Source organism: Chanos chanos, chromosome 4, assembly GCF_902362185.1.
Source record: "Chanos chanos chromosome 4, fChaCha1.1, whole genome shotgun sequence".
In the NCBI taxonomy this organism is placed as follows: domain Eukaryota; kingdom Metazoa; phylum Chordata; class Actinopteri; order Gonorynchiformes; family Chanidae; genus Chanos; species Chanos chanos.
This window is the reverse complement of record NC_044498.1, coordinates 6,876,560-6,948,648: the sequence shown is the minus strand read 5'-3', so window position 1 is coordinate 6,948,648 and position 72,089 is coordinate 6,876,560. Positions and strand designations below refer to the sequence as shown.

Below are 72,089 nucleotides of genomic sequence, written 5' to 3'. Positions count from 1 at the left end.
GGATATAGAAGGTGAGAGCAAAGACTGCCAGCATTTACGACACAGGAGGCTCTACACCTATCCAGAAAATATTGTCTGCTTAGGTGATAAGTTCTATGTTTATACTACTGCATTTTTAATTTTTTTTTACTTTTGGTAATGGCATGGGTTCTGTAAGTATCTACAACTCAAGGAACTGTGTCACAGATACAGTTCCTTGACAGGAGATCATTTGGTGTTTTCTTTATGGTGGTGGACAGGACTATCCTTTGCACCAATCCAGAGTCTCCTACCAGTGAGTAATTGGGTTGAGATGTGGTGTCTGATATAGCTGTGGGATAAGGTTACATTGTTTTCATACTCATCAAACCATTCGGATGGTTAGGGTGTAGTCATCCTGTAATAGATCGTTCCCATCAGTAATAAAATGTTATAACCATAGCATGGTGGCAATTGCATGATGGTGAATGGTTTTGTGTTTTTTGACATTTACTTTGCCCTCTAAAGCACTAAGTAGACTTAAATTATGCCAGGAAAATGCACCCAACACCATACAATTCACTGTAGTAAACAAGCCTGTGCGACACACGCAGTCATTTGCTTGTTGACAGTGAGCTGAAGTATGATTCATATGGTCATATGACTTTTTACCACTGTTAAGCAGAACTCTGTCTGTGTTCTTTGCACCAATTACTGGCAAACGTTGATATTCTGGCATAAAAGGCACTGTCGTGCACTGCCGTCCAACCGCAGTATCCTTCTCTGTGAAGTTCCTCATGGACTGTTCCTGATTAAACTTTCAGCTAAAGCCCCAGATTGATATTTGCAGTCAACAGATTCTGCTCATCTGTTTGGCTTTGCATTTTTTAACCAGTGTACAATCATTATGGTTGTGGCGTGTGCCTTTTTTTTTTATCATCCACAGTCGAGCTGATGATGTTTTTCCCTGACACTTCCATGCCCACCCTAGTCACTGCTCCTTGGGAATCATCAATAAGTTTAATGGTCTCCATCAGCGTTGCCTCTGCCAAATGCCCCCCCAACAACCGAGCCTCTTTCAGAGCTACCGAGATCGCCTCCTCTAATTGTTTTAGCTGAAATAAGGAGCATATGTGCCTGCCTAGAGTTTTTACTCGAGATGTTATGGGATTTTATTTCCTTAATTAACTCAGGAATCACACTTATGTGGAAATACCTATTTGCCATACATGTTGCACTCCCACTTTATTTAAATGTCTACATTTATCCATCAGTTTCATGTACATTTTTTTTTTCCATGAGCTGTGTATATATTTCTGTATAACAGGAGCATAGTCACAATATAGCTGTTGTGCAGTGTTCAGTTCAATAAGCAATTTGCTAAATTCAACATACAGAAACCTCCTTAGTATGCCATTGTGTAAACATTATTTTCTGTAAAAAGTGAAGCATGAACCTGCAGGTATCTTGTATCATGAATCTTATATTACCTAATTCCATCTTCACTTTGACAATAGTGTACTTGCACAAGTCACATTCTTTGAGTATTCTCTACCAAGTGTTAAATTGTCCAACACTGATCTAAGCTCGTCAAATGCAAATAATTTTGCGCTTTTTCAAAAATCGACTTAAATAAATAAGCAAAAAGAAATAAAAGTCATATATGTGTGTTTAGACATATCTCAATGTATATCCTCATGTTTTAGTATAGAGGTATTACACATTATGGTAACACATCTCATCCACAGCCCTGTTGAGAGTGAGTGTGTTGACCTAACTTTTTGGACAGTAGTTACACGTCTAGTTGCATATTTCCATCAGACCTCCTTATAAACATGATCTATAACATTGTGGTTGCCCCTGTGTACTGTGTAATTACACAGTGCTCCTGTAAGTAAAGCAGGAATAAGTAATGTAACAACTTGTGCATGAACATTCCTAAAAAGGACATGGTACTGCCAACTTAACTGAGTATATAAGTACAGTTTTAAGGGACACATGTTATAGAATCAGACCCAACTGATACAGGTGTGAAGCAGCTTTTAGAGGTTAGTTCTTTAGCAAAGATCTTGCGAACGGTTCAGAACATAGACTTGCCAGGGGTTAGCTTGTCCTATATTAAAGCTGCATGCAGTCACATGATTCCACAATCCACACAATTCCAGAGGCACGTAATAAACAAATATATTTAAGCTGTATTCAAGACTTATCCTGACAGATTATTCTAAATTATATTTGTCTGTTATTTACGTAGAGGAAAGCACAGGCTACACGAGGGCAAACAAATAAACAAACAAACAAACGAAAAAAATCTGCAGTAACATTTGAAGACAAGGCCAGTTGGGACGTAATTCTGTCTTCTCAAGAGATAGCGATGTAGAACATTGTGCAAAATCACTCAAGTTGAAAACTAGATTTCATGTAACATTGAATTCATCTTGCCAAAAGGTAAGGAAAACTCTGAAGTCTTAAGTCTATTAGTTTGATCACTATTTTTGATTGTTTGCAGGTCTTTGGCAGGATGTTGGGAAAACACAACTGATGTTTTGCCCTTTGAGACTGAGTTATGATGTTGCTGAAAAAGCTTAATGTGGGCAAAAACAATTCTTTTATCTTTTTTTTCAATATGAGAGCCAGTTTGGCCAAACACATCAGCCCACTTGGTACCGACATCTGCATTCTGGTACAAGCTTGTTCTGTTTAATCATGCTCAAAACTAATCCCTTAGTGACAGCAAGGGAACATATTTGATGAATAATTATTTTAATTTTAACATAAATATCTTTCATATGGTTAGGGTACACCAATATTCTCATTTAACTCTTTGAGTGTTAGCGCTAACACCGATGGCTGTGTGTTTCCTCCTCAGCACCACAGAAATCATGTCTATTCCTCGTGGACGAGAAATCACATTTGTAAAACATTAGTCCTTTTCATTTCAGTCATCAACGCAGTAGGGATGTTTACGTTAATGTCAATGCCAAATCTCCTTCTGGCCTTTGCTATCCTGTCCAACTATGGATATAATCCTGAAATAGCTTCTTAGATCTTTGTTCAATAACTGTTGTGTGGTCAGCATATTGGCCCAAAAGGCTTTGGGGCTCTGACAGAATGAGTGATATAAAATAAGACTCTTTATTATCATTAGTTACTTCATGCAATGAAATGCATTTCCCAGTGGCATTTGTAATTACTCTATGATTTCATGATTACAGAACATTCTTTTTTAAAAGTTTTTTTCTAAATACATTACCATTCAACTATGGTGCTGAACATTAACACCATGCACTATTTTCTTTAGCCGCATTTTAAAACTTGATACCTCTGCAAAATATGAAGACTTTTAAATATGTACATAACATTGCTCAGATAGCGTTGCTGAGTGTCGTGCAGGCCATTGTTTTGAATGCAACAAGCACTCGCACAATAAAAGAGATCCCACTGATGCAGTATTTATATGGAAATTTTACACAATCTGACCTCATAGCTGTGTCCAAGATCATTTGGAAGCAACTGGCTGTAACTCTTTTGGAAAAATCATGCTCAGACACCGCAGGAAATATAAGACATTTGACATCTCCAAAGTGTCAATGTTAGCACGTCAAATTAGCCAATGTCAGCACAGCACCAAGGCTACAAACATTAGGGAAAAAAAAAAAAAAAAAAAAGTTGGCCACGATTTTCATCTTGAATTCCCATGGCAGATAATTCTCAGATACAGAATGTCTGTTATTTCAATTGATTGCAGCTTCCTGATTGCACTCACTGGAGACAGAAAAAAGTACACAACGGTTCTTTAATATGCACATACTGAACCAAGTTGAGGGTGGAGTTGCCCACATTTTCACCACCGCTCTTATTCCTTCAGGAAACGCAGTAAGCTGGAGTGCAAACACTTAAAGAGTTTTATATGATTGCTTATGAAGTCCACAAAGAAATGGATTCCCACAATAAAATGTTTCACAGCTGGCTGTGTTGTGCTTAACCGTTAGGAAATGTCCTCACAGTTAAAGAAATACTTGTTCATGTCGTCATAGGATAATAGTGCCTTGGAGAGAATTGCGTAACTTCTGGTCGAGAGTTCTGAAATGAGCAGAAAACTGCTTTGCATCCTCTATATTAAAGCTCATTAGGAACATTAACCACGCTTCACTTGTAAAAACTGAGCAGGTGTCCCTTATTGTGGTGGTCAAACATATTATTGTCATTATAACTGAATCATTCCTGTGAAGCCCTGTGCTGAGTTAAGTCATGGATTTTACCCCACTTATTTATAATGAATGTCCATCAGCTGCTATGGCATTGTGTCAAACAGAAAGCAAAATTGCAAGGATGATGACAGAAATACCTTTCAGATCATTTAAGCTAAGTTATATAGTTGTTAAATCCTCTCTAATATCACCCTTGGGTGAATATAGTAATTTTTGGCAGCCAAGGCCTGTGATGGGTGGGTATACAAATATGTCAGTTTGATTTTAGTCCATCCTCATTCCCAGTAAAAATGAGTATCTCAGGCATAGTCACAGGGATCGTGGGCGAAAACCTCTTGATTTTTGCATCCTGTGAGAATGTTTTCTTGTGAGAACCTCTCTCCATTGATTACAGTGCAAGGTTACACAAAATGTTTGATAGAAAGAAAGGGGAGTGAAGCTGCATACTTGTTGCAGACTGAGAAAGAGAGAAAAAAACCCCATTAAAATCTTGATGATGAGTTAGCAGAATTAAGGCAGGTGTACGGCTGCGTTCGCTTACATGGCATACATGTGGCTGATTTTAATTATGGTGACTGTCACCCAAGTCACCGAGGACAAAGGAAAAAGCATTGTCTTCAGTGACACAGGATTGAGCAATGCATAAAGTCACTCCAGGATTGTAATTAAGCATTTTTGTTGAAGAGGGAATTGAGACATGTTGTCTTGTGACTGTGGATTTCAGTCTCATACCAAACACCCTCACTGTTGGACACATGGTCTATATTAGCAGTTTCAGCTGGTCATTTCATTGTTTCATCCTCTGTTTCATTGCTTCATTCATGGCTAACTACATATTTTCACATATTTGTTTAGTCAAGGAGGCCATATTATCTGCAAATCTGTTTTCACTGTTTTGTCTGTTATTAGTTAACTGAGGATGTATAGCAGCATGCATTGTGATGCTGATAGCATTCAACATCTCATGTTTTGTGTTGCCTGTCTCCTTCTCTGACTTTAAAGAGCATTTTTTTTTATACAATTTTTCATACAGTTTTTGTTTATCATTTTTTAATACATTTGACAGTGTTGTGGTTCTTTTCAGACTTTAGTTCAGACTTTAGTTTAGTTTCATATTACAACAACATTTAACAAAAAAATTATTCTTCTGCATTGGTTTTGGATCTTCACAACTGCTTCCATGTTACAAATGGGCTTGTTGAGCAAATACATGTTTTTCTCCTTATTTGGTACTGCCATGCTCAGAAATGCACCTTTCAGCACATGGAAAATCCTGCTTCCCCCAGTTTGCATCAGTACATGGCACACTGCATCAGCCACCATTACTCTCACCAATAATATGCATGTATGTACAATGCTTTGCATTACCAAGGATTCCTGAGCACAGATAGTGTGTTGTTCAGGTAAATATAACCTACAACTAAGATATCAGTATTGCAATTCCGTGCAAACATTTCCATTTATAGTTTTATCAAGTTGTTCTTTGAGCATCCTCACACTGTTCACATTAACATTTGGCACTAGCTTTAAAAAAGACTGCTCATTGTCTTGGGTGTCCTCCAGATTAGCTTGGAAGGAGGTTTAACTAACAAATTTGACTCTCTCATTCTTAAACATCTACAATTTATAATGTTAGAGAGATCCAGGAAATACAGACTGTTTCTTTCATATTCTTGTCAGTGTCTTAAGGAATCATGACAGTTTGGTGATGGGACTCAACTAGTTCAGTGTTTCCCAAACCCTGCTCCTGGAAGCCCGGCGGACTGAATATTTTACTTCTTTCCCTCAGTTAAGACCATAATTCAACTCATTGTATGACAATCCACTATTAGCTGAATCAGAGCAGGAAGAGGCCAAGCACATACAGAGCTATGAACCTTTAGGAGTAAGAGTGGCAAACTAGATTAAAGTAATTCAGAATACAAAAAACGGATATGAAAATTTCCTATTATGTATTATTACTTAATTACCTTTTGAATATTTTTTCATTGTTTTTTTTTTAAAAACTGAGTGCAGTAATAAAATATGTTTACCACGAGTACACGGTGATCTCAGATTGTATACCCTCATTGAGTGTTTTTTTTTTTTTAATCAAATACATTTTATTGGAGTTGTCAACTACATTAACTACATTTGTTTTACATTTATGGACCGATGTGGTAATTCAGTTGCAGTGTTCAGCGTCTTAAGGGCATCTCTGGTTATCATTATCACAGCCCACCTCCTGTTTATCACATTAATACCGTTAATGAATAGACCTTTGACTGTTGTTAAAGCATAGATTTGACAAAACAGATGTGTTTTAGACCTGTCGTCATAAACCATAGCAACTATGATTAAACAGACCAAAACTGTCCTTTGAGAGGATGACGTGAATATACAATAGTCAGTACTTTATGTTGATAATTAGAAACGATATACATTGTGAGATTGGAATTAAGAGACAGAAACAATCATTTTAATTCCTCCTCGTCGATCTGCACCTTCCTGCAAAACTCAGGTGGTGGGTGGTCACTACTTTTTATTGTGTTGTTTCTAATTATGAATCCACTTGTGCAAATAAAGCTAAATCAAACAAGCATAACTCCAGGGCCCTGCAAGAGCAATATGCCAAATTTTTCTTTATCATGCTTAAATATACTTTCTTATCATCTGATGGCTGAAAAGAGAATGTACTGTATGTAAACCATGACTATTTTCAGTAAACAGATAACAGAGGTAAGAGTGGCATGAAAGTGGCATCCTGTGCTGATGTTCAAAGTGTATCTGACACCTCGTGTTGTAAATATCAAAACTAACTGCAATTATTATGCATTTTCTTATTTCTGGGATTTCACTTCATTTTAGTTTTGCAGGATGAAATACAGAGTCCATGTGAGAAAAATGAGTTAAATTCACATCAGATCGCATGCAGAGGGCGCTTTAATCAGGCACAGCATAACCCCCTCACCCAGTCCATTTAAATGTGCAGCAGAATGTGAGGAAACACTGGAAAATTTGATAGATGAACACATGCTCATCTTGAACTACAAAGTTTAAACAGTATACCAACATGCAAGAACTGTGCATGTGAAATGTGTGGAGTAAAAATCCATTTCTACCAGAAATCTTCACTAGCGTTTGCGGTGAAATCAAAAATCTATTTTCAATCTAAACCATTTTGATATTGAGAGGATTCCAATTTACGTACGCACTGAGCGGCTTGAAATTGTTACTGTCAGTACAAAATGTGCATCTCCCTTAAGTCGACTTCAGTTCTGCGAGCTGATTTAGCCTAAGATTGCACTAATCCTTTTAGAAATACCGGCCCAGTCCACCACACAGCTTCACTTGTCATCACCACATTCAGCTCCAACTTATATCTCATTTCTCTTCCAAGAGACAAAAACACTCAAACTAAGTCTTAGTACAAAACTGATAACAGAGACACAGTATGTCTTTGTTCTTCTTGTAAATAAAGTAAGTGTCATGTGGAGTACCGTGAAAAAGAACAAATCTCAACATTTCTTCAGTCACACTTCCCACAAGTGAATTGTTGGCTCTCTCCTTCCAGACAATAGATGCATTGTTATATCTTTGTACTTGTAAGACCTGTACATTTCAAAGTATCCAAAAATCTAGCTAAAATATTACGGAACTTGTGTTTGACTTTCTTGACACGCATGATAATAAAGGATGAATAAAATGAACATTATAGCTAAAAGTTATGATCTTAATGCTTAAATATGAAATTGTAATAAAATATATCCTGAAATTACAAATGTATATTAATATACATGTTCTCAACCATTTATGCATTTAGATAACACTATTGTATCTACATCTAAAGACAGATTCATGGAAACTACAGATATATTGTGACGGAGGATGATCTTTGGCTGTTCATCTACGCGGAATATTTCAAGATCACAAAGTCTGTGCTATGAAATCTTCTGTTCAATTAATTTACAGATTTCACCCAGGTCTGGGAACTGAGCTGGTCTATCGGTAAAGCTAATTTTATGGTCAGTTGACTATTTCATGGTTTCTTTTGACCTGAGCTTTGGATCACTGTTTCTATAAAAGATCTATTAGTGGCAGTAGTTCAGCATTTTTTACAGAGGAAATCAGAGTTTTGGCCTGATTCTCTCAATATTTGTCAAAGTTCATGATTCCACTGACATTAATGAGATTCACCACTACCAGTGATGGAAAGTACCCTCAATACATCAAAGCATACCACTGACATATTCCACATGCCAACTTAACTCCCTCCTATGCCTAATTCAAAAGATCAATTTGGACTTATCTAACAGTAATGCTCACTTCCAGTTGCAGCTGCAAGGCCATTTAGAAATCTTATTTTTATTCAATGACTTAAGAAGAGGCTTTCCTTCTGGCTAATCTTAAAAGGGTCTTTTGGCATGTAGGAGGTGTATGATGGTATATTTGGCAACTAATATGTTCCCAGATGCAGCAGAGTTTTCTAGATCCCAAACTCATTTATTGTTTCCTTTCAAATGATATGCTTTGCTGTGTTTGTCAGTACAATGCATTTTCTTCCTTAGCAAGCAGGTTTTTCATTGTTTCAGTGCATTCTTGATTATTGACCTAGTAGAGAGAACAGTGTCTGTTTTCACTGGTGTCTGTTATATGTTAAGTCATTTGTTATTATTTGTGAACATTTCTGACTTGGGAAAATAACAGTCATTGGTCCTTCTGATTCTGGGAGGTCTCTCTATTTCCCAATGATGATGAAAAGCAAATGAATTTTGCCTGGGTTATCTCTTTCTAAGATGTCAGTGAAACAGGAAAATATGGCCAGGCCACTGTGCAGTAGATTAACCTAAAATGAACCCAAAATATTGACACATGCTTAAGCGAATATGTTTTTGTTTTATCACAGGAATTCTTGATGGAATAATTTTGAGCAGTCATAGTAGTCTCAGATCTCAATTATACTAATTAAAAAGCTCCTATTTTTTAAACTGTTTTTTAGTAATTATACTGTTGATTTCATATATTTTCTTTTCTTCACAGGCTATATACTCACCTTTACCAAGGACAATGGTTTAATTCATTCATTCATTCATTCATTCATTCATTATGTTCTTAACAGAGTTCTGTGTACTACTTTTTATGGACAGCATTTTAATGGAGAATCAATTTCAGCTCAACCAAGAGCTCAGTAGATTGTTAAATTTTGGTTTCCAACTTGTTACAATGTGGTAATTAAACCTGTTTAGATTCACCAGTATGTTACCAAGGAGTAAACACTCCGAAATGAGGAAAATACATATACAGTTACTCGCTCTCAAAGTTATGGTGCTTCCAATGACAGCCATGTTTTATATTCTACAGTAGGGCTTCACTGTTTTTCACACACACACACACACACACACACACACACACACACACACACACACACACATGTTAGATAGCGGAGTTTTCTGGCTTTTAGAATCTTCAGACATGATGTAATACGTACACGCTTTTACATCAAAGTGCTATGACATAGTGGAAATCTATAAATCAACAGTTCTGCAATGTTCATTAAAGCACTTTTTAGTCTCGGGTTTATTCACGATACACCTCAGCTGACTGCATGTGGGAACCTTTGCTGATCTGAAATGGACAGCAGGAGGAGTCTTGTGTCTGTGGCAGCGAAGCAGATCGGATCAACCATCAGGAAATGTAGTGGCTCCTTGAGGAACACCTCCTGTGTTGAAAAGGGTCATCACTGCCAAACCTTGCTTGCCTCCCCTATTCTTTCCATGAGGTCATGTTTGGCAGTGACAACACTGTGAGTTTATAGCTCAGCTAAGTGCCTGAAAGGAAGAGTTCTGTTTTTTTTTTTTACTGAGCTTCAGACTTTAGAATTGGTGGTCAACCAGAGTTGAAAGCTTTCCTTGTGTAAATTCAGTGGACTGATGGTGCAGCATTAGCCTCTCACTTCATGCAATAAAATTTGAAGGCAAACCTTAAATACGGTGTTGACAGCATCAGACCATTACTACTGAGTGTGTGACAGTAAAACACGATGTATTTCACTGCAGAACCTTATTTGCACTTGAAGAGGCACTTTTCATTAATTTATTTCTTTTGTTCTGGTAATTATTCCAACACCAACACCACCAACAACAACAAAAATAATAATACCAATAATGATGAAATTTACTTGGATGGCAAATCTAATTGTTGTTTATCCAGCAAAAGTAAGACATGTAGAAAACTATTTCAGAAATATCTCTGCAGTATTTCAATGAATTTCTTGCCAAGACCTATGCTGATTTGATAAGCACGAACAGCGTTGTCATTACTATTATTATTAATATAGATTTTATAGAGTTTTTTTTATGTTCTGTACATCACATTTCTTAATTGAACCTTTTCAAGAGCATTTTTCTTATCTCACATTCAATTGGTATATTTTTCATATTGTACAAGAAGATCCTTCTCTTAATTAATGTCGCATGTTGGATGCGTTCCAAAGGGCTCGTGTTGGGTCTTATTTAACATTGCAGCCCTGCATCCTCTCCTTTTTAAGACATGTTTTGAATTTGCCACCATCAAAGACCTGAAGCTTCCCCGTGCATTCTTTTCTTGGGCAGGTCCACACCGTGGAAGGACATCAAAGACTGAGTAGTGATAAACATATTGCACCTTTTTTTTACTCATGCCTTTTGCATTAAATAACAGGCCCCTATTGATGAAAAATGCCAGTACTGCTCTGAGATATACAGAGCCTCTTCAAACCATTTGAAGTATCCCTTGAAGAATGTTCCCATATTCCCATAGGACTTACTTGCGTTTGATCTTAATTTAAGCCAGATATTATGCAATACATTTTTCCATAAATCATTAAGTCTCTGTTCTCTGGGGGCTTCTTGCCAGTGCCATCTAAAAGTCCTACTTCATAAGGCATCTCACTGGGGGATACCCATTGTTCTTGATAATAAATAATTAAGATTCACTTTTTTGTCTTTTTTTCTTTCTTTTTTCTTTTTTTTAAACAGAGGGTGAACATTACCTTAGCTTAATTTAACCTGATTATTTACATGCCTATACCATCATGCCTATGCAAATACACAATTGGGTTTATTGACAATAGAGTGATTTTAAACATTACTAAATAGCAGTTAAACATGTAATTACTGTTTAATAAATATGATATAACTATTTTACTATGCAATTAACAGGAAGACTCAGAGTGTGGCTGAGTGTGGATACTGTGTAAGGGCTCTAAAATGAGTATGAATCAGGAGAATCCAAGCCAATGAATAGCCTTGCCCTGGTTATCCTGAGCAACTTGAATACAGATGTAGTGAAAGAAAGAAAGAAAGAAAGAAAGAAAGAAAGAAAGAAAGAAAGAAAGAAAGAGAGAAAGAAAGAAAGAAAGAATCCCTCCCCATTAAACAAACATAAAACAGTGCTGTATTTTCAGTAGTTTTATTGAAAAATGCCTCTTCTGTTTCAGAAATAAATAAGAAAATAAGGCTGTGTGGAATTCACAATTTGCAGTTTAAAACATGAAGCAGCAATACTATATCCATAGTCTTGCAAACAAATGCCAACTGCATTCGATACTGATAAAACAACAATGACGACAACTATATTCTGATTAAAAAAAACGAACAAATAAAAAAAACAAAAAAAAACAAAAACTAAATATACACCACAGTCATGCAATTCCACCTTAGGTAAAATCAGCTGTGAGTTGATATAACAAAACTGATAAATATTCAGTCTAGAGTGAAACAGTGGAGGCCATGTTTTAACTTTTGTATCTAAAAGAAAACCACAGGTGCTGTCGTGTAGACAAAAATGATCATCTCTAAGGCAATGAAAATGACAGAATGATTAACTAATATAACCATGTAGACTTTTACAATGAGGCATTAGTTATGAATTGTGATGAAGATGGAAGAGAAATAATGTGTAAATTGCAGGATGCCCCCTCTGTAATAAGCATTAAATTTGCTTTCCACTAAACCTTGAAATGGTCCTTTTCAACACAACTTGACAGAAATATGATGTAATGTGATGAATATGTTATGCAAATATTTTACAAGCGATGGCACATGAGAAAAGACAAAGCTCACAGGTCGACATGAAATGTGTCTGAACGTTTTTTTTTTTGTTGTTTTTTTTTCCCACTCCTTAAATTGATATATGCTTGAAGGTATGTCCAAATTAAGGGATGTGAAACTTCCCTAAATGTCAAGTGTTCAAAGCCCTTCACAGTAGCATATGTAAAGCAAATACAACAACAAAAAAAAAATTAACTTCATCCAAAGAACATTATTTTTCTGGTGCTATCCTTTTTGAATCCATTCTTGATAGTGACCTCTTTCGGCGTTCATTTAGTGAGACATCATAGTCTTCTTCCTCAGGTATTTGGACAACATCAGGCTCTGGTGGATACCGGCCTGCTCGGAAATATCATCACGGCCAATTGAATATATCTGTGATTTCATTTTTTTTTCTTTGTAACAGGCAGCACAGCATCCTCATGTACAACTTCACGAGCTTTTCAGTAAAGGCCCAAACCATTCAAATGGCATAATTGCTTAGATGTAATTTTTTTTTATTTTAAAGGCACTGATAGAAAGATTCTGTAAACAGTTCAGTGCTCTCGTTCTTTAGTACCATTCTAAAATGAGATAAAAATGCTTTTTTTGTTGTTGTTATTTTTTTTTCTTTTTTCATTTTTCTTTTTTTTTTTTTTTTTTTGTTTTTGGTTTTCGCTTATGTTTTCTTTTTTTTTTTCTTTTGGTTTGGTTTGATTGAAAGGGAACATCAGATCATTATTGCAACTTGTGAGTCATCCCTTTACAAATATCCAAAAAAAAAAAAATTAAATCAAGTAATTATTCTACCACCAGCCTCTTAATAAGTTTGGGATTGTGATTCCAATTCCTAATAACATACAGCTGAGGTACAGCTGGCACTGAAAGAATAATGCCATTGAAGTGTATCAATAGCTAAAAATAGAGCATAGGACAACTTTTTAGAAATGCTGCTGTGTACATAGAGAGAAATGGCTTTAGAGAACGAAGGTAAAAAAACAAACAAACAAACAAATCAAAGAAACTCCAGGGTCAGACAATGGCACGTGCTTCAATATGGCCCTGAGCAAGTTTTATGGGTGAATCACTTTAGGCAAACAAACAAACCAAAAAAAACAAAAAAAAAAAAACAGGCATTCATGTTTTGCATTCGGCAAGCAGCAGAATACAAGGCACAAGCTTACTACAGATGTTAAACTATATTTAGTGGATTTGATTCATTTACAAGGCACAATTAGTTTATTTACAGATATAAACTCAGACTAAAAATGTTAAATTGATGGTTGTCTTCCCTACTGATCCACTGTGTTAGTAACTGTTGTTGACGCTGATATATGTATATTTTATTTTGTATTTGGTGCTTTTTGGGTCATGCTCCTCCACCCCATAGATGCTCTGTCCACTTGCTGTTTGGATTCAAGATATTAGCAGTCCGCTACGTTGTTGTCATCACCCACTGTTTTTCTGTTCTAGTTGTTAGTGCCAGGCTGCACTTTCAATTCTTGGCTTTTTTTTTTCTTTATTTTGTGATTTTAGTTGCTTATTTTGGTTCAGAGCAGTTTGTTAATTAGTTGCTTGGTGGTTATCTTCAAACAGCTTTAGAGCATGTCAACACATTTCTCAGAAACTCAGGACTTTCTCAGGGTATCAAAGTGTAAGCAGCACAGGTGGTTTTGAAAGTTTATAATGATGAACCTGAAACAGGTCAAACAGGATGTTAGGGTTTTGTTATGACTTTTGTTTGCTTTTTTTTTTAACATAAACAGATAGTATATGGTTGTGGTATTTAATAACATTCTCAACAATTCAGCTAAAACATTCTCAGATGTTGCCTTCAGGAGACCAACATACCATAATGATCATGTAAGAGGTAACTATCATACCCATGCAGTATGCTATTACATGCCACCAGTATTATGCAACATCACTAAAATTTTCATGCAGCAAGCAATTCAAGCAGAGATCATACCTCGATATCCCTGTCCGTTGTATGGAATACCCACGCACTGGGAGGAGTCACAATAGCCAGGTGGGCCAGGTGGACCCCGGACTCCGGCGACACCGTTACGGCCAGGTGGGCCACGAGGCCCAGGAGAGCCTTGAGGGCCGGGTGGGCCGGTTCTGGACTCACCTTGTGGGCCTGGGCATTTGGAAGGAAAGTAGAGCTTGGTGACACTGTTCGTACTGACATCTGACAAATATTAGCAGAGCGCCATCAAAAAAGTGCTAATTGTGAAAACTGTGATATTATTAGTAATGTAAAGCTAAATAACATCATATGACAGTTCTTTACGCGCTGAGCGACCTCACAAACACAGTGACAAGTCACCCATCCCGTCAAAATAATTAAATTGTTAAAAGAATGTGACACTTTTCCAGCATAAGAGAAACATACCAGGTGGACCTGAGGGTCCCCTTTGTCCTCTCTGTCCAATCCCAGGGCTTCCTCGTTCACCCTTCTCTCCAGGGAGGCCTGAAAAAATATGTAAGGGCAACAATTAGTGTGACTTGGGAGCAGATTGCAAAATGAACTTTATAACCAAATTGATTCCCTAAGAAGACGGAGATTATTAGAAATCTACCATAGAATTATGCAGGCTGATGTTAAAATAGTAATCATCATCATGTCATCATTTTAAACCAGATTTAGATGACTTGACACAATTCTTCTTCATATCCAATGGGTTAAAAAAAAAAAGGTACTACGTGCTTGTGGTGGAACATACTGTATGTAACTTGTCTGTTACTGTGCACTACTCTTGCCAGTCCCGACGGGTCAAGAAGCTGTTTCAAATGTCCAGACTGCCACTGACTGGATGTTTTATGGGTCTGGAACCATTCTCCATGCACCTATGGCACTGTTATACCTGAAAGCTCCTGCTGGGATGCTGTTTTGTGGCAGGCTCATAGTGAAGCATAGCTATCAACTATCAGGCCCTTTTCAAAGTAACTTAAATCTTTGTTCTTGCCCATTCTCATTCTGAATTTTACACAAAGGATCCATAGCTACCTGCCTTCCCGCTTGGCATGGCTGAAACAATGTTGTCACTGCGCAAAAAGTCTATTTTGTGGATATGTTAAGCGGACCCTAGTAAACTGGTCACTTGGATAATTGTATCACATATTATAGACACATAATTTGGAATCATCTGTGCAATCAAAACCTGAAACGAAAGGATCCAGTTATAAATAACCCCTTACCGAATGGTAAACAGGAACATACTGTATTAGTGTGGACGACCAGTGTATAGAGATGTTGTGATATGCAGCTTTGGGAATTATGTGGCACACGTCATAAGTATGTGTCAGGGACAAAAACACAGACCTCTCTCTCCCTGTGGCCCTGGTAGTCCTGGATTTCCTGGGAACCCATTCCTGCCTATCCGCCCTGGCTCTCCAGGTGGACCCTGTCTACCGGGTTGTCCAGGAGGACCAGCAGGTCCAGGGCTGTTGGATCGGTACCCTTCAGGGATCTTGTTCAACATTTCATTAACTCGCCGCATTTGTTCTGAAAAAGGATCATGAAAGCAAGCGTTGATATAAAGTCAGTAGATAGTAGATAATAAAGATTGTTGAGCAAGTCATCGAAGACCAAGGCACTCCATGTAACTGATGAACATTCATTAAATTACCATTAATTAGCTGCTCGCAGACTTGTCTGGCCATGGATCGCATCATGCCCTGAGAGGCAATGTCTCCCTGAGACAGAGAAAGAGTACTAGGTCAATATTGCTCCACTGAATAACCATTCCTGGTATAAACTTTAAAACAAAATTAAAACAAATACTCACTCTGTCTCCCTTATCTCCCTTCATTCCAGGATTTCCCTGTGAGAGTGTAAAACATCATCATCAGTTCATTTTTTTTTTCTATGACCACTGTTTGAACTTCTGAGACTGTCAATGGCTGAAAATAAATCTAATTGCTCATTCCCTTTTGTGATTGACTACATATGGCAAAACTTGTACACAGCCAATGAATGGAGTGCTATTATATTTCTTTCTGTGTACACTAAGTCAATAACAAGGATGTAATAAGACGGATGATGGAACATGTTGGTATAGCGTATGGACATATGAAATGAAAATGAGGTAATAGCTAAAAGGGTAATCAGCAGCCAGCCAGGCATTTAGTGAATTTATGGTGCACACATGCATAATTAACTGGTAGGACTGTTGATGTTAACGCCCTAATCAACGACATGTTCTTTTTCTTTTTAACAAAACCATAATTCCTTTTCTGCCTATATTCATGACTGGATTCAAACTTTCAGTGATTGCACGATGTCAGTTGTATAAGCAAACTGAGTTGTGTGTGTGTGTGTGTGTGTGTGGGGGGGGGGGGGGGGGGGGGGTTGCTCAGGGAAAATGGGCAAATGAGCATAAAGCTGCTCAGATGGCTTCATGTGAGAAAGGTAATTGATGTTTTCAGTCCAATGCAATTTTGATTGTGCTAGTTACTCATTTTTTATGATACTTTTTAAAACTCATTAGTAAACCTTTTTGCTAAACACAGTTACCAATTTATCAGTTCAGCTGTACAGACACCAATGTAAAGGCAGTAGCTACAGTTTGCACACTATGAAGAACGGTGATTATTATGCTACACGGCATGACACCATCAAAAAGTACTAAGCTGACAAATGAGGATCCAATGAATGCACTTTATCGAGAGCAACAGATAATAAGCAAAGTAAATATTAATCAGTATAGTGGCCAGCTATTGAATATATGGGTATTCTCGATTATCGGCTGAGTTTAGCCATGTGTATAAATATGATTCACTCTAGCTTAGAATATTCTACTGGATGTCTACTTACTGGGACTCCTACGTCACCAGGTTTTCCTGGCTTCCCTCCTGCTCCTGGCGCTCCAGGAGATCCAGGCGGTCCCTTAATAACAGGGAAAAAGGTACTGTTAGAGCTGAGAAGAGACTCTTATAGTACAAGGGAATGGCAACACGGAAGAGACGAATAATAGCATCACAGCAAGGAATGAACATAGTTGTGAAAAGGAGAGTGTAATAGAAAACACTGAAAACTCTTCTCTGTGTGTGAACATACCATTGGACCTGGTGGGCCTCTGGGTCCAGCGGGTCCGTCCTTTCCTTGGGGTCCCTGTGTTAACCACATACATACAATAAGTTCCAGATTGCTCTTTACATCGGCAAATTTTGCTTATAAATCTACAAAGTTCCAAAAGTTTTAGGTCTTACCCTTACACCAGCTGGTCCAATTGGCCCAATGGAACCAGGAGGTCCAGGTGGACCCTGAGAGAGAGAGAGGGAGAGAGGGAGTAAGAGAGAGAAAGAGACAGAGAAAGACAGAGAGACAGAGAAGAAAACATTAAGCTTTGGAGCCTTTTCTCACAACTCACTGTAACACAGGTCACCTACCATTGACCAACCCACTTCAAACCAGTAAATCTCCTTTTATTTCTCATTTTCTCCAAAAACTCTGCTTGCTACTTTTTTTTTTCCATTTTTCGTCAATCCTCGTTTGCCTTTGATGCCTTGGCATAAGATTTACAGGGAACATAATACATTCCAGATCCGTTTTATGGGCCTTTATAAACCTGGTCTGCATACTCTCTGCAAGTCATTAAATGCATGTTGCTATAGCATCTGCTCCAACATGGTCACCTGCAAGCAATGCCCCGTATTCATTTGGACAGAGACTTTAAAACAGACGAAATGTCCATCTTTGATCTTTTTTTTGGATTCACTCCAAAGCAAATGCATAGCACAATCACAATGATAAGATTCTTTTCTTTTTTTTTTCTATGAATCGATCATGTTCCATGGGTTTCCTCTGTACATAAAAAAAATAATAATAATAATAAAAAAAAATGTTTAGCTCAGAAATTTGTTCTTCCGTTCTTCCTACCATCTTATTGGTAACATATGTTATTCTGGAGCTCTGCCTAACCTGGAAACAATTGAATGTTTAACAATCTCAACCAAACAAGACCCAACTTCATAGAATTGTGCATAGCACCTTTTCCCTTTACCTATGATGTCACTGTCCTAGTAGCAGTCTAGTACCACCATATTATTACATAACCCGTCCTGTTGGACACTACATCTGTCAATGGCTTAGCTAACAGGCTCGAAGTTCAAACACTGAGCCTGTCTGTCCTATACATTACTTTTACACACCTCTATGCATTTTTCACACATTCCCGGCTTTAAATATTCACTTGACTGCCTTTTTGAAAATTCCATTTATCTATTCATTCTTTTCTGAAAAAAACAAATAAACATTGAAACTGCTCAAGGAAAAACAAACCAGTGCAGATTATGTCCCCCTGCCATATTAAAGACACATTTAAAAGATTTGTTTCTATCTCACTTAATCTACAGTCCAAGGGAAATGAAAATTCGATCTCACAATATAAGCCCATTGTTCATCACTGTCACATTGAACACAGTCTCATTCCTCCCACCCATCTCCAACCCCCCAACCCCCCCGCACCTCCATTCCCCATATACTGTCTGAAGCTTGCCATGTGGAGCTTGTCCAGAGTAGTAGCTTAGGCTGTACTTTATGAATTACTCCCCCTTAAACCACAAGCAGTGATCCAATCCAAAGGAGCACTCACTTTCTGTCCAGGTAATCCAGCATCGCCAGGGTCTCCTTTTGGTCCAGGACGGCCCTGTGAAAATAAGAAATAGAGAACTGATCATTAAAAAAAAAAAAGAACACACACACACATACACACACACACACACACACACACACGTACACAATGCCATGACTCACTGTAATTCAAACAGCTTTTTGTCCTCTGTTCAAGATAACAGGGATTACGCATATGTAGCTGCTGCAATATAGTATTACAACAGGAAAATGTGTTATTAGCTTTTCATCTCGCTTAATGAATAAGGAGGAGGACAGACACAATACACAGGACAGCCTAGGGAAAGGAGCAAAACGGGAAGAAATTCCAGTTGAATGGCAGAGATTTACAAGGATTAGGTGGTTTAAAACACTGCCGATACTGAGTGTAGTTTCCACAGACATGAAGGAATGCAGGATGCCGAGCTCACTGTTGTACTTGCTTTGCAGCCACGGCTCCTCAGATAATAAATGGCCAGAATAATCCCTGTTTGGTGTGCTGAGGCACTGGGAGATTTATGACGAGCTACTGAGAGCTGGCTGTGCACAGAGACAATGGAGGGAAATGTGAAGTAGGAAGAGTTTGAAAGGGACTTACCGCTTCTCCTGGAATAGATAGTCCGCTAGGGCCTTGCGGTCCAGGAAGACCCATCGGCCCAGGCAAGCCCATCTCTCCACGTGGACCCATTGGACCCTGTAGCAACACAAGAAATAGGAAATGAATGGGGTAATAAACAGGTCGTTAAAGGATTAATGCACCAGACATTCTACAATGTTATCGGGCCAAAGTAAGGATCTCTCTTGCGCGCAATGTATGGAGATGCAAACATTGCCCGTTTTTTTCTGATGAAGGGGATACTACTGATCAGTGAGGAGCCTTGTACTAAGGGTGACCATTTAGCACTTTGAGAAACATGGTTGAAAAGTAGAATATACTGGGACTTACCACGGGGCCTGGCTCTCCTCTCTCACCCCGAGGTCCTTTACTACCAGGTGCGCCCTAGAAAAGGAAAGTTACAGTGAAATGATGACGATGAGGATAGTTCAGCCCTCTCTCTGGAAAACTAACAATTACCTACTACGCCCAGTAGAACAGTACATGCACAGCACTGGTCTGGACTATCTATGCACTTTTAACATGTGTATTTTTGTTAAACTGTCCTTTGGCAGCTGTTTGGTCCAAGCAGGCATTTGTGAGCTTGATATTTTGCACATGAGAGAGCAAGACCAATAAATTTCTCAGGATGTTTTAACTGATAGTTTTACTTAAGCCAAACATTATAGTGAGATATCGACATTGCAACTACAGAGGTCATTTGTCAAAACAAAAATACAGGAGTTGTTAAAATGTGCTCCATAGAAATATCAGTGTCATGCTGTATGGAGGTTGAACATACCACTGGACCTTGATGCCCTGGAGGACCTGTGCTGTCTGAGGTGCATGTGCAAGCATTAGGAAGAGGAGGGCACTTGGCTTCATCTCTCTGGAATCGCAAGAGAGGAGATTAAATGAGAGAGGCAGTGATTAGAAGACAGGAGAATAACAAGTCTGCTTGATAATCAGAGATTTGACACTAGTTGTAGTTATAGATAATAGTTATAATAGTACATACTGATCTGGCCCTAGGGTAGGTTTGATCTCTAACTACAGGTCATATCACCACTCAAATTCATGGAGATGTTGGGTAGGGGGCAGAAGCATCCTCTTGTCAACATGGATAAATTTCAGAAATCCCACCTTGCCCGCTTAAAACATCTCTAAATGCCCAGAAACATTTCTTTAGTAGATATGTTGCGCTGTGTTTCTTTGTACAGAAGTCATGCATCACTGAAATAGTCTAACAGCAGGCAGAGTGTACACACACACTGAGGGTGGTGACAGAAAGACGCTGACATGTGGGATTACATTGGAACCCTATTATTATTATTGCTGACCCCCCCCCCCCCCCCCATAATAAAAACACAATGTGGTTCAATATGGAATAAAGAGGCAAAAGCATATTGGTGACAGCAGTATTGCTTGCATTGCCGCCCTCTGAGAGCATTTCTTGCGGCATGAACAGAGGTATTGTTGACAGCAGTCTGGGCGGCATTATTGCTGTGTGATTTATGTGCTAAGCCCTCCTCTGAGTTCAGAGGCCTTTGCACACTGCTTTTCCGGATGCTGAAGGGACTCTTAGGGGATGGATGAAAGCAAGAGAGTGACACACTTTTGTTTGACAAGGCCGTTTGAAGCTGCAGCTGGGCTGCTTAAACACAGTGATTGTCCCCTAACTGTCAAAGGCCCTTAATTACATCCAAAAAGGTCCATAACTAAATATGCCTCCAAAACATCCATTAGCAGTTTCACTAACCTCTGAAAAATTCCAAAGAACAGCTGGTCCCAGAGCTTGTAGTATGTGTGTCTGTATGTGTGTGTGTGTTTGTGTGTGTGTGTATGAGGTGTGTGTGTTTGAGTTTGTATGTAAGTTTTAAACCGAGGCATGATAAGCTATAGAATATTACATCAAACATAGAATACCAAAGTACACCCTTATCACAGAGTTCTTAATCTTCCTTACAGAATTATTTTTAACTGGACGGGGTAATGATGGAATAAGCAGAGGAAATGAACTAAAAACTTTTTAGCTGGTAAAGAGAGGATAGGGAAAAAAAGAGAATAGCTGTATATAAGAATAAGACATTTTACAATAGATGCTTTTCCTTTGTTGTACATAGGTTCAGATAATGTGAGCATACCCCACAGCAATGTTATGCATATGTTGACAAGGCTGGTACAACCAACATTCAGAAAGAGAGAGAGAGAGAAAAAAAAAATACATCTGGGTTACACACAGACAACCACAGACAAAAAACTTGCAATGATGCCCTGAACACGAGTTTCCCACTAAGTCACACACAATGAGAGTTATGTACCACGGCCAGACATTTATAGCCCTGGGATGATTGAAATAGTTGCAGATAGAGAGATGCTTGTTTTGAAAGCTATCGTTTGCAGGCTTCTCTTACCAGGGATGGAAGGTCACAGCATCTGTCTCGACTTGTCCAGCCAAGGCTACAGACAATATCAAACATCTGGAGCTGGAACTGCACCACAAAATGAATATTGCCGTTAAGCATGTGTCTTTAATGATTTTGTGTACAAAATCAAAAATAAGAAGACAAAGATAAATGAAAAGCATGAGTTAAGGCTCACTGACACAGACACCTCAGTAAAGAAATCCAGATGAGGTCAAAATGCAGCTCTCTAAATTTATGACAAGTGTGGAACATATTTCGATAAACAAGATGACGTATAGTTGTGTAATTTTTGATATGGTTGACTATTATAAACTTGTCCCCGCTACTACATGGCAAAATGGGCAGAGGTAGAATGGACTCACCGTTGCAGACTCTCCTTTCGAGCCAATGGACTTGGACATTCTTCCGAGCACTTGATAGCCGTCCGCAGACGTATTACCGGCCTCCTTAATTGGCTTCTCAGCAACTTCTTGGCAGTCGATATTCAGTTTAACACTGGTCGATGACACAATAATGTGGAGCTGGAAAGAGAAGATTGCGAAATGTTAAAATATATGATAAAATGCAAGAACAGCCTCTCTGCAAATCATTAGACAAATCTGGTTCAACAGCTTCCCCTTGATGTCTTCTCAGAATGGCAAGTCCATTTTAGTACTGCCTTTCCAAAGAGTATATTTCTCACGTTGAGTCACACATGTACTTGAAGCATGTATACAGACAATAATCAGTCGCGCTAAACACAACAACCACTGACTCTTCCAAGTACAATAGGAACAAAGTTACACGCAGACAGCTAATTAAATTTTCAGTCAACCGCAATCATCTCTATCACTGTCATGAAAATAACACTTTTTGAGAGACTGGATGCTGTATCAGTGACAATACAATGTGGCCAGTGAAATGTAATGGGTGACATCATGACAAAATCTAAAAAAAAACTAAAAAAAAACAAACAAAAAAACCCTACCAAATAAAGTCTTCTTTGGTGCTCTACACATGTCTGTTTCATCCCTGAATTTGTTCATGACATTGGGGTTAAAGTATGTAGCTTGTGGTGTATGGCCACCACACACACACACACACACACACACACACACACACACACAAACAACTCGACTCTGTTACACAGACTGTGTAATGGTATGACAGTTTTTCCTGCTCAACATTGCCTCACCGCAGCCAGCAATGCTGTTTTGTGGTTTTCTCTCTCTCTCTCTCTCTCTCTCTCTCTCTCTCTCTCTCTGTAAGTTCTCAAAGTTTTCCTGAGGACTCTATAGACAGCAGCAGTGTAACCGCATTCTTCCTCTGCATGCTAAAACAATGGAGCCTTTTCCTCTCTAAGCGTTTGATAAGAAAGACAAGATCGGTGCTTGGCAGCCAAAGAAACAGATCTGTGAAAATGGTGAAGGAAGAAAATTTTATCCCATGGTCGTAGAGTCTTTATTGCTTTCTCATGGACTGAGAGAAATAACTTGAGACTCTTTTATGATGAGGGCAAGTGAGGTGAGACACTGAATTCTTAGAAATTATGAACTGTGTTTCTGCAACAATAAGACTCAAAAATGATTTAAAAGTCTACAAGTGCTCCAAATCTTCAAATGGGAACTTCTTGACTCTCAAAATTCGAATGAAGGCACCTATTTCACAAACTATAAATATCATATAATTAAGCAAAGAAACTACACTGATTCAAGAAAAAAAATGCTCCAACCCTGCTTGTAAGATTACATTACAGCTGGGCTTTACAGATTTACACTGTATGGAACCACTAATAACTTTTCCAGTTCGGGATGACATCATCTTATTCTTGTTTTGACTCATTAATATGATTCGTCACTGAGATATACCAGCAGAGATGAATGAGTCTTTCCGTCCCTGTTCCGTCTCATTTTCTAGACGATTCAGCAGACCTTGAGGCTTTTGCATGACATTCAGTCACTGGGATATACGGCTGAAACTCTCCCCAAAGCCAGACTCTCCCCTAATCTATGCTATCATCTCCAAAATCTAGGTTTTATCTGGCTAAAGACTAGTAACATGCCTGTTACCTTCTAAAGTCTCTGCTCCAGGGTGTTCAGAGAACCCATCTGTTTTGCGGCCTGGTCTGTATGGACAGGGTTCCATTTTGGGTTCTTTTGTCTCAAGCATGTTAATTATATACTGCTCACTAAATATGGTATGATGAGCTACAAGTGCTTTGTCGCATCAGAATGATATAAAAGCTATTAAATTAATGACCTGATATGCTAAGTATAATTAAAAGCATAAGAAGTGGTTTGTCTCATCATCTGGTTCTCATGTCAAGATTTTTTTTTTTTGCACATATCATTTTTTATTGATCTGTTTGTGAGCATAATCAAAATGCCTCAAAAGTTTATCGGACTGGTCAGACGCCAACAATTATTCTCATTATTGGATATCAGCATTGTGATAATTCGTGGGAATGTTTATGGGAAGGGCAATTATGAAACAGTGATATTCACTGAGCCAAAAGTACTCTCTGACTAGCGATAGAAAAAAAACCTATCCAGCCTTTGCTTTAGTAATAGAAATTGAAAACCCCTACACCTCTCCAGACATCTCCTTTTCCCCAGATACGAAGAAGGATTTATTTGTCACTGTCATTACCATCTTCGTGAATTTTGGATTGAGACTTTGAAGCTAGTCGGAATACAAGTGAGTCGAAGAAGGATCTGGACTTTAAAAAGTAGTGTATTCGGTCTCAGTCCACTGAGATTCAGAAGCCCAGGGAGGCCCCTGTGCGTTTGATGTAATCAAATGGATGTGTGTGGACAGGATGTCTGTTCCACTCATCTCTAAGAATTTTATCTCTTCAGCATTAAGACCTCTTAAAAAGAAAAAAAGAAAAAGAAAAAAAGAAAAGAAAAGAAAAGAAAAAAAAAAAAGATGAGTACTCCTCTTCTGGCTGCTCATGGGGACAAACACACAGTAAATCAGCCTGCGGTTTAGAGAACTGCATCTCTGCTGTTCCAAAGCTCCTAGCCTACACCACACAACGCTCTAATACGCAGAGCCAGAAAAAAAAAAAGACTTAAAAAACCAAAGCAGATCATCCATCAAAAAAGGGAGTAAAAGTCCATTGAAATAGGGAGTCACAGCTAGACAGTCTAAATCATGTTTGTTTACCCAGCACATTCTGGCCTTACAGAAAAAGACACCATAAGTTTCAATGATTAATGAAATTCCACCATCTTCTCATAGTAACAAGCATTAACCTCAAAAAAAAAAAAAAAACGGGATGCAATTCGCTGATCCAACTTTTAGGGTTTTTTTTTTTTTTTGGTTTTTTTTTTGTGGGAAAGCAGCAGCGTCTCAGCCGTGTCAACAGTTCTACTGACGGTGAAGGAAAATCACAAATGAAAAGCACGTATATATTCATAATAAGCTGTCATTTGAGCCATTTGCGGTTGCGCTTTCCGCAGAGCGCACCGTCTTCAGCCTGGTGACGCATGCAACGCTTTCAGGGAGATCAACAAGGTATTCCCCGAAGTAGGGGCTAGCAGGGGCTGATTCTGAGCCGCATGGGTACAGTATACACATAGCCCTGCTAAGAGGTAAACCAAATTTAAGACCAAAAAAAAACAAAAAAACAAAAACAAAAACAAAAACAAAAACAAAACAAAACAAAAAAAAAACAGAAGCTTCTGTATCCCTCTAAAGCAGCCACAAGAATTCCCAAAACAGTCAGACACCATAGGGAGCCCCAGGCATATTTGAGACTGAAGGTAGGCCAAGATACAGACACAGAGCCAGGTAGAGAGAGAGAGAGAGAGAGAGAGAGAGAGAGAGAGAGAGAGCGCAAAAGAGTGAAAGAGAGAGAGACAGGAAAGCACAAAACCTCCCCCACTCCCTGGCATTCCACTGCCTCACTGATGTAATTGTTTAATGGCTAAAGCAGTGACCCAACATTTTCCAGCCCCTCTCGCCAGCAGCGCCTGAACTGCATTTTTTAATGACCTCCCCAAAAGCACTTATAGATTCTCGTGAAAGTGTGGGATTTGCTGCTCTACACCATCCCTTGCTGCATGGGTAAATTTTAAATGACTGTATCCCATAACCTCTTCCTCATATCCTGCTCTGACCCCTGAGTGAATGATTTTCTCTTTGCAGCAAAAGCTGATTAATCTCAGGTAGGCAAGTACTTCCCCACATCTCTGCATTTAGCTTGTAGTCCCTCTCTAAAAAAATCCAACAATCAGTTCCCATGGTGGGAAAAAAAAATAGATCTTATCTTGAGCACAAATCTCCCTCAAGAAACAGAAGTAAAAAAATTATCCTTATCCTTATTATCCTTAGCAAAATGTTCTTCCCTGTACAATTTTCAGAAGCCCGTCTGTAAAGCCTGCAGAAGTGCGGGAAGGTTTTCTGAAAACCCCATTCCCTTAACAAAATAGCCTGACATAAATTTCAGCACATTTTCTGTCACAAAAATTGACCATACCATTTCAATCTCCCTGCAAAGTGTGGCTATCATCTTGTTCTACTGATAACCCATACATAGTTTTGTTTCCTCACTAAGTAATGATCTCATATTTCAGTTGGGCTCTAAAAGCTATTTATTAAAACTATAAATGGTTGTTGACAGTCTCAGAGAGGACTCTGTGCCCAATCAGCATAACTTATGAAGCAGCTTGTTACGAAACATTCTGGATCAGCAGCAGTATAAGTTTCCAATTATTCAGTCCAGTATTTTTGTTCGAAGATGGCTGCAGTGCAGCCTTATTCAATAGCACATAATCCTAAATCTGTTGAGTCTAGCTAAGATATCCAGGACAATCGCAACATTAAAATAAAAACAAGTAGATCTATTTTAGTTATTTCAAGAGTTGTCACTGGCGAATAACATAACTGCTTATTTATTTCCTTCAAAATATTCTGGACAATTCTTATCATAGCATGATCTACAATACCCTTAAAAGAACACTTACAACATTTGTAAAATGTAATTTTAAAGTACTCCTTCTGGTCTGGTGAAAAAGAAAGAAAGAAAAATCGCTTCTGTTTAACAGGCCATGCTACTGTTTGCCTATTACTAGTTTCCATCAGTTACATAACTCCATCATTTACACAACATCATATAGGCAAAGAAATGAGAGAAAAACTCAAACAATCTTTTACCTTGTGGAAACTTCCATGGAAGATTCTTTTCACTTGATCATTGTCAAATGTAGCCTTCTGGATTTCTCCCCGTGTGTCCTTATTGTAAAATGATACTGTTTGGCTGGAGGCTGTGTAGAGACAAGCAGGGGAGACAAGTTTCAGAGTTCTCCAACGACACGTTAGACTCAATATCATGCAAAGTTCCCAAAGTAGAAACAGGACAAACATCATCAACAGTGAACACATATCAGATAGCTAGGATTCAAGGTTGTGTGAAAGCTGTGTCACAAACTACAGCAATCAGTGCTCGCTAAGCGCTCAGCAGGAGGTGACTTAGTTTGGGAGGGAACCATATGCTGGATCAGGTCATGTCTGATCACTGGGAAAGAGGGAATATAGCCCTGGGGCCTGTAAACTATTAAAAGGTACTCACATTGATATGAGCAAGACTGAAAGAAGGATGCACAAATAGAGAGCGTACTCTTTAAAACCAGCCTTTCCAATTGGAGTCAGAGACTTACGGTCAATGGTGACGCCAACCTCAGGTTTATCGTTTTTGTCAGCCACTTGCCAGATGTCAAAAGCCTCCGTTGGTGAGTCCGGAAGCAACCGGAACATCAGGATAATGGTGAAAGCTGAGGGCAGTCCATCAGGGTGAATATCTCTGTGTCAACCCAAAAGCGAGAGAATAAAAATCAGTTGTCACATGATGGAAGATATCTTAGATCAGTTTTCTGTGCTGGGTACAGTTAGTAAAGTCTTATTTAGAGAACCTCTTCAAGCGTTCAAAATTAGCACCGGTGGCTCCTCATCACTGCATGTATATGTAATCCTCTAAACTGTATGGTTAAATGATTAGAGATTTTTATCTCCAGAGGACAATCTTTGGGCTATTTGGCATGATGCAGGACCACACCATGCCAGGACTCCAACCTCAAGTTGAACAATGCCTTGCAGCGGGCTGTTTCTTTTACAAACGTCGTGACCTTTCAAGTTGGCCAACAGCTATCCTCTTAACAGGCTGTTGTAAATCCATTGACCTAGTTTGGAAGACAGTGGCGTTTAACTGTCTGCCTTAAAGAAGCTGGGCAAGACACATCATGTTAACGGCAAACCAGAGTAGCCCCAACATCAAAAGTCCAATAAACTTGAAATATACACCTTCTTCAGCAAATCGCTGTTGCGCCCAGCAGTACGTAAACAAATAGCGACAGTTGCCAGCACTAACTCCTCGGAAACAAGCAAGTGATCATACATTTCCCATACCGGTCTTAGTCTATGCGCAATCGCCGGACGAGGGTTCATCAAGCCCCCTCTCCAGTGTTATCATTCTAAATGGTCACCATTTGGAATAACAACATAATTAGGTCATCTTATCCCAGATTCCCTGCAAGTATTTTGATTAGTTGAACAAACTACCTTGTTGACTGCTTGACCCACTCAAGAGCCTTGTATTGTTGCCTAACACTGACAGTAATGATAAGATTTATAGCAGGGTGAAACATTTATGGATTCTCAACATCCTGGAGACCACAGCTAGCCAAAGGAAACAAGCAGATGGAAAGAAAGTTCAGAGAGTCAGCTTAAACGCACGATGATGGCTGATTCAGGTATGCGTTCTTGTGGAGCCTGTAGGCAGTGTAGCTGTTGAAGGAGCCTGGCTCCATGGAAACTCCTTTTGTAGCTGCATACATCTTCTCTGTCAGATTGAAGGCTTCAAGCATTCTGAAGCCTGAAAGAAAAAAATGATCAGTTTATAAAAACCAAGATCAGTAAAACACTATGAAATATATGAAAGTGAGAATACAGATGCTTTTTGGAGATTTATTATTGAGGTCAATTCATGCTGTTTACCTGGGGATGTGAATCCATTCACGTATATCAGTGGGCAAGCTACATATTTGGAGAGAGAGAGAGAGAGAAAGAGAGAGAGAGCGAGAGCGAGAGAAAGAGAGAGAGACAGAGACAGAGAGAGAGTGAGCAGAAATGATAGGTTCTCTTAAAAACAAAGTGAATCCAAAACGCAACACAGGTTTCATGGGATAGAACATTCGACATACTTGATTATGCGCACACCTATGTTCGTTTGGTGATGAATGACTTTTTCAGCAAAGAACATATTATTTAATAGCAAAATGTTTTAAAAATTGTTCTCAGAAGTATCACCGTCAATCTCTGGATATACATGATTCACATACAACGCATGTTTTCAACTGATCTTTGAATATGTGAAGAGACACAAGACATCAGCATTTTGGTTTTTTATGAAATGCAGACTAGAACTTACAAGATGAAGCGGTTTCACAAATGAATGTCACAAGGTTGTGCATGATTGTGGAAAAGGCATCAAAGTCATCCACAACAAAGATGTGACGATCGCTTGGTTTGCTTCCAATATTCTGCAGTTCAGCAAAATCCACATCAGCAACACCGATCACAAACACACTATAACCTGTAAAAAAAAAAACATATCTCTCAGAAATTAAAACCATAATATTTTCTGCTATTGATTATGTCTAAAGAATAGATCAGCAACATTTTTGTTAAAAAAAAAAAAAAGTTCAAACTGTCTCAAACAGCCTTTCTGAGAAATGTTTGATCACTGAACAGTCCTTGTTCACATGACTAGTCTTACCAGCTTGTTGCAGCTTGGCTGCGTTCTTCTTCACTTCATCCTGTGAGCGACCATCAGTGACTGCAACCACAATCTTGGGAACATTTCTCCTCATTCCATTATCTGGAGCAAAGACCCTCTCGTACACATGTTTCAAGGCAACGCCTGCACACAAAAACAAGCAGAGGTCACCAGATTCTTTTTCAGCAAATCATCAGGGTACCTTGAAAGTCAATGCTCGCTCATTTTGCTCTGTGGAGAACTGCTCCACCCAATGATTATCTGAGAACATTTCTGACGAGAAATTTTTCTGACCAGTACGAGATGATTTCATGTCAGCTGGCTAAAGTTGCAGATACCTGTTTTGGTGTTTCCTCCCCTGTACTGAATTGTTTGCAGGGCTGCCAGAGCAGTTCCTTTGTCATTGTAAGCGTTCAGTTTGAACTCGGTCTTTGCATCATCACTGTACTGCACGAAAGACACCTATTGCCAAAGACACAACGATTGAAGATCACACAGAGTTCACTGACGGACTTGAACTGGGTGGAATGCAGTTACTGCAGGCGCTTCAAATGAGATACAAACCTGCATTCCCGTTGAGCTGATTACATCAAATGCTCCCATCATGCTGAAGACAAACTGCACCACCTTGTTGAAGCTCTCAGCCCCAATGCTCCATGAGCCATCGATGAGGAACACCACATCTGCTTTGGCACCTTTGCAGACTGAGGCAGAAAAACAACTCAGTGAACTGAAGCAGACTCAATGGCACAGCTTCTCCCCCCCTCAGGCTTGTGTATGAGGACCAACACAAAGATTGAGCTTATAATTAGAGACAGCGATTGCATGAGCGAGGAAAATAGGCTATTGGAATCTCACAAACAAAACCATTCAGACACAAAAAATGACGTAATGAACCTATAGGTTGTAATTACTGGTCTAATTGATCACACTTTTCTAAAGAAAAAAAAAAAAATAACAAAGAACATTTGGTGACCATAAGGCTTGGAAATGATCTGACAAATGACTTTCTGTCTCAGTGTTAAAGGAGACTTTGACAAATTTTATAGTAATGTCTGCCTGCTGTTTTGCAATGTGTTCTTGATCTTTGAAAAAATGTCCTTTCTGCCCTATCTGAGATGCATCAACATTTTTAGCACAATGTCTTCTTTATTTGTTCTTTTTCATGCACTTACCTGCCCAGCCAGGAGGGATTGTGGGTGGTGGAGGAGGAGTGGGAGGCAAAGTAGGCACTGGTGTTGGCTTGACCACTAAGAGAGATGCCACAAAATTAACAATAAAATTTCTCAATTTTTTTTTTTTTTTTTTTGACTTTGCATTGGATGATTATATTTTGAATGAAAACTAACACACTCACATGTTCGTTCTTTGGTACTGACTCCAGGGCCTTCCAGGTTGGGAGTCTGAACAAATACAGTGGCACTGTATAGGGAATCTGGAGACAGGCCCTCAAAGCAGTACTCACTCCTTGCTGCAGTGATGGTGATCTCCTGCTGTCCTTTAGCAGAGGCTACAAACAAACATACAAACATCAGATGAACTCACACTGCGACATTAAATCATCAAAACTCACGCTGTTCCTTTCATGACCATGTGACGTTGATGAAATGCGCTATCATTCAAGTTTTGTGGAACATCCAAACTGACAAGTCATCATTTTACATGCCTATCCTATACTGTCCTGTCATGTATTTCTACATATTTATCCACATTTGCTTCCATCTAAAATTATGTGAGTGCATTCCATCATTTTCTGTGGTCGGCTTGCGTACTGTTTGCACTCTGAGAAGATTTTGTACTGGCAGCTGTAGTCTCACACATACAAAAGACTTTTAATTTGGTAAACTGACAGAGGCTGGTAAGTTAATGATTCCCATGAACGGATTTAAACACTCCAAAATTGCATCCTGTTTTTAACAGCCATGTCCCATCTATCTGACAATATGAACCATCTGGAGTCGCAGCCAAACCAGTAATTAAAAAGCTAATCCATTCAAGTCCATGAACACTTGGTGGCTAAATGCATTCTAAATATTGTCATGCATAGTATTTGGAGGAATGACAAAAAGAAAGCTGAAGATAAACATCCTGTCTAGACACAGTTAGAGCATCTGACACATTTCCATTGCAATACTCCAAATTCCAATACTCCAATATTCCAATACTTCACAAGACAGGGTGCATTAATCAGGTTTCTGTGACAGCAATCAAAAACAATTTGAAGTATTTGTACATTCCAAAGAGATAAATATTGTAATTTGCACTATTATGTCAAAGTCTTCACAAAAAATGTACTTCCATGCCACAAATTAGAAATGTTTATCTGCTGGATGTCAAGTTGCATCATCATTGATTAATGCGGTCGCTCGGAAGGATCTGAGATATTGGAGGTTTAATTTGTCAGCTTGGAAGCATTTAAGATGATGGAGGTTTTAAAAAAGAAGACAATGGAAATAAATGTGACTTACGGTCCAGAGGGTTCAGTTTGATGCGGTAAGAAGTGGCAGCCCTGTGGGGTGTCCATTTTACGCAGAACTTGTCATAACCAACATTGTATGTCTCCAGATTGGTCACATTGAGGTACACTTTAAGAAGAAAGAAGTGAACATTATGACTTTTTACAATATGGAACGAGATATCAGGTTTGTAAGGGGAATTCTGTGTGTGTGTGTGTGTGTGTGTGTGTGTGTGTGTGTGTGTGTGTGTGTGTGTGTGTGTGTGTGTTTGTGTGTGTGTGTGCGTATAGTGTACACTTCACAAATACTCACATGTTGTTCCTTGTCCAGTGAGGGCCTCACTCAGGCCACCATAATACTGGGCGTAAACTTGGACATCATAGGTTGTGCCAGGATTCAAGTTGTGCAGAGTGTAAGAGGTAACATCACCGACAAATACCTCCAAGGATTCATCTTTATCTGAAATACACAAATACATAAACGCTAAATGAGTGCTGAATACAAGAAGATCACTGAAAAATATGACTTGTGAAGGAAGTACAGAGCTTTACAGTATTCAGTTATACAGTAGTTCAGTAACAATACTGTCAAGTATGGTTCAGATAGTTGTTTACTCTGCTCACATATAGACAGGTCATCTATAGATTTGGTCACACTTTCACACATTCCCATTCTCCTCTCTTTCTCTCTCTCTCACTCTCTTTCTCCTCTTCATTGCTTCTTACAAGTTCTTTTATCTGTTTTGTTTCTTTGCATGTCCTGTCTGAAATATACTGACTCTGAGCGGAATCTTTAACTTCATTCTGATGTACAAGAAGACTATCTGTTTTCTACTTATTCATCTGCGTTTGGGCTTAACTAGAAGGAGAAAATTCCTAACAGTCGCATGATTAAAGGTTTATTTTGGAGATGTATTGATCCTGATTCTTATTACAAGGTCCTCTCCTGTGCTGGTTGATGCTCACCTGTTGGCTGATAGACAAGCTTGTAGCCCAACACTGGAGATAGAGGTGCATCCCAGGACACACGGAAGCGTGTGTACCACTCATCCGAGACACGCAAGCCTTGAGGCTTCAGGAGGCCAACTGTGTCCAAGACAGAGGTAAGGACAACACATGTTAATAAATAATCAATCACTCTAGCATCCTCCAACATAACCTCCAAAACACCCGAGAGCATGACCCCTATGTTCAAAGTGCTAAAAGGTCTCTATTGCCAAAATCCACTGCTGTTTGGCTCTCCACTGTGAGAGGCTCTCCAACAAGAGTAATATTGTATTTAGACTGGGTTTACTGTCTTTATGGTTTTGCTGAGGTAGCAGGATAGTGGGCCAGTATTTGGAGGATGGCCCATGTAAATTGCCTGGCACAAAGGCCCCCTGCTCCTGCCAAGATATACAGCTATTTGGTTAACTGAGACGAATGTTATCCAGTCACTGAAATGTCTTTACTCTATCACTCTATGTTGCGGGTCTTTGCCAATCCACTTCATTCTTCCAAAATCCAGCTGACACAGCTAAACCCTATAGGTGCACATTTTTATGTAAAGCAGAGAAGTTTTCCTCTTCTGATGACGGGTATCTCTGAAGACAGAGTTCAAAATACATCCTTGAATTTACATACGTGTCCGTCCATTTCCGTTCAGTGAACCTCCTGGCCCTTCTGGATAAATGGCCTCTACAGTGATGTTGTAGGGAGTGTCTGGAATCAGGTTTTGTAGGATGGCATTGTTTCTGTTCCCAGGAACAATAGTCTGTGCAGACATCCACCAAAGATAAGGATTAATCAGCAGACTAGCTTGGTGATATACGAAAAAAAAAACATTGTGTAGAATGCCGCTCTTTGACATATAAACTCCTACGCAGTCTACACAGAACACAAAGCTTTTCTCTGGGAAGGAAATGATTATTAAGTAATTCCATTCCCTACGCAGCACCCTGGAAGGAACTGGGTCATTTTACTTCCTTTCACAGAATCTCTAACAGGTGTTTGCAGACCGGCCATGACATACTACAGCTGCTTCTCTGTGTCATGACAGTCAGCTTTGCTTCTAAGAGCAGTTAATGAAGTCAACAGTAATAATGTTTATCTCACTCAGTACCATATTAGTCTTACTAATCTGCTGTTATTGGCTGAAGGTAGTCAAACAAATAACTTTATATGAGGGATAGGATGGCTTAACAAAGGATTTTATGTAAGAGTAGATTGTGTGTATAAAGCACAGCCCAAAACTCACAAACTCGGTGATGGGGTCTCCTGTAGTAGGAGCATAAGCAATTTTGTATTGTTGGACCGGTCCCTCAGCGTGATCCCAGGCAATGCTTAAGGTGTTAGTGGTGGCATCAAACACACGCATGTTCCTTGGCCCAGCCCTTGGCACTGCAAAGGCCGTTGTTCATAATTACCATACATCATCAAATGATTATGAATTCTGTCATTTGTATGCTGCTTGTCCTCAAAATTTGTTCATGGGCTAATATTCCATTTTTTAATATCGTAAGAGTAAAAATTTCTGCTCACATGTCCTTCCATTTCCTTGGATTGGTTGTCCTTCTCCGTCAGCGTACACAGCCAAAACATTCACAGAATATGGAGTGTCAGGAATGAGCTGATCTAGGAAGGCGTTGTTGATATTGCCTGGAACCAACGCCTGTGAAGGAGGTCATCATTTACAATGAAGATGAGTACAGAGAATTTGTGTCCTATTGGAAAAAAAAATAAGTGCTGCAGGCGTTGCTAACCTGGCATAGATAATATATATAATGACTTCACTGTTTAGATTACCCAAGTGAGATAACACTTCCAAACAGACGTGTAATACAAACAAAACTTCCTGAGGTTAAATGCTAAATAAATACTTTTTTCCTATCCTAATTGCCTCAAAGTTCCTGATGTTAGTGAAACACGAGAAAATGGACAAATGATGCTATGATAAGGAAGGCCTCAGCCTGAATGGAGCCAGGACTCATTGACAGCAGGGGAATCCTATTCTCTATGTGCCAGATTTCTAAGGGATTAACTGTCCATCTGTAGCTCATTCATTTATCTGTGAGAATTACATCATAGTGGATGCAGGTGCTCTAACGTGCCATTGAGATTTTTCAGCACAGGATTCCCTTAGCTTTTACTGATAAAACAGAACAAAGAGAGGGCACATATGAATGTTGCAGAATCACAGTCACACATGCAAACTAACTTGCTCTGGTTCATCAACACTTGCGCAAGGCATTTTCTGCTCTTTGCCTCACGTCAAGCAAAGGGTACAGCAGGCAAATTCTTGGGATCACAAAAAATATCCCCAACCATGTGGCCTTTCTCTGCATCAAAGAGTATTCTAATCATAAAATCTATCTCATTATCCCTCAGCTGAGATGTAATGGAGACTTCAAACACAAAACTTTTCCTCGATGTCTCTCACAGATGTTGCCTGTTCGCATTTTTCCAACATCATGTGATACAGTAAAATCAAGTCACAGGGCAATAATCCAAGACGTGTGCATCCATGCACAAATACAAAGATTAAAAGACTCCTAGTACAGAAAGGCAACCCATTACTGAACATCTGTAGGTTTAATAAACACTTAACTGAAGAAATAAAATTTGCAGTATCAGAGGAGAAATACTTAGGCCAAGGAAGCCTCTTGAGGTTTTAGTAGGCCCTTGAAGGTCTGAATAGGGGTTAGGTTTCAGAAAGTGAATACAATGTTCACTGTGAATTCTAAAGTTATTGTTTCTCGTTTGTGGCTCATGGTGTTTCTGTTTGACTCACAAATTCAGCTGGTCTGACTCCACTGAGTGGTGCATAGACAACTTTGTACTGCTGTACCCGGCCCGTGGCTGGCTCCCACCTCACATTCAGACTGTTAGTAGTGGGGTTGTAAACTTGAATGTTTCTGGGAGGGGTTCGTGGAACTGCAGGAAAGAGAGAGAGAGAGAGAGAGGGTCTCTGATAGACAGCCATGTCTACAAAGCCACAAACATATTTGGTCCATAGAAAGAATTTAAGGGGAAACTATGGAGAATAAATGTCAGGATTGGTAACCAGAACCACTCAATTTTAAACAGGAGGTAGCACTATAAAGTTAGGGTATAAATGCTGAGCTAGGCAGTCTGTGTTTGAGCTCAGCCATTTTTTATGGAAAGCATGCTGAGAACACATAGAGACCGGAGGGGGGTGGGGGTGGGGGCAGTTTAGGTTTCAGTTCAAACTGCTTAACTTTGCCTTTAAAACAGAAGCAGATGTGCCTATTCTGAGTGGTTTCAGAGTTCTACTGATAAGTATTTAGTTACAGTATCTTAAAGCATTAAATTAAGACTTTTCAACATATGACTTAAATATAAAATTAATATGATGTGAATCATGTATGAAGTAAGCAGTGTCTCATTTTCTTTCCATGTTGCGTATTGTGGAGAATATTTGTTTTCTTCTTACAATGTAAATGGCTGTATATAGGAGAACTAATTATAATATTAGCATGTTATCAGGTATAATAAATAACAGATCACAAATCATTTCACTTTTGAGAGGAGCAAGGCACAAGAGCAAACCCATTTAAAACGTATGACTCCTCATTCTAAGTATTTATGTGAGCATTGCTCACTGGAGAGTTGGATCCAATAGGGGAATCATTATATGCTATTGCAACTCTGTAGCAGTGATATGCTCCAGTGAAATCAGGGCTTTCTAATTATCCTCAGTGAAGATAAGCTTTTCAGTGAGTGAGCATGGCATGCCATCTAAGCAGAAACAAAGTCAAATGACCAGACCAGGGCAGATCATTGTGATTAGCTTTTTGATTTTCCAGTGAGTGGTGAACGTCTGTTCACTTGACTTACGTGTCTTTCCTGTGTCAGACTGACGAAGCCCTTCACCTTCAGGATAGACAGGTACCACCGTTACTGTATAAAGGGTGTCTGAGAGAAGGTTTCTCAAAATAGTGCTGGTAGTTCCTCCAGACACTTGCTCCTTTTAACACAAGAGAGCATAAGATATCAGTCAAAACAAAAAGGAGAAACTGTCCACAGTTAGAGCTCTTAGTCAAACTGAGTCACCTAACTTACCATGTCCTCTGCACCTCCTGAGGCTGGCACATAGAAGAGCCTGTACTGACGTACATTACCCTCCGCTGCATCCCAGCGCACCTTCAGTGAACTGGTGGTGGGGTCAGTGACCTGTAGGTTTCTCACACCACCCAGGGGCTCTGTGAGGAGTCAGACCAGACAGTTATATGTGGTTATGGTTTTAGGCATAAGTATTGGGCATGGTTATTTACAAGCTAGTTATTTGTACCTTAGCCTTTTACATCACAAAGGATGGAAATCTTATACTCAGATACTGATTTTGATTTGCATGGCCATCTCTTTGTTCACATTGTTCAGGACTCACTTGTCTTCCCATTCTCAGACATGCGTTTTCCCTCTCCATCTGCATACACAGGAAGCACAGTGACCTTGTACTCCGTGTCTGGCTGCAGGTTCCTAAGCACTGTGTTGGTGGACATCCCAGAAACTTGAGTCTGTGGAAAAAGCAATGACATTTAACAGGGGTATCAAAAAATCTAAATCTGTATTTTATTATCCTGAATCTACGCAACACTTAGTTTTTAGGGTCAACGAAGGTCTGTATAGCAGGCATTGTGGTATGTTCTCCTCACCATACTCTCTGTGCCTCCAGTTGCAGGCACGTACAGGATGTTGTATTGACGGACATCGCCCTCAGCCGGTTCCCACCTCACCCTCAGAGAATTAACAGTGGGGTCAATCACTTGCAGGTTCCGGACGGCACCGAAAGGCTCTGCGCATAACAAGAGACTCTGTGAGATTCAGGGAATGCAAAACAGAATAGCCCATATTTACGGTTTTGACCCAAAGCCCCAAATAAAGGAATGTCCTGTAGAGGTTTTGACTCACTCGTCTTTCCATTTTCAGACTGTCGAATTCCTTCCATTTGATCGTACACTGGAACCACAGACACCTTGTACACTGTATTCGACTCCAGGTTACGCAGGACAGTAGTGGTGGTGCTGCCAGAAACTTCCTCCTGTTCTCAGAAACAGTGGGAAGACTCAATATTTGCATAATTCTTTTTTTGAAAGAATTGTTACAAAGAACATAGGGACTAAAAACTCAAAAAAATGAAACAGTCTCTCCACAGAGGAATTCTTCACAATCTAATCAGAATCTTACCATCTTTTCCACATCCCCTGGTACAGGAACGTAGAATACTTTGTACTGACGAACATTCCCCTCAGCTGGTTCCCAGCGGGCAGTCAGACTGGTAATGGTTGGGTCAATTACCTGCAGGTTTCTAACACCACCCAAAGGCCCTAGAATAGATGGAGCAATGGTTTCCCATCAGCAGCAGCCTTGGAACGAGACTTGTAGGGTTTGTAGATAAAGTAACATGACTACAACTGCACACTCAGAACTCACTTGTTTTTCCATTCTCTGACAGAGCCTTGCCCTCCATTTCATGATAGACTGGAACTACAGTGACAGTGTAGACAGTGTCAGGATCCAGGTTCCGCAAAACTGTAGATGTTGTACTTCCAGAGACTTGATCCTATACATATGAAACAAAATATTTATTAAGGAGGATCTTAGGGGATACACTGGATGTAAACAAAATTCATTTTTAAAGAATAAAAAATGGCATAGTGGCTCCTCCACAAAAAGATGAAAATGTGGTCCGTAGGACTGAGGGAGTGGGGATGGAGTATAGAAACAAACAATGCAAAAGATTCCATTTTTGTTGGTGTTTCCATCAGAGTCCCTGGTAACAATGATGGTCTGATTTGCAGGCTTACCACTTCTTGCTCTTTTGTTCCATCAGCAGGGACGTAGATTACAATATACTCGCGGACATTACCCTCAGCAGGGTCCCAGCGCACATTCAAGGTACTGAAGGTAGGGTCTATCACTCGCAGGTTCCTTACTTCTCCCAAAGGTTCTGAGGAGAACAAAAAAAGTTTTAGCACCCCTCTTCCACAGTTCTTTCTTATAGTCAAATGACAGTCATTAAAGAAATTTGACTTCTTTTGTGTTATTCTTCTAACTTGAGTCACGTACTTGTTCTCCCTCTCTCTGAGAGCTCTGGTCCATCTCCCTCTGCATAAACTGGAACCACAGTGACAGAATACTCGGTATCTGGCTTGAGACTCTTTATCTGTAAAGTGGTGGTGCTCTCAGATACCTCCTCCTGTGGAAGGAAAATCAGTTCATTAAATTAGAAGTGTTGTTCAATTTCACTTCCTTCCCACAGAAACGGAGAATATAACATTTTATCAGAGACGTATAGCATTACGGTGCTTCATGGCATTATGCCTATAACAAAGTTTTTATGCAAATTCATCTTTCACTTTGCTTGAGTTATTTGAGCTTTTCCAGAACATTGGCATTCCAGTGTGCTTCACCTCTTTCACTCAATGACAACTTCATCAAGCTATGCACCTCACTTGGCAGTGGAAAGAAAATCTCCCCAGCAAACAGCACAGATAGCTGTTCTCCATGAGGGTTTGTTATTTTTTGGGAACAATGCCTGAAGCTTATATTGGACTTTTTAAAGAGGGATTTGACTGTCATCGGGGCTGATATCAGTGTGTTGAGGCAAAGTGATTGTGATGAAGACTCCATACCATAAGCTTCTCGCCTCCTGCTGTGGGTACATAGAAGACCTTGTAGCCTTGTACATTCCCATCAGCAGCTTCCCAGACTGCAGTGAGTGTAGTAAAAGTAGCATCAGTGATCCGAAGGCCCCTCGCTCCACCCAAAGGCACTGGAGAACAGAAAGGAAAATCCATGACAATGCTAAAGCACAGATAAGATGAACTGTGATTTCCAGCCGCTACCCACTAAACACCATGTGTCATGTAAAGAGGGGTATCTAAAGTGACCAAAAATATAGCAAACATTGCAGAGGTGCTTTGACATCATTCAGAAGGTAACCAGCAAAGCAGGTCAGTTCTGCTTTGACACTCACAGGTCTTTCCATTCTCAGACTGGCGTCTGCCCTCTGTAGCAGGATACACCGGCACCACCGACACTGTGTACTTAGTATCTGGCTGGAGGTTCCTCAGAACAATGCTGGTCGTGGCTCCAGGCACTTGTTCCTGTTAACAACATTGGAAAAGAACTCTTCATACAGAAAAAAAACTGAGATGATCTTCCTAGATCACTCTTTCTGCAAGAGTGTAAGATTCCTGTGCGATGATTAAAATATTGTTACATCTGCTGTTTTTATTTGTCTGTGTTTGTGTTTAATTTTGTAAATTAAGACAAGAAGAGGAGTTCATATGATGAAATGCATTTTCAAAAGTAAGTGGCTCGAGAATGAAAGAGCCGCACCATGTTTTCTGTCCCACCAGCTGTGGGAACAAAGAAAATCTTGTATTGGCGCACTGCCCCATCAGCAGGATCCCACTTCACATTCAAAGAAGTCATGGTAGGGTCAGTAACCCGCAACTTCTTCACACCGCCCAGGGCTCCTGGCAGAAGAAATAACATTTTTCATTGTTCTGTTTTGGCTTTGGACAAAAAATACAATATATCTAACAGGTTTTTTCCAGACGAATGTCTAGGGCATTTTCACACAATGTGGTACATGAAGAGATGAAGTTGGAAAGGAGTCGTTTTTCTGGATGAGAAATGGATGATTTTAGGTTGAGAGAGTCGGACTCACTTGTTTTTCCATTTTCAGAGATCCTTTTGCCATCTCCCTCGGCATACACGGGCACCAAAGTTACTGTGTATCTGGTGTCTGGCTGAAGGCCCCTCAAAACCGTATTAGTTGTGGTCCCTGAAACCTGCTCCTATGTCATGAAAAAATAACATATTTCAGTGCACCACCCCATGTAATCACTCCGTTGAGATAATGTGACAAACTGCAATGCACCTAGGGAAATATTCAGCATGGTTAATACATCTTAAAAACTAGGTGATCACTGTATTGTTTGGGCTGTTTTTGGGAGCAATATGCTGACAGTCCTACCAGTCCTACCATGCTTTCAGCGCCACCCGTTTCAGGGACATAGATGACTTTATACTCCAAAACTTTCCCTTCAGCTGGCTCCCAGCGCACATTCAGAGTAGTCATTGTGGGATTTAAGACTTGGAGGTTCCTCACTCCGCCTAAGGGTTCTTAAAGGACAATTTCACAAAAAAAATTGAAATGCAGCCAAAATATGTCCTCATGTGAAATCTTCTGAGCATGAGTGAGCAGTCAAAATAATGGCAGCATAAATGTCTGCCATCGTAACCAATTACCTTAACCTCTATGCACTTCACTTGAAACCACATACATGTGGGTGGTTTCATTTGGAGGAACTTACTTGTCTTTCCTTGTCCAGATATGTCCTTGCTCTCTCCAGTGCGGTAGACTGCAGCCACAGTGATGGAGTAAGGGGTGTCAGGGATCAACTTCTGGAGAATAACTGTATTCTTCTTCCCGCCGACCTGAGTCTGTTTGGGAGACATGTCAGCAGTCAGCCACTTTTGTTTGTTTTGAAGAGATGAGTTCAACCCCTTTTTGAATTTTAATGGGAGTAGAGTAAAGTGACAAGCTGCTGACACGTACACCACTTCAAATATGAGGCCTGTCTTCAGCTCCTTCTCTAAGGGCTGCCTCTGGATGGGATCCAAAAGCTGCTCAACATAATCCTTGTGAAGTTAGCCAAATGTGGCAAATGTAAACTTTATTTTTTTTATATCAGTTCTGACTATTATGAATTTAAAGGCAGTCTTGTTTCTAAGAAGGGTAATGGAATTTTCTTAACACAGCTGAACAGTCTTATCCATAACACTCATTCAGTCTACCAGCCTATTTCACTCTTCTCCTCAGTCATAAACAGAGAGGGGTTCCCCAAGGGTCAATACTTCATCCTCTACGTTTAGAGAGTAAACATATCGGCTACACTTTAAAGAGTCACCCCATTTCACATAATGACTGTTCCTATAAATCACCATAAGTACACTTGAGGGTCTAGGGGGAAAAGGAAAATAATGTAATATTCTGTATGTCCGTGCCTCTCAAATAGTTGCTGAATACAAAATGCATATTATTAATTGAGAAAAGATTTTAAGACTTAAATTACTATTAAACCACATTATATCTTCACCGTTATTACTACATGCCAATAAGCTTCCATTTAATCCTATTACCACTTGGTTATCCTACACTAAATAAGCTTCACCCAACCCCCCACCCCCTTATGTTTAATTCTGTGTCAAATTGTTAAGAAGTCAAACCCCAAATTATAACAATGCTTGTGAATCTGTAAAATCTACTCACACTAGTTAAAGACACTCAGTCTTAAAGCTGGCCCAAGAAATAGAATCAGTTTAGAATAGCGACAGAAACAGTAGTCATACATCAATAGTATCTACTCTAATATCTAATATAATATAATAGTAATAATAGTATATAATATAATAATATCTCATATAATAGTAGCAGTCTGATCTGTTTCCTAACTTCCACACATTTTCCATAACTGATCACAGTTGAGGTATTCCAGAAGAATGTGGGTTTAGCCAAAAAGCACGGACCAGCACTAATTCAACAAACAGATCATGTTGTAATGTGAATGAGAATCTAATGATGTGAGAGAAGACAAATAGCATGTTGTTTCAAATCCTCTCATTGAAGTGAACACTGGTGCCTCTTTTTAACAGAAACTAGTCTTGCTCAGTGATAAAAGTGCTCTAGAGTTGTAACACTGCTTTAAAATGAATTTGAACTGAATATGTTGTTTTTTCTCTTTCACTCCCAAATGTGAGATTTCCGTTATGCTTTCATCACTTTCCTCTTACATTCAGTCTATCATGCTGTGCTATAATCCATCATATTCTCTCACGGGGAGAGCATAATCAAGGCAAATTGAACTCTTTATGTTTATGGAAAATTCCTAATAATGAAAGAGAGACTGTAACTACAAAGCCAAAATCATTTTTGGCACAAATTCTTATGAAACACAAAAATTCTGTGGCATATGGTAATATTAATACAGCAGCTCCACCCACAGACACTGCTCATTGTACATATGGAAGAGGAATGTTTTTTTTTACTTGAGTGTTTAGAATAGACAAAGACCTTTTAGGTCAGCGCCTAATCACTCACTGTACTACTCTGGCTTCCAGCTTTCCAGAGGGTTTCCTGCAGTAATTAATAACCTAATGTCTGGCTATTTTATAAAACATCATTTTTGATAGCAGTGTGGAAAAACTTGCCAACTATTATGGATAGAGCTAAAATAGGACCATTTCCCTGTAAAGATCTTCACGGCATTCAAAGGTGAATAAATCCAAATATACTCACAGAGAGAGTTTTTCCACCAGCCACAGGTTGGAAGGTAATTTTGTAGTTCTGGACTGGGCCTGGGGCATGGTCCCACTTAACTGTCAGGGTGGTGGTCGTCGCATTGAAGACCTGAAGGTTCTGAGGAGGACCGCTGGGAACTAGAATGGAACACAGCCTAAAATCAGCCGAATCTCTTTGGCACTTAACAGTTCTACAAATTTGTTGGTTGGACGGTCGGGGGAAAGTTAAAGCTATTGATGTTGATATCCTTGTGGAGGATTCAGCATTTGAAATTGGCACATTAGCTTCATGATTGTTCCAGGCATCAGCATAATCCATACAGTCATGAATCTGAATGAAGCAATTGGATGGTTGAGGTTGGTATTGTGATGGATTCTTCACAATGAAACTGAACAATGGTGCAAACAAGCTTACATTATGCACATGCACTTCAAATGACATGGACAACATGTGACATATGACAGATCACTGGATGATGACATATAACATGAGGACGAATGACATGATGACAAATGACTTATCATGATGATGATGATGATGAGGATGATGAAAATGATGATGAGTATTTCTGCTTTAACTTGTATTTCAATTGTAATGAAACATTGACATTTGCAGCACTTGACAAATAGATGCACATGCAGGTTTTTAGCTCGGAAAAAGTGTGCTTCCGATTTCTCTGTTTTTTTATCATTGTTAGATTTACCATTATAGATATTACAATTATAAAATCTTTCTTGTTTGAAACAACATACCAGGCGTAAAGACCCTTGACACTAGAAAAAGATGTCAAGAAAACAAAATGTTATTTCATTATGATCAAGTTGTGCAGTATTTTTAATGTGTTGTATTGCAAATCAGCAGGGACGGAGAGGCCTCTTACGTGTGCGCTGGCTGCCCATTAGGTCTTCGCTCTCAGACTCATCAGGGTAGATAGCTGTGACTGTGACATCATACATGGTGTCTGGGTCCAGGTCCGTGAGAACCTGAGTTGTCTCATCGCTGTTAAGGATGGCCTGCAGAAAGCCAGTAAGTAGTTATAGGTCAATCTAATACAAGCAGTATTCTTTATGTATTTTATTACATGGGCACTAGCCAACCTGCAAGTTCTATCATGGTTTTACAACTACTTGAAAGTTGTTGACAGAGCTTGAAAAAACAAAAATTTATGCTATTTCATCAGGAGAAAAAATAGCATGAGGCCTGAATTTGCATGTCTGGACAGTAATTAGTTTTAATCCATGAGAATACTATAAATAGTACACATTTTGAGTTTCTAACAGTTTGGGTCGGAGTATATCAACAAAAGTCAAGGATGTTTAACAGTCTTGCATTTTAATTATTGGGCAAATAACCCCTTATGTACCCAACCACATGGACTTACATATTTGAAGTTGTTCTCCCCTTTCTTTGTCCAACCAATGCGGTACAGGGCGACATCTGGGGCACCGTGTTCCCATGTGGCCCTGAAGGATGTCTGGGTCACCTCTGAGAACCTCAGATTCTTAGGGGCTGGAACCACATCTGTGTGAATAGACAGACATTATAGAAGCATGTTATCATGTTATAATGGGGCTAGCATGGCTTCTTTTTTTTGGGCGGGGGGGTGGGGGTGGGGGGGGGGGGGGTCTGCTAACCATGTGGATGCCCAGCTTGTTGCCAGGTCATGTTATTCAGAAGAGGCTGACATAATGCGTGTTTGTGAGAGAGTGTGCAAAAAGAAGTGGTTTGAATTTCTGATTGAAAGCAAGAGTTGTGCTAATGACTAGTGAAAAGTATGGCCCCATGCAGTGTTTAATAAACACACATTGCTGTGAAGATTAATGGCGTGATACATGGTAATCATGCAAAGAGGAACAATATGGAAATTGCCTCGCAACACACCAGCCAAACAGATCTCAACTAATGAACTCCCAATGAGAGCGCACTCTAAATCATACATAACAGCAAACAGACATATGACATATGAGACACTGTTACTGTGCACTGGGCCATGCATTCAGGAAAATAAACTCACCTGTAACAGCACTCCCAAGCATTGGGTTGCCTGGACCCTCATCATACACAGGAGTCACCGCAACATCATACTCAGTCTGAGAGATGAGGTTGGACAGATCGAGGGTTGTGACATCACCATTGACCTCAACCTGAGAATGATGTAACAAAAAAAAAAAAAAAATCAAGAAGAGCAGTGTTCACATTAAGTTACACTGTTATTAGCAACACAAAAAAGTGCTAACAGGTAAATCATGTATACGACAGTACATTCCATCTGTCCATTCTTTATAACTAGTCAAGGACACGCTAGCCAAAGGAAAAACAGAAGTAATATTCAACAGCAAACGTTCTTTGGGCATGACAACAAACTCATAAGGAATATTTTAAACATACTTTAGAGATGGCAACTGCAAGTAGGATCAAGCTCATTGTAACATTGTAACATTCTTATTTGAGAGCTAGACCAACAACGAAAAAGTAATTACAAACAAAATAATTAGAATGCTTTCAGCAAACAGGCTGAAACCATCCTATTTAGTCTGGTGGGGGAGTCAGGCACCAGAGATGTCAATGTAGCCCAGCTGTGGATCTTGATAAGCAAAACACAAATCACTCTTCTGCAGAAATGAAATTTTGAATGAGTGTTCATACTGTGGGCTTGAGATATTTTTCTTTCTTTTTTTCTTTTTTTTTCACGAGTAAAGCTATTGTTTCTGTTGAAACTTTGCACTCTCACTCATCTGGACACAAGAGCATGTTCATAGATTTTGCCTTTGCTTTTAATTACAATCAGATCTCAGAGAAGAGGGTTTTTTTCCCCCAAGTTTTCTTGAAATCAAGTACAACTTTGTCTGTTATGCTGTAAGTGGTAAACTCTTCTGAATTATGTCAGTGGCATAAACAATGTACCTCCTACAAACACAGTATACTCTTGAAAAGTAACACCTAAAGTTCCCACAACATTACTTACCTCTTTCAGTTCTCCATCCTCAGGCTTATAGGTAACGAGATACTTCCTCACTTTTCCGGGAGCAGCATCCCAGTTTAGCCGCATTGTGCTGTGGGTGACATCAGTGATTCTCAACACACCAGCAGGAGGTAGGGGCACTAGAGAAAGAGAGAGAGAGAGAGAGAGAGAGAGAGAGAGAGAGAGAGAGAGAGAGAGAGAGAGAGAGGGTGTTGGGACATAATAAAAATTCACAAATATGACATACTGGGACTTACTGGAAATAATGAGATAGAAAATGAGACTTTGACGTACACGTGACTCCTTGGTCTATCAAGGGATCACTGGCTGCCTCGCCGTGCAGGGCAAAGAGGGAGAGCGAGTACGCTGTGTTGGGTTGCAGCTGCAGCAGCTGGACATCATTCTCATCTGCCCCAACTCGCATCTGTGGAGGAGAAGGATGAGGGATAAGGGGAGGAGGGGAAGGTAGAATGAGACTGGACATGAGGGGTAAAGAGTCCTACCAGACAGGACTTGTCAGAAGTAGGCTTTAGAACACCTGGTCTGTTGTAAAAAAAAAACTCAGAGCCAGTTTAGTTTTTGAGGTATGCTTCCTCCTCACTGGCTTAAACTAAAGGAAGCTACTTCTGCTTAGCTAGAACTACAACCCTGCAACCCACAGAGACTAAAAGAAATCAGAATGTGGAGCAGCTGGTCAAATACTATTTGGTTCATATCATTTCAGAAGTTTCAAGGGGGAAAAGAAGCAAGAGTCTAGCCAACATGATCTAATCCTCCCCATTACCCCGTGTATCCAAAAGAGACTACTTCTTGTGGACGTTGCCTGAACACTGTAAAATGGCCTGCTTCCTGCTGTGCTGTGACTGTCACATTTATCATCTGGAGCAGGAATTGTTGGTGGATGTTTGAGCTGCTTTGTCTCAGGTTATAGTAAATTGTATGTGGAAATGCCGATGATGGTTACACAGGCAGGGGTGCACTTGACTTGATACTCTGAGCTTGGGGATGCTCACCTCTTTTTCCACTGTGGGCACGGTGGCGTTAATGGCACTGTACAGGAGCATGTAGCCAGTCGCACCTGGTGCCAACTCCCATTTCACCCGCATAGTGGTCAGGCTCTCATCGTACACCATCAAGCTCTTTACGGCCGGGAGTGGCACTGAGAAACCCCCCCCAGAGAAATAAATAAATAAATAAATAAAACACAAGAATTAAAGACATAAAACAGATGACAATGCTAAATTGCTCCGAGCTATGCTGAGGTAGTGCTGACATATCTGTAGAGATGTATTACAAAAATAAATGTAAACCATACCGCAGGCGCACAAGAAAGCTCCCCTAACACCTAAAACTGTACACCAGCCATGAAATGAAAACAGTAGAACTGGCATTAAGGCAACGGAATTCGTCAAGAACTAGTCTTCAAATTAACATGACTCATAATAAGACTAACTGTATGTTGACTCTCATAGTGTGTTCCAATATGGCCTTTTTTTTTTTTTTAAACTGTATCCAGTGACTCTGAATACATTCTGAGGTATTGCTCCAGTTGAGAGCTGGCTCAGAGCCTCTTCCATTCAAACTCTAGGGATATTGACAAGAGAGGCAGTAACCCGTCCATAAGCCTACATCACAAAGGCCCACAGTCTTTAATAGGGGTGGGGCAGAAAGTGAAGTTAGAAGTTACAAGCAATGGTCACACAGGAGAATGATGCTCCAAGTAGGAGTGTTCAGTTAAAGTAACAATAAAGACACCCACGATTACTTAAGCATATTCTTGTATCCAAGTGGTGCATGACAACATGGTAAATGCTTCTTTATGACACTGAGAAAAGTCTTGTAACACTTTATAATAAATATCATAGTTAGGTATTTAAAAATAGACTAAAGCAAACTATAAAACAAACTACAAAGCCAATTAAAACTGTCAGTGTACTTTAAATCATGTAAAACTATGTAAGTTTTCTTTATCGACTCATAACCTGACCAAAGCTTAAACCCTGGGCTGAAACGCTGTATTGTGAAACAATTAATTGGTTTCAAACTCATTTTTCAGTCGTTTCAGTGGGGTTTATGGAACCAGCATTAGTGCTGTACGTGAGCCATGCAGAATTTACTAAAATGTACGTGCCGTAGGTAATCCAATATACCCTGATCAGTTTATGATAACCTGCTTTATTAGTCTGCATAAAAACGTCCAGGAGAACATGTTTGCTTCATAAACACTGTGGTATATATGTCAAATACAAGCTTATTTCTCAAATTCCTATTTCTTCCAAGACAACTGACTTGTCATTTTGCGATTTTGTGACTGTTACAACATATGCAACCAATACAATTAAACCTAAACAAAAACAGTTCCATTGCATTAACAGTAACGTCTCTTTAAAAACTCATTCAGCCGAGTGCTTCCTGCTAAGGTAATTAAGATAACCGTTAAATCTATTCTACAAGCAGGAGTAACTTTCCATAAAAAAAACTCTAAATTTTATCATTCGTTCCAAGCTGCGCTGCTGGTCTGCCTGAATCTGTGGAGCTCTAATTCAGAGGAAGTGATTTCAAAGCTTATCCTGTGTAATTGAGATGATAATGAGGAAGGGAATGGGAGAACAAAGGGAGAGGAAGTGCAGAGGAGGCAAACAGCTGCACACTCACGTGTAGTTTCAGTGCCTTTTAGAGGCTCGCTGCTCTCGTCTCCAATCATCGAGAAGACGTTGACCACATACTCGGTCATGGGCATCAGGTCCTCTAGGACGATAGTGTTCACTTCACCGTCCACATAAACCTACAGTAGACCCCCCCCCCAAAAAAAATGACATATGCATGTTGTTAAACACAGACTCAGAACAGGAAGAGAGAGAGAGAGAGAGAGAGAGAGAGGAAAGGAGATCTCAAAAGAATGAAATAGAGAGACCTTAAATCAACTCTATGCAGCACGTCCATCCAAAAGGTTTTGTTTTTGTTGCAAATAGTTATGGGACTGGGTTGGAACTGCTGTGAGTGATCCTGAATGGTTCAACGAGTGCAGCATTAGAGTTCAGTAAAACTATTGCAATGATTCTTTCAAACCTCTCCACACGTATGTACCACATATATGAAATATGGCTTGCTGATTTGAGTGGAGTTTATACATGCCTTTACTTCGGTCCAACATAAGCATTTAAAAGTAAAAGTAAAAGTCAAAGCCATGGAATTGGATCTGTCACCAGAGGTCCCAGTCCGTGGAGAGCAATTATATGACTAACCAAGTGAAACCCAGTAACATATTAAAAATGGTGGACAAGTGAAACCCAAATGTTACTCTATTTTGAATTTGAAAGGCGCCCATGAAAACATATTAGAAAGTCCAGAATCACATGCCTAGAGGAGAGTGAAAACGAGAGGTAAGCCATTAAGTAACCAAACTTGACTCTTATCTCATATACAGAACACAACTGTGAAAATTGAAATCATTTTTTTTTCCCAGTAGACTGTATCCATCTCATTACAGTCCTAAACCGATTAACCCCATCATGGATAATCAGTGTGTTGACCAATCAGCTTAATAATGCGCAGATCCATTCTGCCATGTGTAACTCAGGTACTGAAATGGGTCACTGATCCCAAAGCACTCTCAGCATTCTCGGATGAGAGCGGGATAAACAAGAGGAGAAAATTGTTGAACTCACCACTTCAGTTTTCCCTCCGGCTACAGGCACATATTCAATGCGGAACTTTTCCACAGGGTCATCAGGGGGTATCCAGGTGGCACGGAAGGAGTAGTGGGTCACCTCAGAGGTCACCAGGTCAGAAGCTGTCCCTGGTCCTCCCGCTGGGTCAAGAGCAAATGAGAAATTTGAGCTAGGATGTCAAATAGCTCACGTAGTATACTTGAGCTACAAAACTACCCTGGGTATCTGTCTGACAAGGCTAAGTGGGTAATATATCACCAATTTAAGGGAATACCCTTCTTTTTTTAGGTATTCCTAGTATAGGCCTTTTGATGTGTGATAAATCAACACTATCCTTAAGTGACCAAAATCCATGCTGATGTTTTCATGAAAGCACTGCTATTACTTTAGTACCTTTTTTTTATATATATATAACAAAACAGTATTTTGGGGATATCATAAACAAAAGTTGCCAAGCATTCTAAAAAAGCGAGAAGCTTGGTGGATGGATGTATGGATGTATGAATGGCTGGACCATGTTTACCTGGGCCCTTAACGCTGTTACAAAGGTTGACAGTGAGGTCATCCACGATGTCCAATAAGAAACTGAAGTCATTGACATTGTACATGTGGGTATCATCTGGATCAGAGGCGATAGTTCTCAATTCAGCCTCATCAGCGTTCTTCACACCTAGAGGACCACAAATGTGAACATCCTTATTCCGGCCTAACAAAAAATCTAAGCATTCATAAAGTAACAAATGACTTGGACCTACAAGTATGCCTCATCATTGAGGAGCATTCTATCTGAATTACTAACCAATGGCATAGAGCTCAATGCCGTCATCCCGCAGTTTCTTAGAGTTGTCGATAATTTCGTCCTGTGATTTGCCGTCAGTGATAAGCACACCAATCTTCCGAGAGTCGGGTCGCAAACCCACATTTGGTTTGAAGTTGTTCTGGAGGATGTAATTCAATGCCAAGCCTAGAGAAATGTGGAGAGTGGTGAATTGAACTGAACTGAAAAAAAATTAATGAGAGTTTCAGTGAAAGAATGTGACACTTACAAGAGGGCAAGTAGTGAAAAATACTGTGAATGTCAATGTAAACACCAAAATTCCAATGTTAAAACGGTCTACTTAGCTAAAACAAAGAGATTTAGTATACCAACAGTGTCTTCCATCTGTACAAATATCAATTATATAATATAATAGTTACACTGCAGTAGTACATTACAGTAGAGCTAGGTGAGTAGGGTACCAGTCATTGTGTTTCCTCCTTTGTATGGTAAGCTAGCTACAGCCTCCAGCAAGGAATCACGAGTTGAATGAGCATTCAGATGCCACTCAGTTTTGGGATCTCCACTGTACTGAGCCAGACCTGTTGCAGACAAAGCCATTTATTCATTCAAAATAAAAAAATGGAAGCAGGACCATTTCTTTGTAATACATTCAGTTCTCGACTGTGCTGTTTTCAGAGATAGTGCGCCTATTATTAACATGCTCTCCTATAGACGAACAGGTTCAGGAAGCTTGAACCACTTACCAATTTGGACTCTATCAGGACCTATGTCGAAAACACCAACCATGCGAGCAATAAATTGCCGAACGGTTTTGAAATTTAGACGACCGATGCTCCATGAGCCGTCAACTAGCAGGATGATGTCAGCCTTGGATGAGGTCTTACACTGAGCATCTGTGAAGTGAAAGACAGTGGAAGCAAGTCAAACAAAGACAAAAGCCAAAGCACCTTCAGCGAGCAGTCATAATATTAACGTTCAGGTCAAATGAAGTTCATGTGGAGCAGAGTTTGAGTCAAGACGGAGGAAATATGCACACAGGAGAAAAGCATTCTTAATGACAACACTGAGTAACACAAAAACACACTCATTTTTTACACATAAAATATATATTACACTTTATTACAGATTTGTAGTTTTATTCTGAATTGTTTTCACAAAGATTTATGTCTCTTTCTTCTTCTACGTGTTCTTTTTTTTTTTCCAAAGTTTCAGCCCTCTGCTGTATCCAAAAGCTCTTCTGGCATCCGGCCTTAAGGACATTTTGCGGAGCTGTCAAGGATTCTGTCCCACAGAACAACAAAAGAAGCCTCTTGACGCATGATATATGAGTAGCCCATCTCAGGAGAGTTATTGCACATTCCTGCTCTGCACAGAGTTCGCCACTCCAGACACCTGCAAGGGTGAGAGGGGCTGCTTCTCCAAAGAGTCTAAAGCACATATGCACACTCTTGTCAATGTGCTATGCAAGCTGCCACTGTCTCTGCAATTGAAAACAGGTTACATAAAGTTGATTGATCCACTTCGATTTTCAGGAAAACGGTAAATACTGTGAAAGATGTTTGACAACATGCCTATTTCTTTTCTTTTTTTTTTTTTTTTTTCCCCTGAAAATATACATAATGTTCAGCTGAATATTTGGCAGTTTGTCCATCTGAAAATACTCCTGTATACGACGTGAGAACCAAATCATAATTCAGTTTGCAAAACTGTATTTGTGTGCCCTTGAGGACATAATTGCATTTGTGTGCCCTGCAGTATACTCAACTTTTTGCTTACTTTTTTCTACCTATTACTACGGAGGGTTTCCAGTGTTTCATTACATAAATGTGGGAGGGATTGCCAGTTAGGGGTTAGACATAAAATACCAAGCCAGTGTGGTATCTCCTTATTTACTGCATGAATGACCAAATGTGCATCTGTGGACAGCTCTGGTACACACCAGATTCAGCGCTTGATTTTGTAAAATTGCTTTCTCTCACTGAATCTACTGCTCATTACGTAAGAAATTTCTGCTTGGGGTCATAGACGCTCTGGGGTCTTATTGAAAAACAAACAAACAAAATTTTCATAGCCAGATAGGCTGCTACTCCAAGGTAGCAGTCCATAATACAGTATACCACACCATACACTCCCTTGAATGTTAAAAGGCTGTAACTGAAACCAGAACGCTTTCCTTTTCACCATGCCTTTTCATAAAGTCATAAATGAAGGGGACGTACACATCCTCACACGCTAATGAGCGCTGACACTTAAATATGCGAAGCAGAAAAAGAAGCAGATGCAACTCTTATTTTTGCTCTGAGGCTGAACAATTAGCTCTGGAGTTTTATCCATGCAGAACTGTGGTTTAGCCAATCAATCTCTGGTGAACAGGGGAACAATACTAATTACGAGGGGTAAATACCCCCCCCTCCCCCTCCCAAGTATAAATCATAGACATACCAACGTCATATCAGTGCACTGAATCCAATTTCTTGGAGAGTGTTAATAAAAAACAGCAAAATGCTGTCTCTTGTAGAACAGATGAAAATCGTTAAATGTGTCAGAAGCATCGAAGGTGTCCCTGTTTGCATGCTTGGTAAAGAGAGCTTTTACCAGAGGCTTCAAGTGGTGGGCCTTCAGGTGCATCGGAAAGGGTGGTCTTCTCCTCTCCAGCCAATGGCAGGCTCTGCCCACCATCAAACATTCCAAAAACAGCCACTGAATACTTTGTTCCTGCTCTGGAGACAAAACCAAAGAAGAAGTCATCATCCTCAATTTAATAGGAAAATTATTAAAAACATTCAAAAGTGAAACATCTCTGCTCTATCAGCTAGATTTCACTTGCTTCACATTGAAAATCCTACCTGAGTTCCTCAAGGACAACTGTATTGTCATAAGGGCCAACAAGCAACTCCCCAAGGTCCACATCATTGTCACTTGGGTGGAAGGTGACTTTGTAGCCACGCACATCTCCAGGAGCAGGATCCCATGTGACACGGAAACTAGTTTTTGTTGGCTCTGAGGTCTTCAGGTTCCTAGGAGCTTTGAATGGTGACACTAAATAAGGAGACAATGAATATGAGTAACATTAGCATATGTTCACAGTATGGATTGCCACAATCAACCAAACAGACGATCCGCTGTCAAAAGTTCCACATCCTTCAAAAGCTTCAGGTTAAATATAAATGCCATAATACAGCTAAGATGTCAACAGTCCCTGATAAAGGTGAATAGAACACAAGTAAATGCAGTCTGTTAGTGGACCTTTAGTGCATGTTGGTATCTGTGGTGCACTTAATTCCAGTTTCTCGTGGTGTACTGGCACAGTTTTGTGACTCATGGGCTTGAATTATGGACCAACGTACGTGTCGTTCCTACTCCTTGCCTTGCTTTGCCTTCTCCACGCCTGTAGATAGGGTGCACGGTGATGTCATATGTGGTAAGGGAATGCAGCTTCCTCAAGACGGTACTGGTTACGTTAGAGGGCACTTTGATTGACAGCTCTCTTCCATCCCCCTGGCGTGCGTACTTTACCCTGTAGTGGACCACTTTCCCAGGTGCCGGTTTCCACGTGACTCTCATAGTTCTTTCCGTCTCGTCGGACACAATCAAAGCCTTAGAAGCAGCAGAGGCTGCGAAGAGAAGAGGAATGCACTGTCTTAAAAATATTTTCTCGGTTTAATATTTTCTCTTGAAAAATAAATATTTCTGGGTTAGAAGACAGTAAAGGGACTTCTGATTTGAGGGTTATTAAAATTAAATGTAACTTTGTGCTCCTTTCTCCTGTCCTGTCCCCTGAAATTCAAATGTCATTTACCAAGCATTTCTGTATTTCATCAATGCCCTTGCTTTAAACAGAGGTAAATCGATCCAAATGGTTAGCAAGAAAATATTCAGATTTAGTCTTCTCTATGAGAATTTTTTTTATGCATAGAAAAAAAAAAACACTGCATCCAATTCATTCTAATATGTTGATTGATTTGACTGGAACTTATGGGGTCTTTATCCAAAGATCTTTATCACTTGTAGCAAATGACAGAATACGTGCTTGTACAGTGTACAATGCAGTGGAAAAAAGTAGTCAAACAAATGAAGAAAAAATACATATGAATCTTTTCCAAAATGATTGCACCAGTTTCCACTAGAGTGAGCAACTGTGTGTCTCTGCAGGAATGGGCATATACATATATATGGTCTTTAACAAAGTGTGTCTAAACTCTATAACTCACCATCTCAGACAACATAAGGCCTACATTACAGCCTGAAGGCACACATGCATCCTTTTAAAGCTGCCGCTCTATATGGCCGTTAAATTGTCTAAGCACTCTCAATGCATATGAGCGAATACCCTCTTACTTTTTCCACTCAGGGTCCTTGAGAGACCACAGCACTGAGACACAAAACCCACTTTATTTATGTAAGACTCCATGGAGTCCAAGACCACAGGCACCCAGAATACTGCATCGCAGAATACTGCTAAACAGAAAAGGATTTCTTTCCATTCAACTGAAATTCAATACTTGTTTTTTTTTTTTTTTCTTGGCCTGATTATCACCCACTGTGACAGTTCATGGAGGAGTCACTTTGGAGTATTGTAGTATTACTCCATTCGAAACTTAAATAATACAAGTGCTTTTACCTTGCTGGTGAAACCTGGCAGAGTTTCTACACCTCAGTCTTTGCGCATATAAGGTAGGAATAATAAAAGCTAAGAGCTGAATATTTCTCAGTGTCAGAGAGAAGAGAGTGCCCTTCGCTGCATTCTAATGACAGGTCTAATTCCACTCATGCAAACAGGTAACATATAACAGTCATGTAAACATGGCTGTCTCTCAGGGAAGAATTCAGTATTAGGCTGTGTTAGGCAGTGTTATGCAGTACTAGGCAGTCTTAGGCCTCTTCATCACTCCTTTCCACGAAAAGTATCTTTTTCCCTCTCCAACTTTTCATTTTATCAGCCCTACCAGTCCATAGACCAGGGCTATTTAACACAGGGTTATAAAATAAATGCCTGGTACTATAGATTTTTTACCCTCCCTATACAAAGAAGGCAAATATGATTACATTTTCACAAATCAGACACACTAATTGTTCAGTTAAATGCCAGTGTCAGCAAAAAAAAAGGACTTAAATCTTTTGAAGGCAAGAGTTTTATATCCCTTCCGTGGACTGAAAGGGTGGGAGAGGACAATTACTGATGACAAGTGGAGAGCTTAGACTGACACAAATGAAAACAGAACTGTGCTGAACTTAACATACCATCAGTGGTCTCCTCCCCAACGAGCGGCTCTCCTTCACTTCGGGTGTAGGAGGCGAAGACAGACACCTGGTAGCGGGTCTCTGGAGTGAGGCCATCCAGCAGAGTTGTGTTGATTTCTCCAGGAACAGTCTTCTCTCCAGATTCATCAGAAAACAGAGACTTCCAAAGGACTCTGTATGTTTTCACCCTCCCAGGGGCAGCTGTCCACGATGCCACAAAGCTAGTGTCGGTGACATCACTAGTCACCAAGTTTGAGGGAGAACCCTTCTCTGTTTACAAAAAAAAGAAAAAGAAAAAGAAAAAATACAAATTTAGTGTGGACAGAGAGATTATGTAGCTGTAGAGTTCATTACAGCTCTTAAATCTTAGTCGCAGAAAATGACCATATAGTGCACTGGTAAACAAAGAGTAAATCTCCAAGGATGTGAAACATATAAGCTGGGCGAAAATTCTCTTGAGACAAGCTCGTACAATATTTCAAATATACTGCACTTTCCCTCCTCCTAACACATTTTGATATGTTTACAGCAGACACGTAGCCATTTTTCTTCATTATCTCCCTGTCTGCAGTCATCTGTGCAGGTGCCGCCGCAGAAACTGCTCCTCTACGCAGAGACTTATAAATCTGTCCAGGGGACACCGTGACTTAACAGCCGGTCACAGCAATAAAGACTAAAGAGGAGCGGACCTACTCACATCTGTACATCTAAAACACCACAGCCTACCTCTAGAAAATCGACCACACAGCAGTGCACAAAAAAGGTTATTCAACCCAAACATTCGTGCAGAGAGCTGGATATCGGCATCAACATCACCTTGATCATGGATGTCTCCCGTTTCAGACATCTGCTGCTTGTCTTGCCTTGCTTTCTCTATGCTTGTATATCTGGGATTACTACCAAGCAGTTGACACATCTTGAGAACATATGGTTTTGGAAATAGGTGACTATCAAGGTTAAAGCAAACATCTGTCTCTCCGAGAGTCATGCAGTCGGTATCAACAAAACTAGAAACAGCGGGGTCTCCTGTTTTCATTAGAACCAGGTAGTCACCCTCTAGGTCTCTGGGTAAAATCAATTTTCTTGTGCACAATAACCCAGTTATGGCTGAAACACAGGCACACTTAATTTCCTTGTGTATGGGTTATGTTTCCTAAAGTTCAGCCAACCTGTGTTTTAACACTATCTGAGGCCTGAGCAAGCAGGTAAGTAATGGAAAAACACAAAGTTAACATGGAGTCAGGGCATCTCATCATCTGCTGACTGGAAAGAATGCTAAATCATGACTCAGTCCTCTTATTATCTTGTACATGTTGTAACCTAACTAAGGCAAATCTTTATAACAGGTACAGGCACACACACCCAGCAGAGATGACTAAGAATGCTTTTCACCATTCATTCACTGAGTCAACGGGCTTGTTTTAAAATGTCTGAAAAGTCACGGGAACAAATGCTCCAAGCGCAACAGCTTTTTTCAGTCAGAGTCCCAGACCGTTGCTCTACTATTGTTGCAAGGTCTAATTTCTCTGGTTCAGGCCCTAGCTGATCAGTGGCTGACTATCTCAATGACATCCTTATGTAGCAAATAATTGTGTGGCAACAACAGAGGAAAAACAAACAAACCAAAAAAAAACATGAACTGCTTATTTAGCAGTATTTTCAGCTGAGGAAAATCAGTTTTCCTCAGTTGAGTTTCTGTGAAATGGAACAAGTTAACTTATAATTGTTCAAATCTGGTTTCTCGTTAAATAGACGAGAAAAGGAGCTTTTTTTATATACATATATATATATATATATATATATATATATATATATATATATATATATATATATATATATATATATATCAAAAGTAAATCAAACACAGAAAATATATTTCAAGGCAAAGCAAATTTACTTATTATGGTTCAAAGTGGGGAGTGGAAAAAATGTAACTTTAAGCACGTGTTCACCTTTAAAGTTCAGCGCGTAAACTGATCTCCTAGTGCATCTCTTTCCATCTGTCACGCCAAAACTAATCTATCAAACATTCCAGTCCCCTGGCTTCCTTGGTACACAGACTAGGACAAATTTACTCTTGGTTACTCCATTAGGAGATTTGTTAACCATATTAGTTTAGCATGGCGCTTAGAAAAAAAACAGCCTGACTCCGTCTCAGAGCCTTATTAGTTCTCCCGATCCTCATTCTCCAGAGACGTCTGCTACTGCAAGAGCAGCAGAAGCAGATGGCAATGATCACCCTATTTGTTATTCTTGTATGACATGAGGTCAGCATGGCTCAAGGCCTTCAGAAAGATAAGCAGTCCTGAGGTCTCTGACAGCCTACTGCAGTAGAGCATACGTACAGACCTCTCCCAAAGCACAATGCATTTTTTTTTTTAGTGTGTCAAAGATTCGTTCTTTTCATGAGTGTTGTCAGCTGCTACATGAAAGTCATAAGACTTTTGATGAATAAAGCCATCTGAATGTCACCCAAAAAAAATAAACACTAAACCACGACCCTAGGTACACTTGGACGGCAGTGACAAACACTGTGAAAATGTAGAAGCCTCTTCCACTGACCAAATGTTGAAACATGCAAACTCAAGGGACTTATTAGGTAAAAGTTATAAATATTTTTTCCCCCCATGTATTTTAAAAATGTTCGTTTACCAAAACAATACAGAAAAAGTCTAAACATTTTGAAAAGAACTGTGAACTTTTAAGGAAAAATCCCAACCTAAGATATGTCTTCTTTCTCTTCCATGACTCTGAAAACTGTACAGCTGCAGCACCAAGATCAGTCATTCATGCAGATGTTAACTTCCCTCACTGATAATCGAATGAATAATAGCTATATTCATTTATTATAAGTCCTGGAGCACAGGTTTTAGTTGGGGGGGGGGGGGGGGTCCAGAAAGTGGGTTTAGTGAAAACTCTGAGTTAGTTAACTCAGAGCAAGTAGTAAATCTCTTAATAGAGGAGCCCTATGGCTTTGTTTTGCTAGGAGAATGAAGCCATAGGGCTCTTCTATTCAGAAAACTAAAGCATTTCCTTATTTCTCAGGCTACTTTTCATCACATGCCTGACACTGAAAATTTCCCCCACATGAAATCCAACACTGCTGGTGGGTTTTGGCTGCCTTGACTTTTGAAACATCACTGGCGTTAGGTGATTACAGTGGAAAAATACATGCAAAGGTTTAACACTGTCAATTACCATCTTTGGTGGTGCCATCAATTTGCATTGCGGTCCCAGTTCCAGACTGGTACTCCGGGGCAACTGTCACACGGTAGGTTGTGCTGGGGAAGAGTTGCTGGAGCACAGTGGTGGTCTCAGTGCCTATGGTTGTAGCCTCCTGCACTGGACTATCTCCCCTGACAGGAACATAGGTTAGCCGATATCTCACCACTGCCCCAGGCGCTGCCAACCAGGAGACCCGAAAACTGTCTGTGGTCTCCTCTGTCACCCTAAGGTTGCGTACAGGTCCTTGCTCTGCAGCAAAGAAGTTGTCTGTTTTAGAATGGAAGCATGCACTTTTCATGGCTAATCTACAATTGTAGATCAACCCCTTCTGCCATAAAAGGTAAACGGTTTAGCTGTAACAGTATTGTCTTCTTAAATAAGCATATTGCTAACTTAAAGACTGGTGTAACCTGGTGTCTGGTGTAATGTTTTCGAGCTGTTATATTGTCTTTCATACTAAATAAGTCCTAAAGAACCGCCAGCGACACTGACCCTCCAGTGTGGTCTCAAATCCAGTCAGAGGGAAGCTCTCTCCTTTGTCGTACTGGGCGTAGATGTTGACCTCGTACTTGGTGACCGGTGTAAGGTGGAGTAATGTAGATGTCAGGGTGTTTCCTGGCAGTGACACAGAGACATAGTCTGCGTTTTCATCTCCAGCGGGCCTGTACCGCAGCAGGTAGGACTCAACATCGGTTGTTTCTATCTCCCAAGTGGCCCGGAAACTTCTGGAGGTCACTTCAGAGAAGGTCAGAGACTTGGGCGGAAGCAAACCTTGAAAGCAAATCAAGTTAAAAGGAGTTAGTCTTATGGTGCTCTTATGATTCTGTCACAAAAAGTTATTATGTAAGAATTATATAATATGCAATCAAACTGTCTCTTAGTTGCACAACACACCGCCAGGGTAGAATACTTGTCATGGCCTCGTAATGCAGAATGACTAATATTTGGCATTGAACACTAACATGCAGAAACCCTTTGCTCTTGGGAGAGCAAAGGACTTTACATGTGTGTAACACATTGTCACAAAGATGGGGTAGGGGGAACATAAGGCTAATTTGAAGGAAACATATTATGACATGTGTAATTACAAGCATGTGGCCCAGAGTTTTCTGACTTGAACTCCTGATCTTCCCTATGATCCTCCCAGCTGAAATCACTATATCCAAGATAAGGACAAAATACTACCACAGCGCACCATGGTTCTGGCACCTCTAAGTTCACAGCTTGTCACTTCTACACTGGCCAGACAAATGATTTTAGTAAAAATCTTAAATTATGACAAATTATACAGATTTCTTTAAGACAAATTCTTCAGACATTAAAACAAACAGTTTTCTGTTTTTTGTTTGTTTGTTTGTTTTGTTTTCACTTGTTTTTGTCTGGGAAAAATAGTCATATTACCGCTTAAATCAATCAATAAATCACATGGAAAACTAGCAAACACAGTTTAAAATTTGAGCAAATATATTTTGAATCTGAAAAAAAACATCATATGTGTGTGTGTGTGCGTGTGTGTGTGTGTGTGTGTGTGTGTGTGTGTTTCCTTTGATGGGAGAGCATATTTGACTGAAAAGGGAAAAAAGGCTGATGCCAAAGGCACTCACTCCTCTTCTTGATGTTGAGAAGCTCCTGTTCAATGCGTAGACAAATGGACTGTGTGAGCTCATTGGAAATCCTCTGGAAAGCATCAAAGTCCTCCACTGTGTACACGTGGGTTTCCGCTGGAGGGTTAGCGATGGCCTCAAGCTCTGAGCGCACTGCATCCTTGACACCCACAGCAAAGATCTCCACATCTGTGCTCCTCAGCCTGGTGGCAGGGTCCTTGAAGGCATCCGAGGACTTCCCATCCGTGATGAGAATCATAACACGAGGCACATTGGTACGGGCCCCTCGATTTGGAATGAAGATCTTTTCTCTCACATAAGTCATGGCTCTGCCCGTGTTGGTGGAGCCTCCTCTGTAGGGGAACGTCCTTACGGCTTTAACCACAGCATTAAGGTCATGATGAGTGTTCAGGTAAAACTCAGTGTGGGGATCCCTGCTGTACTGAACCAGGCTGATCTGCACTTTGTCTGGCCCAATGTCAAAGGTATTGACAAGAACTTCCAGGAAAGCTCTTACTTTAGCAAAATTGGCCAGTCCTATGCTGTATGAGCCATCCACCAGGAGAACTACATCAGCTTGTACATCCACTCCAAGAGAGCATTCTGCAGACAATTAAAACAAACCTCTAGATAAGATGATCAACCATACCACGCAAATCATGACCAGAGTCATACAACTACAACAGCATCATATTTCCTCACGTTAACTGTGCTTTTCAAGATCTTAATGAAGAAATAAACTTTGCCAACAAAGAACTGCCACTTGTGATCAGTGACCAGACGGATTGAGAGATAGAATGATATTTTTGATATTTGACACTGAAATGCTCACCAACGGACACTTTGACAGGCTGTGTCTTCTCCATAGCCATCACAGGCTCGCTAGGTGTCAAGCCTTTCAGGGCAAAGAGGCTGATCTCATACTCCGTTTCTGGGGACAAGTCTCTGACGTTCACAGAGGTTTGAGTGGGTCCAACATACAGCTCCTGCCTCTTACTGCCTGCAAGCATGGGAACAAGCTGCAGCTTGTAGCCTGTGACATCCCCCAGGGAGGCATCCCACGTCACCCGCATAGATTTTGAGGCCACTTCTGTGACTTGCAGATTGGAGGCTGGTTCAATCACTGCCCGGATGAAAACATAAGAAAGATTTGAACAAAGATTTGAAAAAAAGATGTGTCCAAAGCATTTGAACAAATATAGCGATATTGTGATACATACTGATAAGGCCCTAAATGCCACTTACTTTCTTCTCCACTAACGAGTGAGTTGAGTTGGTCATCAACACCGTTGCACACTTGAGTGATAAGTGCTTTCTGCACAGTCTTGATCAGATCAAAGTTGGGCACTGTGTACACATGTTTGCTGTACGGAGTGGAAGCCATTTGTTTCAGCTCAGCCTCATCCGCTTCTTTGATCCCTGATTGGCAACGGAACAAAAAAATTGTGTAAAATGTATATAGTACCTTATAAAAATGAGAAAATGTTCCATATGACAATTTTGATCTCTGATCTCCTGCCAATGTCATCAGGTTTAAACACTTTAGTTAAAAGTCAACACCAGTAAATCCTCAAATGTTCCTGATAAATTGAACAGAGGCTTGACAAAATCATTTAAAATAACTGATATCTGATTTCTTTAGGCTCTGAAACTGTAAAGCATAGCTAGAACAAATTATAGGCCCCTAATTGTGTTAAATTAAGTTTATCACTTCGTTCTCACTTAACAGAATATCCAGCTGGACTCCCAACGCAGCATTCTGACTTTTCAGTAAAGAACCGTCAAGTCAGTGGAAAACATTTGAAGAGTGCTTATGTTATGAGTTGGAAATTATGAAAATACTTCAAGACAGTATCTGCAAAACTCATTGGATTGTGTACTGACTGCTGTTGGGTTTGTGATTTCAATCCAGAGCTATATTTTATTAACATTACTATATACATTAACAGAATAGATTTCCTGAACACTGCCCAGCAATACAAGGACCATATGGTAAAAGCAGATACAACTCAATAAAGTAAATCATGGAAAACTCTTATGTACCTAAGGTAAAAATCTCAACCCCAGTGTTCCTCAGCTTTCTGGCAATGTCTTCCACAGGGTCCTGGGATTTCCCATCAGTGATTACCATGGCAACCTTTGGGAATCCTTTCCTGGCTCCGGCTGCCTCGATGAATACATTTTTCAGCAAGTAGTCCAAGGCATCGCCTACACAGTATTGATGAAACAAAAGATTGAAACATTTACACGACAAGAAATTTGAACCACGGAACAAAATCTTTCACACAATAATTATTCATTTGAACAAGTTCCATACAAGTAGATAGAGACATTGCTCCTACAAGCGGTATAGAGTGGGTGTTATGGCAGAGAGCTGGGGTTAGGGTTGGTTCCTGTGTGGGGGGGGTTGGCTGAGCCTTCACAGCATTTGGCAAAAGCTCCATATCGGCAGCTGAAAGCTATGATCACATAGGCACTGTGGAGCAGACTAAGCACAAGATTGTGGTCTCGCTGTCTGGGATCTTCGCTCTGAGTGAGAACAGAGGCTAAAGCTATAAATCTTAGTATGGATTAACCTTTCTAGAGGAGTTTCAAGAACTCATGAGTTCACTTCTGTTAGAAAGAAATACTCAAAAAGGGGGTAATTCTAGCTGTCTTCTTGCTGTGAAATTGTGTGGAAGGGAGTATAGTTTATTCTTACATTCAAGGCCTCAGGGCAGACCTTAAGAGTTATACTTTTTGTCTAAATATGCCAGAGATAGCGTACCTGTCATGGTGTTCCCGCCTTTGTATGGCAAGTTGTTGATAGCTCTAAGAAGTTCCCCTCGTTTCAAGTACTGGTTCAAGTTGAACTCTGTCCTGGTGTCTGTGCTGTACTGAACCACACCAACTCTTGTCTTGTCTTCACCGATGTCAAAGGCACCAGCCATTGCAGCAATGAAGTTGCGGATGTGTTTAAAATTTTCCCGTCCAACGCTCCAGGATCCATCCACCAAAAATACTAGGTCAGCAATGGCACCGACTGAGCATTCTGGGAAAGAAAAAGAGATAGGGTGGATGTAAAATCATGGATCTAGTGGAATGTCAGCTGACATGGAGAAAAACAATGCAATTTCTACTTCCTTATAAGCCTCCAAAGATTACTTCAGTGAAGGCAACTCTAAAATAGTGCGTAAGAGCTGAGGAAGATGGCAGAACAGCAAAGTAGATTCCAAACTGTTTTCCCATTAACAAAAAAAGCCATAATGTAAACCTATAAAAAAATTACAACCCCCAATTCACTTGTATTCTACAGCTGAGCGATGCTGCTACAAGGAAGGCGAATCAATTACTGTTTTTTTGGAGGGTGTTTTTGGAGGCGCAACATAGTCGAAAAAACTTGCAATGAAAACACTGCCATCCCTATACGTGTCAAGAGTGCCTTGCCGCAAGATATAATTACCAGTTTCTCTACTGCTTTTCTCTGTTTTTTATTTCTTTCTTTCCCATTCCCATCACCCAAATTATGTGGAAAATTCCATAAGCTTTTTTTTTTTTTTCATCTGACTTTTGAACGATCAGTTTCTCTGTGAATAATCAAGTTTGCTGAGAGCAATATCTGTTTGCCTCATATATATTGTCTCATAGCTCCCTTTGAATATGTCTGTTAGCTCTCAGACTCATCTGAGTATAGAGGATATGATCGCATATCATAATTGGCTCCTTTTAGCTGTAATTACATGAATGTGTTTGCCATGCACAGTGACAGAGGCACCACAGGAGGGAAAACCGAGCCCTGTTAGCGACAGACCAGGATAGTCATAGCAACTGCTCAGGTATTAGGGTTTATTTTCCACCTCTGTTTAATGTATGACGGGAAAGAGAGGGAGATTTGCCCAACCAATTCGACTTCATCTGGAGGAGGGGAGGCCACAGTGCACTTGTAAAGTGCACTCTGTAATGCTTTCCACTTCTCTCAGCAATTCAGGGCTGGGTTTGTTCCATTCAGGCACGAGGGGCCCTCATGCAGCTGCTAGTTGGGCTAACCCATTGATACAGAGGGAGAATGGGAAGACTACCTCACATAATTGGAGCTGGCAGCATGACTCCATGCTGACTAACAAACTAGTGTTATCAGGAATCATAAAGCAAGGCAAAAAAAAAAACCCCCACATAATAAGGCAATGACTGCAGAAATTCCCCATTAAACACTAGCCACAATGGAAAGAACCCAGAGGCAGAGTCGCAACAAGAGGGAATAGAGGATGGCGAATGAGGAAAGTGTGTTTGAGTTTGTGTGTGTGTGTGTGTGTGTGTGTGTGTGTGTGTGTGTGTGTGTGTGTGTGTGTGTGTGTTTGCGTGATAGAAACAAAGAGAGATATATATACTTACTAATTGCATCTTTAATCTGTGTTTTTTTGGGACCAACTTCAGTGGCACTTGACTGGACTGAAACAAGAAAAGCAACACAAGTAAATGAATGAGCTAATGTGCAACACTTTGACACAAAACAAGTTGACACAAAAGTGACATGGATCAATAGTTCTTGTTAATGATCCCTGTACTTTGACCCTCAATAACTGTGTTTTTGTAAGGTACTCCCCCACAATGTAATCCCCATTAAACTACGCAAAGGTGCTTAAACAGAGCACTTACATCACTTAGATTAAGGATTAAAATAGCTTGACTATATGAACCATATTAACTTGTGTACAAAGGAGACCTGAGGTGTAGATAAACATCAGTTTAATATCATTGAATCAGGGTAAAAATCTGACTCACTTGTTAGCTGCCCAGAAAGAGGTAGACTTTCCTCTGATCCAGAATATGCCCATATTGTTGCTACATAGTCCACATCAGGAGTTAGGTTTGTGATGGATGTCTTAGTAGCAGTGGCAGGAAGGGAAAATTCTTTAGTTGGCTCCTCTACAATTCAACAGAAAGTAAGCACTTTTTTTTAATATATCAAAGCCACATCTTGTATTAGAGGTATGTTCATTTTAGTAATTTAAGTTTCATTTAATTTCATTTAAGCTTTTAAAAAGAAAAAGATAAAACAAAAGAATCCACAACACCATGACAAAAATGATACACTCATTGTCCAATAGCATCTGATCGTTTCGTGGCTCAAGCCCAAACGGTGATCTGTGGCTCTCAGCAGAATCACGGTAATCTAAACAGTTATCATCACAGTTTTAAATCACTGTTCTGTGGAACGCCTCTGCTAAACCTCTAAAAGTTTCTCTGGTAATGGAAATTGCGTATTTGACCACTTTCTGTAGGACACCCACCTGTATCTGATGTCACTTGTATTCTGAAGCCCTCTATTCTCGTTAAGGGCCTCTTCCATGTCATTTGTACAGTGTTCTCATTCAAAATTTTAAATCTCAAGTCACTTGGTGGCATGACTGTGAAAAGAAGAGGTACTCAATGTTAATCTCAAGTCACATTTAAACAAAGTGTATTTGTGATGAGGAAGAAAAAACAGTTTCTATGGCAAAGGCCCAACGATAAACACTTCAGGACTGAAGTTATCAAGTTCATTGTTGGGGGACAAAAATAGAGCTAAGAACAGATGTTATGGTTACAAAGGGTAACACAACATGAAACACAGCAGACGCTAGGTGCCATTTTGGATCAAAATGACATCTGTTTGAGCTGCCTGGCCATGTTGCCACAAACAACTCAAGCATGGACAGAGAACAGAACATGTACTGAACAAGGTTCTCCAAAGTAGTGCAAAACATTTCACGAGGAACCGTAAAACTTGCATGCCGTTGCAGTAGTCAACCCAACACAGGTCATACCACTATGGTATTCAGTACAACACCATACAATTTTCACATACAAATAACTGAACGAACTGATTATACAATGGACTCATCGTTGTCTGGGATGAGATGGTATAAAACGACTACTGTATCCCATCAGGTCCCATGCAACACTTGAAAAACACTTGGATAAACAACTACAATCCATTGCAAACCTCTTAAAAGAATACACAATGTCACCAGGGACACCTGTGTAGATTCTTTTTCAACATCAAAGTGTGTGAAAGCACAGTATACCTTGGGTAAGTGTATAGACAAGACGTATTTACAATGAAAATAAAGTACTGCGATAAAAGACTGTGACTTTGGCGACACCATACAAGCAATATATTCACTGTAAACACACCGTTTGTCTGATCCATGGGATCATGCTTGTGTACATGGAAAGTTGCTTGTAACAACTTTTGGGATTTTAAGTTGCCATGTACAAGACAAACTACGAGTATTTTGAAATATTTTAAAATGATATTCTTCTGATATGGCATGTATTGCTTTTATTTGTCCAGAAAATGCATGGGGGAAAAAATGAATTAAAATGTATTATTGTCATATTATAGTCCTACATTACATGTTATTAAATAGTTATTACATGTTACAAATGAATGGCAAAATGAGCGGTGTAAAAGTAGTCTTTGGCTAAGAGCTACTGCTGTCTGAAATGTCTCTTTACAGAATGTGTGTGTGTGTGAAATAGGGGCGTGAGTAAAGAATATCATGATAAAATATTGTTGTGAAGCTGTAACTCTGGACATATTGCATGTGCAGACACATATGAAAATGTCCAGAGTGGAAGCTTTACCAATACAGGACATCAAAATCAAGAACCACCAACCTGGCCGATCAATTCAAAAGTCCTGGCTGATTCCATTTCTGATTCCGATTGGGCCCATCCCAACCCTATCAACCCTTACATACACACGCACACGCGCACACGCACACACGCACACACACACACACACACGCACACACAGACCAGTACTACCCATTCATCCAACTTTACTAATCTTGGAACACCAACGCAGTTGAGAGATTGAGTTTTGATGCGGGGAGGAGAAAAATCGGTTCAAAATCGGTTTGATCGTTTCGCCTCATTATTTTCATTATGCATATGTCATTATAGCGACTAAATTAAGATATCAGCACTCCGACATCGCCAAGTCAATCAGCAGATGGATTGTCATTTGTCAGCCTCTTGTAAAAACTGGTAAATCCACTGTATTTCAGATACGAAACTTTTTTTTTTTTAATCTTCCTTTAGACAAGGCTCGCTGTCATGCTCTCTGAACTCTTTTTAGTGAAGGGAGTGGGGGGGGGGGGTTGTTCATTTTGGAGAATACGGTAAAGGGGGCTGAGCCACCTGAGGCATGCAAAAGAGAGGCCCCCTCTCTCCAAGTGCTGACAGTAGAAATCACTGCTTATTAACTTAGCATGTGGATAAAAGTACTTTTTCATTCATGACGCCCACCACAGCAGCCCTTAAAAAACACATTTCATTTTACTCCCGCTGCTCGAAAAAAGTAAAAAAAAAAAAAAGATTTGGGAAAGTCATTCTAAATTTCCATATGAGACCCTGAGAGGGGGGGACGAAGAGGAAACTTGGATCTTCAACTTGGTAGAGAGAAGAGACGCTTCTTCTCAAGATGAAAGCAGTAAAATGTTCCATTGCTCTTTCCACTGAGCAACAGCACTATCTGTAGTTTAAATTTTTATGTGTTTTTTTTTTTCATGTCTCTAATGAGCTAACAGTCCGCACATGAGCACATATAAAATACATGACCATCCACACTTGCACTCTACAATGAAGTATGGAAAAAGAAATCTTCAAACAAGAGCATAGTTCCTCAGACACCCAGTACTTAAACATTCATGTGCATTATTGCTGTTCAAACTACACTGACGCACTTCATGTATATTGAAGGGGTTTTTTATATATATTTATTTATTAATTTGTTACTTTTCGTGTGCATTTTACAAAAAGTGCAAATTTATTTATTTGTTTATTTACTTGTTTATTAATTTATTAATTTAAGATAGATTAGTCACTACAAAACTTCGTCACTGTTTGCTAAGTCCTACAAATCGTTTCAAGAGGATTACGACTATTTTTCGAGCTAGCGCCCTCCCCAGTGTTGAAACTGGAGTATTGCAGCGACCAGCGCTGACAAAAATTGCCAATTGCTCGCAACAAAACAGATTTTTCTCGAAGTCGTGATGTTACATGTAGGACTATACATACGGCATTTTACTTTGTTCGTTACCCAACTTTTTGTAACTATTTGTTAGCAGCTATGAAAAACATTCCAATATGATTACTGTTTTTATTTTGGCAAGGACAATGTTACCACAACACTCTGAAAAGCAAAAATGGTCATTCAGTGGTCAAAACAGAAAAAGACGCACTAGTAAACTGAAGATTAAAAACTACATCTATGAATTATCGTCTTATGAAATAGAGAAAGAGAAATCAAACCAAGAACACTAAATAGGCTACATATGACAAACATTTCTACGAAGCTATAAATTTATTATTGAATGAGTGTCAGTTGCATGTCGCTGTTAAAGTAATTTCACAAGTGTACTACTTTCTCTGATAACAATGAAGATGAGCAAGACAGGGACAGAGTGTCATTAATTAGGAAGGAGGGAGAGAGAGAGAGATACTGAGAGTGAGGGAGAGAGTGAGAGAGAGAGTGAGAGAGAGAGAGAGAGAGAGAGAGAGAGATGGTTTTAATTAACGAGGGGGAAGGAGGGAGAGAGAAGACAGAGGGAGGGAATAATTTTACCTTGAGCCTCAACGGAGGACAATACCGCCACTACAAGGACGGCAGCTGCTGCCAAAGACAGCCTTGTCTTCATTTTTACGCCCACTCCCAGTATCAGCAGCACATGAATGAATCTGCAACATGAACGAACAATTACGCACTGTACTTGTGCCATATTTCAATGAGCGCTCGCTGCCTGTGATCACGAGTAGCCTACCTCAGCTGAGTGAAATAATCTGATAAAGAATCAGATGAGCGAGGCTAAAACGAAATCAAAATTCCAACAATCAACAAGAAAAGAAGGCGACAGCACAATTGTTTGCTATTCATTTAAAACGTAAATCTTATGAGTGCGCAAGAGAAAGTTGCTGAGGGCTTTAACTTTGTGTTGTAGTCTCTAAATAATTGAAAGCAGATGATGTGGAATTGTCCGTCCGTGTGGTCGCACTTTTTTAAAACTTAAGATTTGCGCTTCAACTGAGAAAAAAAAACGTTGATATATGAAACCATAAAGCGAATTTAACCAAGTTCAGGCAATGCACCTCCGGTAAAACATTAAATGGCATACATGCGACTGCTGTCTAGATCGGTGAAATACGACTTAAGCCGTCCTTAACCTAAGTACGGTTCACTCTAATGTTTTTTTAAGTGCGCTGTGAAGACTCGGGGAAAGACCTGCGTGAAAATGGTAATTATTCATCAATCTACATATTTCTCGTATAGAATGAGAAAACTATAATATAAGGGAGAGAAATGAGATCGTCAACAAAATTTGAAACAAAATCTAACCAAATGAGCCATCAGAATATGTAAAATCTTACATGGTTCACTTTTCATGAAAAACGCCATTTACTAAACAAAGCTGACCGACAAACTTATTTGGAAACTATTTCAAAAGTAAAAATAATGATAATAATCACAAAATCGAGGTCATATGACAACCATAAAGCTCCTCTGGAAGAAATTAGTTTCGTGGGGTGTTTCAGTTCTCATGAGAATGGAATCTGTCTGGTTTTCCACTGCCGCGTAATATGGGCTATCACCGCCAGCGTTTTGCGCACCCCATTCATTTTGCGCCTGTCCTCACAATAGCTACCACACGAACTGTTTTAATTACTAAAATTTCATCCTCAGTATTTTCTCAATAAAATGCGTCATTTACCTCTTAAGAGCGCTCAGAGAAATAAATACCAATTTTCTTAAGGAAGTAATTAATAACAATTAATTGCAAGTAAAAATAAAACCATAAATATATATATAAAAATCAAATAGAGCATGCGATGCTGACCTGTGGAATTGTGTTTTCTCTAGTCGTTATTTAGTTGGGTAAAATAGTGCAGTTTCTTCGGATAAGCCCCTTTGGCCGATTGATGGAATAGCCTCAGAGGAGGAGGGGAATTAGTTCGAACCACTCAGAGCTCCCGATTTAGGACGTCCCGAGTAAGAAGCCTCTTTCCAAATGGGAAGAATCTCTCCACAATCTGCTACTTAATAGGGGGCTGTTCCCAGCTCTCGTTTTACTATCGTAAGCTCTTACGACATTCGGCATTTGTGGAGCTCTACCACAGATTGATATGTAACGTCTTGATGTGCGTGGGGATGCACTTTTGGAAACTTCACATATTTTCTACATTCCTGTGAAGTGATGGTCATCAGTGTAATTTAGCGGCTGAGCTTCGACTGATCTAAGGGATAACATCTGTTTTTCTAAACCACAAACTATCAAGTCGATCAGCTGTTTTTTTTTCTTCTTTTTTAATTGAAACAACGGGGCAAACAGCCCGTTGAGTGGATTTCAGGGCTATAGCAAAACATTTTTAAAAAATCATTGGGTCACAATCATCTAAAAAAAGAAACGAACTCAAGTCACAGATGGACAGCTAGGAACACGTAATAGTGTTTAAAAAAAAAAAGTTTATCAGAAAACACCGATAGCCTAATCAAGGCATAGGCCTACATGTCATCGACCAGCATCTACCTCCTACGTATACGTCCAGAGCTTCTCAAATGTTTAAATCTCAGCCATTTGGGGCTAAGCCATGTCCAGTCTTGTCAGATAGGGAGCAGTCATTCAGGTTAGTGCTCATGCTGCCAAGTTCTTATTTCTGAGTTGTTTTTCATAGGCTACTCATCCTACTTTACGGGTCTATTGTTTCATATAGCAGTCCCATGCCGACTTTGATACCAATGGTGTACTTTAAACGATACTCTGATTTCAGTTTAGAATTACGTCACCCATTTTGAGAGATGTGGAAGTCATTTAACTTTCCAATCTTGAACACAATTATGGCGCTCTTTAAATAAGCCGCTGATTGCGTGTTTAATTGGTAATATCTCTGTAGCTGTCCGTTATTTTTGTCTTGTGATCTTCACACCTACATCAATCGTTCTAAAGCTAACTGCTACATAAAGAAAAGGCAAAAACAGTGTGACAAACTTAAAACTGTGCTAATGGAAAAGGAACACTTTCAGTATCTTCCCTCTTTGCAAAACTGTGTTGAACGACATTAAAGGGTCTTAAAAAATTCTGAATATCCTGGGAAGAACCATTTGAACCCGTTCCAATTCATCAGTCGTTATACCGGCGTAAAATAATTTCATTCCTGTTTAACTGATACATTCTGCGTTTATTCAGTTCCATCTATCCATTTCAC

At 39.8% G+C, this 72,089-nt stretch overlaps 1 protein-coding gene across 1 annotated transcript; it reads right to left on the bottom strand.

Moving 5' to 3' along the window:
* Positions 1 to 12,449: 12,449 nt before the first annotated feature.
* Positions 12,450 to 69,529, bottom strand: col12a1b (collagen, type XII, alpha 1b). Its single transcript, XM_030770872.1, has 76 exons — positions 69,457 to 69,529; positions 66,134 to 66,250; positions 65,625 to 65,768; positions 65,235 to 65,291; positions 63,631 to 63,894; positions 62,907 to 63,071; positions 62,109 to 62,282; positions 61,696 to 61,986; positions 60,864 to 61,466; positions 59,752 to 60,030; positions 59,233 to 59,508; positions 56,035 to 56,304; positions 54,141 to 54,407; positions 53,640 to 53,832; positions 53,389 to 53,513; positions 51,537 to 51,686; positions 51,252 to 51,371; positions 50,812 to 50,976; positions 50,536 to 50,682; positions 50,010 to 50,152; positions 48,997 to 49,126; positions 47,355 to 47,500; positions 46,636 to 46,765; positions 46,345 to 46,481; positions 45,394 to 45,523; positions 44,761 to 44,900; positions 44,260 to 44,392; positions 44,132 to 44,152; positions 43,377 to 43,516; positions 41,392 to 41,521; positions 41,052 to 41,200; positions 40,743 to 40,872; positions 40,409 to 40,548; positions 40,044 to 40,173; positions 39,700 to 39,839; positions 39,134 to 39,263; positions 38,875 to 39,014; positions 38,498 to 38,627; positions 38,252 to 38,391; positions 37,976 to 38,105; positions 37,720 to 37,859; positions 37,452 to 37,581; positions 37,127 to 37,266; positions 36,902 to 37,031; positions 35,835 to 35,977; positions 34,586 to 34,715; positions 34,302 to 34,444; positions 33,689 to 33,818; positions 33,032 to 33,151; positions 32,379 to 32,525; positions 32,079 to 32,195; positions 30,968 to 31,120; positions 30,786 to 30,860; positions 30,175 to 30,314; positions 29,949 to 30,072; positions 29,611 to 29,754; positions 29,263 to 29,427; positions 28,830 to 28,868; positions 28,569 to 28,707; positions 27,497 to 27,639; positions 26,994 to 27,103; positions 22,217 to 22,375; positions 21,843 to 21,920; positions 20,231 to 20,317; positions 19,780 to 19,833; positions 19,432 to 19,527; positions 18,817 to 18,870; positions 17,432 to 17,485; positions 17,280 to 17,333; positions 17,037 to 17,108; positions 16,009 to 16,044; positions 15,850 to 15,916; positions 15,543 to 15,725; positions 14,613 to 14,690; positions 14,187 to 14,357; positions 12,450 to 12,577 (listed from the first exon to the last, which is right to left on the bottom strand). The coding sequence occupies exons 1-76, from the start codon at positions 69,527 to 69,529 to the stop codon at positions 12,450 to 12,452; spliced, it is 10,692 nt and encodes a 3,563-aa protein (XP_030626732.1).
* Between the last annotated feature and the right edge of the window lie 2,560 nt (positions 69,530 to 72,089).

Bases quoted from the DNA above. Each gene is read 5' to 3' on its own strand.
- col12a1b (XM_030770872.1), bottom strand. From the start codon at position 69,529: ATGAAGACAAGGCTGTCTTTGGCAGCAGCTGCCGTCCTTGTAGTGGCG. The intron at 27,104-27,496 runs GTAAGTCTCTGA...GTCTCTACACAG, and splicing joins GGTTGGCGTCACCATTGACC to CCTCCAGCCAAACAGTATCA. The intron at 16,045-17,036 runs GTAAGTAGACAT...ACACTCTCACAG, and splicing joins CTGGTGACGTAGGAGTCCCA to GGAAATCCTGGAATGAAGGG.